Consider the following 72,089-nt stretch of genomic DNA (forward strand, 5'->3'; position numbering starts at 1 on the left):
CTAAACCCAAAATATCTTCATTTCCATCTTATCCTTTCACACTTCCAAAACACACACACACCACACACTACAACCGCCGGCCGGCCGGAAGAGAGAAAGGCGGCAGATCCGAGGGAGAGAGAGAGAGATTAGTTGTGATAACGAGTAAACAAGACCCAAACAAGCTCAAAAAGGTATGATTCTTGATCTTTGAAGTTTAAAGATCCGAGCTTTTAGTGTATAAACGACCGAAAATGGTCGGGAAGCGTAGTGGGTGATGTTGGACCGTAACAAGGGTGTTAAAATCGCTCGAAATGTTGGACAGAAACCGAAACAGCGGCTATCTGGGCAACTTCGCCCTCATCTGGGCAACTTCGCCTTCAAAGCGATGAACTTCGCCTGCAAGCCAAGTTCGTCTGATGAACTTCGCCTGCAAGCTAAGTTCGCCTGATGGCAACTTCGCTGTAAAGCTAAGTTCGCCTGACGGCAACTTCGCCTGAAGCTAAGTTCGCCTGATGGCAACTTCGTTGTAAAGCTAAGTTCGCCTGATAACTTCGCCTAGAGCTAAGTTCGCCTGAGGTTTAACTTCGCCTAAAGCCAAGTTCGCCTGATAACTTTGCCTAAAGCTAAGTTCGCCTAAGGTTTAACTTCGCTTAAAGTCAAGTTCGATTAGAAAATAAATTAAAAATCTAATGAAAAATGTGTTAAGACAGTTAATGGAAATAAAATTTTTCCAAGCTGACCTGGCAGCTCGACCCCAGCCAGGGGCTCTGCCCCTTGGACCCTGCTAGGGTCTGCCACCCCTAGACCCCGCTGCCAGGGGCGCTGCCCCCGGACCCCGTTCGTTGTGGGTCATATAAAAATAGAAATACGTTATGAGAAGTGATAGTTAATTGATACGTATACTTGTAATACAGTCAGCCGTGCACAACTGAAGAAAGGGATTACGATTAACGGTGAACGTAACCGTGTTCAGGTGAGTTTCTAGCCCCATTTATGTGTTATGTTTTCGGGGCTGTGTGCATACTCAATATGTTTGTTAATACGCTTATCCTAAGAGATAAGTGTATGCCTTATGTGAATAATGTAAAATGTATGAATGATGGCTTGACGGTACGTGAACGATCTTCGGATATTGCACGTACTGTCAGGTTGTAACGCTAAGTATAAGATAAGTATGATATGTATGCTTATGTGTATGAACGTGATAAAGTTAATAAAAGAAGGAAATGACGGTTGCATGGTTGTATGGTTACGAAAAGGGTACCGAGCCCTAATAATACTCGAGGTATGATGTATGGTTGTATGGTAACGAAGAGAGAATCGAACCCTACTAATATTCGAGAACTAGGGAACCGAACCCTACTAATATTCGGGGAAAGAGGGAAACCGAGCCCTAATAATACTCGTGGAAAGAGGGAAACCGAGCCCTAATAATACTCGTGGAAAGAGGGTACCGAGCCCTAATAATACTCGAGGAAGGAGGGTATCGAGCCCTAATAATACTCGAGGAAGGAGGGTACCGAGCCCTAATAATACTCGAGGAAGGAGGGTACCGAGCCCTAATAATACTCGAGGAATGTAGGGCGTAATGCTCTTTATAACGTAAGATATGAAGGTAAGTTAATACAAAAGAAAGAATGAAAGTATGAAAGAATGAAAGTATGAAAGTATGAAAGTATGAAAGTATGAATGAAAGAATATAAGTTTATGTGTATTGTATAGTGTATGATTAACTAGAACTCACTCAGCGTAGCTGACTTTTAGTATGCACGCAGGTGAGTAGGATGAGGCAGCTCGCTTGAGGAGACACGTGGCATTGAACAAGAGTCTGGCGTCTGAAGACTTATGATGTTTTAATTTTAATGCTTTAATGTTGAAAGACAAAGGATGTTTTGAGACAAGTTATGAATTATGTAATGTTTTATGAAAGTTTTATATTCCGCGTAAATGTTTTAATTAACTCTGATATTTAGAACTGTGTTTATGAGTAAATCCAACACGAAAGTAGGGCTACCGGTAACGGGGCCTTACAAGTTGGTATCAGAGCAAAGTTCGAGAGATTTAAGCATCCTACATGCTTAGACTCGAACAGAGAATGAGATTTAAGTAAGAAAGGAAAGAAGATGCCAGTTCAAGAATGCCATGTGTCGCTCAAGCAAGATCAGTAAAGGTAAAGTGTATGATTAAATGATATATGTTAATGAGAAAGAAAAGGTATGTGAACGACAGGGATAGGAATAATTGATTGTTTGATTTGACTAACTGCTTAAGTAGAACCAGCACAAATAGACTCATAAGGGGAAGTGTATAGGACACGGAAAGCAACGTGATCAGCTAGTCACAGCTGGCCACTGTTATTACCTGTTAGCCTTGCTATCCTTGTACTAAATAGTTCCTTGAGTGATGATGTTTGTGTTTTCCCTATTAGAATAGAATCAAGTGTTACGTGAGGGGATTACCACAGAGAGTCCGCATGTTAGTCAGGACAAGTAAACCTTCTACTTTCGATTCTGCTGTCGAACTCGCAGAAATGGTCTATGCAGACTTGGCTGCGGATGATGTGGTGGTGGGAGACGAGAAGAAAGAGAAGAAATGGGTCGCTCCTGCTAAACGACCCGGTACCCAGATGTGGAACCCTAAGAACAAGCAGCCGAGAGTTTGGGAGAACAGGTCGTGCAAGACTTGTGGCAAGGCACACAGTGGTGAGTGTAGGTGGGGAAAGGGTTCGGATACATGCCATAAGTGTGGAAAGATGCATGCTGGAGAATGTAGAGTTGGGTCGAATGTCTGCTACAATTGTGGGAAGGCAGGTCATTATGCTCATGAGTGCAGTTCTAAGCCTGCATGCTACAAGTGTGGTAAGACAGGTCACCTTGCTAGAGAATGCACCGAGGGTGAAGCTGGAGGTAGTGGAAAGAAGGATGCCGATCAAGCTAGGCCAAGAACTAGAGCCTACATGCTGACCCAAGAACAAGCCAAGCAGATTCCGGATGTCGTCACAGGTACGTTTCTAGTGAACGGTGTTTCCGCTTCTGTATTATTTGATTCGGGCGCAAACAAAAGTTTCGTAGCCACACCATTTAGTAAACTAGCTAAAATGAAATGTTGCCGAGTGTCTGAAACCCTTATAGTAGAAACCGCTAGCGACACTTCGGTTGAAATAATAAAAATGGTGAAGAACACTAAGATAGAACTAGAGGGACATGAGTTCCCGGTTACCTTGTACGTTATGACCTTGGGAGGGTTCGATGTGGATTTGGGTATGGATTGGTTGTCTGAGTTTGAGGCTCAAATAGTGTGTAAGAGTAGGATGATAAGGTTAAAGTCATTGGATGGTAGTGCGGTGACAGTTTACGGTGATAAGGAAAGTTCTGGGCTTAATGTCATTTCGATGATAAAAGCCGAGGGTTTGCTAAGGCGAGGGTGTTGTGCCTACCTGGCGTATGTCGTCAACGTTACGGCCGAGACGAAAGAAATGAAAGATGTACCTATTGTGCGCGACTACCCAGAAGTATTCCCTGAGGATCTTCCGGGGTTGCCACCGGAGCGAGAGATAGAATTTCAGATAGATTTAATACCAGGAGCCCAGCCCGTCGCGAAAGCGCCTTACCGTCTAGCACCGTCCGAGATGAAAGAATTGATGTCACAACTGCAAGAACTCCTCGACAAAGGTTTCATAAGACCGAGTGTTTCCCCGTGGGGCGCACCGGTATTGTTCGTGAAAAAGAAGGATGGAAGTATGAGAATGTGCATAGACTATCGTGAGTTGAATAAACTGACGGTAAAGAATAGATATCCGTTGCCAAGGATTGATGATCTGTTTGACCAACTGCAAGGTTCAAGTTGGTTCTCTCGAATAGACCTCAGATCAGGCTACCATCAGCTGAAGGTGAAGGAGGCAGACATCCCTAAGACAGCGTTCCGAACGCGGTATGGACACTACGAGTTCCTCGTAATGTCATTCGGTCTAACCAATGCTCCTGCAGCATTTATGGACATGATGAATAGGGTGTGTCGACCGATGTTGGATAAGTCGGTTATCGTCTTCATCGATGATATATTGATTTATTCAAAGAGTGAGTCTGACCATGCCAAGCATCTGAGAGAGGTATTGGAAGTTCTGAAGAAAGAGAAGTTGTACGCCAAGTTTTCGAAGTGCGCGTTCTGGTTAAGAGAAGTGCAATTTTTAGGTCACGTGATTAATCCGGAAGGAATTACCGTGGACCCAGCTAAGATTGAAGCGATAACGAATTGGAAGACTCCGCAGAATCCGACTGATATACGAAGCTTCCTAGGGTTAGCTGGCTACTATAGGAGATTCATCGAAGGTTTCTCCAAGATAGCCGCACCGCTGACCGGTATGACCAGAAAGTTGATAGTATTCAGTTGGGGGAAGTTTCAGGAAGAAGCCTTTGAAGAATTGAAGATGAGACTCACGCAAGCTCCAATCCTTGCTCTACCCGATGGTAACGAGGATTTCATTGTTTGTGCTGATGCCTCGCATCAAGGGTTAGGTTGCGTGCTGATGCAATGAGGGAAGGTGATAGCTTACGCGTCTAGACAGTTGAAGGTCCATGAGAGTACTTATCCGACGCGTGATTTGGAGTTAGCAGCTGTAGTGCATGCTCTTAAGATATGGAGGCATTATCTGTACGGTACTAAGTGCACTATCTATACAGATCATAAGAGTTTAAAGTACTTCTTCGAACAGAAAGAATTGAACATGAGGCAGAGAAGATGGTTAGAATTGATAAAGGATTACGACTGTGAGATTAAGTATTACCCTGGTAAAGCTAACGTGGTCGCTGATGCGCTAAGTCGTAAGAATGAGGAAGTCATTGCAGCAGTGAAGTCATACAAGTTGATCATGAACCCGAGTCTTTTTGAAGAAATCATCAAGGTACAGTCAGAGGTGTTAGTAGATGAAGGGTTAGTAAAGAAAGAAAGGATTTATGGCCAGCAAGACGAGTTGATGGAAAACACTCATGGGGTTAAAACTAGGTTCGACCGTATGTGGATCCCACGCCATGGTGATCTTAGAAGTCGAATCTTAGATGAAGCTCATAAGTCAAGGTACTCAATCCATCCTGGAGCTACAAAGATGTACCAAGACTTGAAGAGAGATTACTGGTGGCCAGGAATGAAGAATTATGTAGTGGATTATGTTAGCAAGTGCTTAACTTGCTTACAAGTCAAAGCCGAGCACTAAAAGCCTTATGGGAAGATGCAACCGCTAGAGATACCTGAGTGGAAATGGGAACACATCACCATGGATTTCATAACTAAGCTACCTCATACAGCTAAGCAACATGATACCATCTGGGTGATTGTGGACCGTTTGACCAAGAGTGCTCACTTTCTGCCCATACGAGAGGCCATCTCGTCAGAAATGTTAGCAAGCTTGTTCATTAAAGAAGTTGTAACCAAGCATGGAATACCGTTGTCGATCGTGTCTGATAGAGATACACGGTTTACTTCGAGGTTCTGGAAGAAATTCCATGAAGCTATGGGGACGAGGTTGAACATCGGTACGGCGTATCATCCTCAAACCGATGGACAGTCTGAAAGGACGATCCAAACCCTTGAGGATATGCTACGTGCTTGTGTTTTAGATTTTGGTGGAAGTTGGGATAATCATCTGCATCTGGCAGAGTTCTCCTATAACAACAGTTACCATTCAAGTATTGGTATGCCACCGTTTGAGATGCTTTACGGTAGACGATGTAGAACCCCGGTGTGTTGGGGTGAGATTGGTCATAAAGAAATGGGAAGCCTAGAAGTGGTTCAAGAAACGTCTTCAAAGTTCGATCTGATCAAAGCAAGATTGAAAGCCGCGCAAGACAGACAAAAGTCTTATGCAGATAAGCGGCGACGACCAATTGAGTTTAACGTGGGTGACTATGTGATGCTCAAGGTCTCGCCTTGGAAGGGAATTATCCGTTTTAGGAAAAGAGGAAAGTTGAGTCCGAGGTACATTGGACCGTTCAAGATTGTATATCGTGTGGGTGAAGTAGCTTATAAACTGGATTTACCCGATGAGTTAGAAGGAATTCATTCAACCTTCCATGTTTCTCATCTGAGGAAGTGTCTAGCTGATGACACGTCTCACGTGCCATTGATGGATATTGAGGTTGATGAACAATTGAACTACATCGAGCAACCGATAGAGATCGTTGATCGCAAGGAGAAGCAGCTTCGTCACAAGATTATACCTTTGGTAAAAGTGATATGGAAACACCGCAAAGGATCGGATGCTACTTGGGAAGCCGAGGATGAGATGCGCAAGTTTTACCCTAGTTTGTTTATGTAATAGTTAGGTTTCGGGGACGAAACCTCTTTAAGGGGGGAAGAATTGTAACATCCTAAAATTTATAATGTTGAATAAAGGAAGTTATGTTTAGTGATTTCGCGTAATTAATTAAGGTCGGGTAAGGAGCGGACCATGGACTTGGATTAGTTAAGATGGGTTAAATGAGAATGGGATCTAAGGGATATAAATATCCCCTAAACCCAAAATATCTTCATTTCCATCTTATCCTTTCACACTTCCAAAACACACACACACACCACACACTACAACCGCCGGCTGGCCGGAAGAGAGAAAGGCGGCAGATCCGAGGGAGAGAGAGAGAGATTAGTTGTGATAACGAGTAAACAAGACCCAAACAAGCTCAAAAAGGTATGATTCTTGATCTTTGAAGTTTAAAGATCCGAGCTTTTAGTGTATAAACGACCGAAAATGGTCGGGAAGCGTAGTGGGTGATGTTGGACCGTAACAAGGGTGTTAAAATCGCTCGAAATGTTGGACAGAAACCGAAACAGCGGCTATCTGGGCAACTTCGCCCTCATCTGGGCAACTTCGCTTTCAAAGCGATGAACTTCGCCTGCAAGCCAAGTTCGCCTGATGAACTTCGCCTGCAAGCTAAGTTCGCCTGATGGCAACTTCGCTGTAAAGCTAAGTTTGCCTGATGGCAACTTCGCCTGAAGCTAAGTTCGCCTGATGGCAACTTCGCTGTAAAGCTAAGTTCGCCTGATAACTTCGCCTAGAGCTAAGTTCGCCTGAGGTTTAACTTCGCCTAAAGCCAAGTTCGCCTGATAACTTCGCCTAAAGCTAAGTTCGCCTAAGGTTTAACTTCGCTTAAAGTCAAGTTCGATTAGAAAATAAATTAAAAATCTAATGAAAAATGTGTTAAGACAGTTAATGGAAATAAAATTTTTTCAAGCTGACCTGTCAGCTCGACCCCAGCCAGGGGCTCTGCCCCTTGGACCCTGCTAGGGTCTGCCGCCCCTAGACCCCGCTGCCAGGGGCGCTGCCCCCGGACCCCGTTCGTTGTGGGTCATATAAAGATAGAAATACGTTATGAGAAGTGATAGTTAATTGATACGTATACTTGTTATACAGTCAGCCGTGCACAACTGAAGAAAGGGATTACGATTAACGGTGAACGTAACCGTGTTCAGGTGAGTTTCTAGCCCCATTTATGTGTTATGTTTTCGGGGCTGTGTGCATACTCAATATGTTTGTTAATACGCTTATCCTAAGAGATAAGTGTATGCCTTATGTGAATAATGTGAAATGTATGAATGATGGCTTGACGGTACGTGAACGATCTTCGGATATTGCACGTACTGTCAGGTTGTAACGCTAAGTATAAGATAAGTATGATATGTATGCTTATGTGTATGAACGTGATAAAGTTAATAAAAGAAGGAAATGACGGTTGCATGGTTACGAAAAGGGTACCGAGCCCTAATAATACTCGAGGTATGATGTATGGTTGTATGGTAACGAAGAGGGAATCGAACCCTACTAATATTCGAGAACTAGGGAACCGAACCCTACTAATATTCGAGGAAAGAGGGAAACCGAGCCCTAATAATACTCGTGGAAAGAGGGAAACCAAGCCCTAATAATACTCGTGGAAGGAGGGTAATAATACTCGAGGAAGGAGGGTACCGAGCCCTAATAATACTCGAGGAAGGAGGGTACCGAGCCCTAATAATACTCGAGGAATGTAGGGCGTAATGCTCTTTATAACGTAAGATATGAAGGTAAGTTAATACAAAAGAAAGAATGAAAGTATGAAAGAATGAAAGTATGAAAGTATGAATGAAAGAATATAAGTTTATGTGTATTGTATAGTGTATGATTAACTAGAACTCACACAGCGTAGCTGACTTTTAGTATGCACGCAGGTGAGTAGGATGAGGCAGCTCGCTTGAGGAGACACGTGGCATTGAACAAGAGTCTGGCGTCTGAAGACTTATGATGTTTTAATTTTAATGCTTTAATGTTGAAAGACAAAGGATGTTTTGAGACAAGTTATGAATTATGTAATGTTTTATGAAAGTTTTATATTCCGCGTAAATGTTTTAATTAACTCTGATATTTAGAACTGTGTTTATGAGTAAATCTAACACGAAAGTAGGGCTACCGGTAACGGGGCCTTACAGTAAGCCAAAAAAATATTTTAAAGGTGAGGTATTAAACGTTGAAACACGGATATAAAACCATGCGACGATGGAATATTTTTATATAATGAAATACGTTTCGGTCATTGTAAAGACGAACTATTAAAAATATGAAAGCAAAGTTTAAAAAAATCGTTTGACCAACGAATAAAACATGTAAAGCTGACCATTGTCCAAGTTTAGTGTTTAAAAATATAGTTTGTTAAATATTTTAATTAGTTGAAAAAAATAATATTAAGAAAATAAAAACCATTATTAGTATTTATAGAATTGTCTAGTAGTGATTGAGTTGTTATAATAATTAATAAAATATTTTAATATTGAATAGTAAATTTGTGAATAGAATTCAATCCTCTTTTTAATAATATATATATATATATATATATATATATATAAAAGAGTTCAAATAAAAAGAAAGAGTTTCATAAGAATTGTAAGAACCAATAGATTTTTGACAAGTGACATTACAAAATATGGTGAAACAACAATTCTAAGAAACTATGTCGGTTATAGTGGTGAAAGAGTAATTATAGGAAACTATATCGGTTTTTGGTAATTTTAAATCTCAACCATTGATTAACATGATCCAATGGATATGATTTATTCATAGCCTTCCTAGGAAACTACTTCTTTTTAGTATAACTCTTCTCTATATATATATGTATGTATATAATAACTAGATTTTATCCCTCGTATTACGTGGTTGTTTTTTATTTTTCCTTTATAATATTGTGAATAAATATTTTTGGATTTTAATTTTATTTATTATACGGAAGTTAATAATATACTTGAACTTATTTTGATTGATTTATGATTAACTTAATTATTGTATTTGTTTGTATATGATCATTTGTTATAATTTGTATATTATTTTATAAAACTTTTCATTTAAGTTAAACTTAAAAGAATCATTTATGTAACTAAATTCATACTGAGAAGTTAAATTGGTTTGATGATAAAAGAGTTTTACAAATAAATAATAAGTTATAGCTCATTCAAAAAGCTATCAGGGTTTTATAAGATCATGACCCGCTTATTTTTTTTTACTATATTTACTATAAAATTGTTTTCTAATTATAAAGAATATTCTTTTTTTAATCATATATTAATTTTAAATATATTCAAACCCTATTTTTATAGGATTTGCATATCAAATTTTTGGTGAGACTAATTTTTAATTTAATGAAATGTTATAACACATGTAAGGCTATCAGGGTTTGGTAAGACTCATACCTGTGAATTTGGGTCAAACGCATGAGAGATCTCTATTTACAGATGAAACAATCTGTTGGCTTAAGAGGGGGTTGGGAGCGACCAGATAGCTTTTAAAGATTTCGTATTACATGGTTGTTTTAAATTATTCGTTGCTAATGCTTATATATTTTTAGGATTTTATAATTTTATTTATTGTAAGTAATTTAATAATATACTTAGGATTCATTGATGAAATGGTTTCACAAATAAATAAGATATTATAACCCGGTTTAAAATCTATCTGGGTTTGGTGAGATTCATGACCAGCTTTTTTTACTATAAAATTGTTTTTTAAATTATAAATAATATTTTTTATAAAAATCGGATATTAATTTTTAGTATATCCATATTTTAATAAACATCAATACCACCACTCAATGTTCACGGCTCCCCTCCCGATGTATAGGGATTGGGGGCTGTGACGTAAACAAAAAACGAAAACTGAATTGAATTGATCGAAACCTAAAAAAGATCAAAAAGAAACTAAAAAATTGAAACCGAACATAAATGTAACATAACCGACATATAAAACATGTAAAGCCGACCCTTGTCAAAGTTTAGTGTTTAAAAATATAGTTTGTTAAATATTTTAATTAGTTGAAAAAAAAGTAAAATTAAGCAAATAAAAACCATTATTATTTATAGAATTATCTAGTGATGATTAAGTTGTTATAATAATTAATAAAATATTTTAATATTGAATAGTAAATTTGTGAGTAGAATTCAATTCTCTTTTTAATATATATAATAATGTTGAAGTTTGAATTTGGCATTGTCCGTAAGGCTCTAGCGGATCGTTTGCGAAACTATGGGCCAACAGGGTATTGAATCATTGCCCCGTCGGACACCCCGTTGATTGATTCATCTAATCAACAAACCCATAGCATATTTTCGGGACTTTAGAAAGCAGTGCGTCGACCCAACTTTTCCATAATTACAATTTAAACCATGTACTTTCATTTAATGAGTGTTTGATTGTTTGGCCCTTGAACTCTCGAAATTGTAGGAATATTACAAATAAACAGTTGAGATAGCGATCATACCTAATGAAACAACTATTTTTAGAAGCCACTTCATATAACCACACTACACCCTGTTAGAAGAACCTGATCGAAAAGAAACAACAAAAGAAATTACATAATGATTTTTTTTTGTTAAACAACTAAACTCTTACAGTTTATAGCGTTTGAACCTTTAACCTTCACCTTCACACCTTAAACACCTTTCACTTTCACATGTAATAATGAAATGATTTTAACTATCATGTAAATGATCTTTTAAAGCCAAATATCAAATTGGGGACCAGACTCAAGATTAATGTTGATTATTTTGCCTTGTTCTTCCTTGCATATTTTTCGTTGCTCCTTACAACGTTTATACTCTGATTTACATGTCATATTTAAACTCTTTAGTCTTTAAAACAAACACATTCTGAATATCAAAATAGAATATCAGAATAGGGACACAATTTCTTTTTAACTTCAAGCATTAGTGCATTACAAAAATCCCAACCCCAGCACAAATTAGTCATCTCACGTGCCAGACGATCTAACATGTTTAATATACATTTTTTTAGAGTTTCAGTAGACAGGTCATGTTCAAAATGTACAAAAATTAGGGGTGAGTAATTTACGGTTCCGAACAACCAGAACCAGGAACCGAAACCGAACCGTATTATTCTATTTCAGGTCCGGTTCTGGGTCTCAAATTTGGGGAGAAACGTTTCCCGGTTCGGTTCATGTTAAAGAACTTTTAGAACCGGGTTGGGTTTAAACTTGAAGGATTATATTTAAATATTAAAACCCTATTTATATAGTGGGCTTTCCAAATTTCAGGTATGAGCAACCATCCACATTCTCACATTCTCGATTCTATAAAATCCTCTTACACTATGATAAGCGATGATCATTTTTTGTTGCTCTAATTGGTTTTAAGATGTAGTTGATTTTTTTTTTGTAATATTTTAAGGCATTCTAATTAATTCTAAATATAAACTATTGATATGATAATGATGAATTGTTTAATGTTTCTTGCACATTCTAAAAGTTCATATTTGTTGTAAGACCCCGATCCCGGTGCTTTAAATTGTATGTTAGATTTATTCATAAACACAGTTCTAAATATCAGAGTTAATTAAAACTTTTCGCGGAAACTTTAAACTTCAACCATATATTACATAATCATTCAAATCTTATCATAACAATCAGACACTTATCTTTGAACATAATATAAAACATCATAACATTCTTTCGAAGATGTCAGCCTATTCGGTCCAATGCCATGTGTCTCCCTTAAACTAGTTGCCTTAGTCTATTTACATGTATGCATACTAAAAGACAACTACGTTGAGCGAGATCTAGTTAATCAAGCAACATACATTACATTCTCTAACAAACTTATCCGAAGACACGTATTACATACTTAACCTTTAAGCTTTCTTTCATACCTACATTCATTCATTTTTTCTTTCAAACTTTCATCCTTTCTTTAGTTAGCATACATAATGCATACATAACTATCTTTACGTTTCAAAGAGCCTTTCACTCTATAACATCACTGATTTTATAATGGTCTGGTCCCTATCCTCACATATATTATAAGGGTCTGGTCCCTAACATCACAGATATTATGAGGGTCTGGTCCCTATCCTCATTGATATTATAAGGGTCTGGTCTCTAACATCGCATATATTATGAGGGTCTATCCCAATCCTCACATATATTATAAGGGTCTGTTCTCTTCATTCCATACGACCATACAACCATACGTTCATTCATACATTTCTTCATATTATCATTCATATAATTGCAAAGATACTTTTAACCTTTTCTATATCATTCAAACATAATCCATAAAATATCTGTATAGCATACACTTACAATAAGTGGTAAGTGTATTAACAAATCACAACGAGTATGCACACAGCCCCGAAAACATAACAAGAAAACTGGGCTAGAAACTCACAGGAGTCATGTTTCTTTCTAAGTTAACCATAACGAACAGGGGTGCGGGGGCAACCCCCTGACAACACGGTTCTAGGGGCAGCAGCCCCTAGCAGGGTCCAAGGGGCAGATCCCCTGGATGGGGTCGAGTTTTGCTAAACCATTCGAATCGAGTTTTTATATTAATCGAATTGAGTTTTTCATTATAATCAAATCGAGTTTTCATATTCGATTCGATTCGTTTTATTTCCCAAACGAATCGAGTTTTCTCAAGAACTCGATTCGGATATGTTTTTCCGTACCTTTCAGCTGCAACCATTTTCTTTCGTCTCTTAAAGGCCCGTTATACTATTTCAACGAGTCCGGGGTCATAAAAACTTCGCTTTCTCGCTTTAACATGGTCCGAAGGTCACCCATTCATCCCTTATCGCACCCATTAAGTCATTTACTATAAATTTTCTGTTTTTCAAACACTATAAGGTTCGATATGCCTTCGTATCAAATCTTAAGACAAACTGATGTCTAAAACCTAACCTTTATATAAAAAAACATACCTTTTGGAGTTCTTGTTTTGCTTCGGATCTGATTCGGCGCTTGAATCGGGATTTGATCCTTGTTTCTCATTTGTTTAGGAGAAGATTTAACACAACTTGCCTTGGTTCGGATTCAGATCTGGTTGGAATGTAAAAAGGATTGTTTGTGTGTGTTTTTGAGTGTGTGTGGAGACAAGATGTTGGAAATGAGGGATTTTAGGGTTTATAGGAGGTTTAAGGGTGTTTAAATACCCCAAGCCCAAGGACCTCAGGCTAGGAGTGGCAAATGAGTTGGGTTGGGTCGAAACGGCTCATGGGTCGAAATTAGTCAATTAAAAAAAAGTTTTTTTATATTTTGAGTTATGATTTTTGTAATAGTTTTTTGAATATTTTTTTGAGGGTTTTTATTAAGATCAAAAATCCCTAAAAACATAACTCAAAATATAAACAAATATTGATATAATTAAAAAAACTAAAATGTTTCCTCCGTTTTCCTTGTTCATATAAAAAACCCTGAGAAATTAACCGAAACCGAAAAGTCGATGAAACCGAAAATATAAAACCCATGATACAAACAAAAGGAAAAGTGAAGAAAATGAAAGTAGTTAATTCCATTCACATTGATGGAGGAAAGAAAATAGAATCTCTCCACCTTGGTATAAATATGAATGTAACATCACGGGAATTTTGGGTCAAAAATGTCAAGTTTCCAAAGTTAAGGGAGAAATTCTGTCAATTTCCAAACTCCAAGGGGCTAAAATAAAAATTATGTTTTCTTGTCCTATCGCGATACGCGGCCAGACAAAGGATGAGCCCATCGCGTACCGCGATGAGGCTTGGTCAATTATTCTATAAGAAGTCAACGGCGATACGCGATCGTCGTTGAGCCTACGTCATCGCGTACCGCGATGACATGGCCTGACACGCCTGACACCTTTTCACCACGTGTCCACACGTGGCACACCGGTCGCCACGTGTCCCGACACGTGGCCACACGTGGCATGTCGTCCGCCACGTGTTAACACGTGGCACAGCGTCTGCCACGTGGCGACACGTGGCAGACCTACTGTCTGCGTCATCAGAGCTACGTCGCGGTACGCAACGGGTGCCCTGGAGGCGGGCGCGTACCGCGATGGGATCCCAGATTTTGCCTATAAATAGCAAGTCCGGGATCTCATTCAAGGTACACCAAATTTGCATACTCCTTTCTCTCTCTACTCTCTCACTACACCTCGAAAAGCGTGCCCTCGATCCACCTCGAAAACCGTGCCGATACCTCGTTTTCCGTTCCCTACCTCGATAGTCGTGCCATTTTCCGACGACGTGTATATCAAGAAGGTGGTCCCATACCGGCGTCCCGACGATCATTTTGAAGTGCGTACCGAAAAGATTGAGTGTCTCGAGAAGCGTGCCAAAGTGAAGTAGCGATCAAAGCGAGTATTGAAAAGACTAAGCGGCGTAGAAGTGTTGCTCAAATATCTAGAGAATTATAAGCCGAGTAAAGGTAAGGCTTAATGCCCTAAGTCGGAATTATACTCGATGCTTATAAAAATAAAATAAATAACAAAGAAAAGAAAAGAAAGAAAAATAGAAAGTATATATATATATGTGTGTGTGTGTATGATGATAGATATATATTTCTTTGTTATAAATATTATTTAAGTTTAATGAGTATTCTTAAATAATAAAGAAAAGAATACGTTTCTTAAAAAAGAAGAAACGTCGGGTTTTTATAATAAACTAAAGGTTTATGAACAATACTTTTAAACTAAAGATTTTTAAGTAACTAAGAAATGAACTAAATGTTCATCGAGGTAATAAGACTAAAGGTCTTAAGCCGGATAGTATATCCGACTAATAAAAGTTATACTCGTACTATAGGTGCGGGATAGCATGAAGGAGACTAAAGGACGGTGTTGGAAACCGATCCCGATCAAAGGTGAATACGCCCCACTTTTACAAACTTGTTTTCAAATAAATAAACGTGTTATGTGTAAAAATTTACGTCAGTCTAAGTGTCTCTAAAAACATTATGAATAAGAGTAAAAGCCTAGCCCTCAGGCTGTAGTATACGTTTGTCTGGATCCTTACATATGTGGTTAAATGCGGTGGGCAGATCGCACCACGCCTGGTCACGACCTCCAGCCACGATGGGCCGAACCAAAGTATATTCGAGTGAGAATGACCTTGTGTATATTTATGGTACCTAAGTACGTCGAGACGTTGCGGTGTCTTGCTGGGGTGACCTAGGTAGAGGCTCGAGTTTATAATGATATTGTTTTAACTTTGTTATTCCTAAGCCAAGATGGGCCAAGGCATGCGTAACCCTCGAGGGGTAACAAAGTAAAAGAAAATGTTTTAGCGTCAGCGTATTCACCAGCAATCCTTGCTGACGTATTTTTATAACATTTTGCAGGTAATCAAGATTAGAGCTTAAAGGACGCAGGCTCAAGAATCCGATGGCTCGGATAATTTTTGTTAAACTTTATTATGAATTAAAAGGTGGTTTTGTAAACATAAAACAAGTAAACGTAAATGGAACTTTCTTTCCATCTTTTGTATTGTAAATATTTTATAACTTTAATCCTTATGTTTTATAAAGTCTTCCGCTAATAATCCGTAACTCTGATTTATATACAAATATGGTACCAACTGTCGAGTCGCACACCTAGGCCTAAGATGGGGGTGTGACAATGAAAGTGAGTTATTGTCCCACATAAAAAGTAAGAAAAATTTAGAGACTCTTTATAAGAAGATAATTTTTCATACTAATAATCTTTTATGCTTAAAATGCACCCAGTGGTCCTAACAAAGAGTGCGAAGCACCCGACGTGCACGTGCGAAGTGCGATGGGCGCAATGTGGAGCACTTCGCACACTCGCATAGCCGCGAGCCGCCTTAATGTTTTTCAAAACTTGTTCCTTCGTGTTACGCGAAGAAATACATTCAAGCTCCTTTGCGATACGCAAAGCAATATCAGTTATCCGAACACTCTTTTATCTTTCGTGTTACGGGAAGTAGTCCTTCGCGCTACGTGACGTGGTAGTCACGCAAAAGTGACACGTTTTCTGTCATGTGGCATGCCATGTGGCCTAGCTAGGGCTGACTCGGCAACCCTATAATTGCTTCGCGCGACGCGAAGTGGTTGATGGTGTTAGTTCGCGTTACACGAACTAACCCAATTTCAGCTATAAATAGGTTGGGATCCAGGCTACATTCTTTCGTCCCACATTTTTATTTCTCTCTCAAATTTCTTATAAGTTGATAAAATATCCCCGAGTTATCATAACGATACACTCTCCGATCGATATAATATTTTATACACGAATCTGAAAGCTCTGCCTGTACAAGGTAAGACATTGTGTTATCGTGTAAAGTTTCTAATCTCGTGATTATCGTTATAATTATTGGGTTTATACTAATTTAAATATGCTACATTGTGTTTAAACTTATAAGGTGAGACATTTGAGTCTTTGTACAACTCACATTTGCGTGAGACAACTGGTTTTCCAATACTGTCTTGATGATTTTTAAAACATATTAAACTCATGACTGATAATACAAATACTTTCTAATATATTTTCAATGGATTTTTAAAGTACATTACAGTGATTAAGTCTCTGTAGACTTATGGGATGATTACTACTGGTATTATGAGGTTTTGTATATAATGCTTGCCTACTAGGTTATTACACGTTAGTTAGACCACCCGTGATGGGTCGCCAAAGGGGGTGATGGCGGGCGCCCTTGGGCGCTCAACACCACCAAGGGGCGCTTTTGGTGGTGGGGCGTCGTCCTGCCCATCGTCCCAACGGCCGACGCGATGGAGAGAAAAAAGGGCGGGCCCAACCCACCAACGACTATATGAACGTTATTTAAAAAAAATCAGAATATTATATATATATATATATATCATTCACTCAATCTCTACAAAAACATATCCTACACTCTCAAAACTTATACAATTTCCTCCAAAAATATGTCTTCTGAATCATCCTCAACAACCGACTACTACCCCGATCCCGACGTTATTTCAGACTCGGATTCAGAGGATGAAGTGATATTTAGTGATATTCTAGATGTTGCCCGAGTCTTAGTCGAGCATTGCGAAAGCTCACAACCACAAACAAGACAGCCTCATCTTCAACGGGATCGTGTAGGTGCTCATGAACGGTTGATAACAGATTATTTTTTGCCGAACACGACTTTTGATTCGAAACGATTCCGACGCCGTTTTCGGAGGAGTCGCCAACTTCTTTTATGAATAGTTGGTGATTTAAAACGCGATTATGCGTTTTTTCAACAACGAGATGACGCGAGAGGTAGACCGAGTTTTTCTCCATCGCAAAAATACACGGCGAAGATTTGTCAACTAGCGTACAGGACCGCGAGCGTCGCCATGGAAGAGTATTTACAAATGTCGGAGACAATGGCTCGTGAAGCCGTTTACACGTTCTGCGAATGTGAGTATTCTTATCATTTTAAATATTCATTTATAAATCCTCTTATTTTAAATGCAAACTTTATAAACTGACCTTAAAATTTTTAATATCAGGTATTCCTCAACTATATCATAAAAAATATTTGAGTAGGCCGACTCAAACCGACATACAAAAAATATACGAGGTGAATGAACAAAGACACGGTTTTCCCGGGATCCTTGGTAGTCTTGATTGCACACACTAAGATTGGGAAGCATGCCAAGTTGTTTGGCAAGGTCAATATCATCGGGGTGATCATGATGGACCAACAATTATCCTTGAGGCTGTTGCATAATTTGATCTTTGGATATGACATCCGTTTTTGGGATGCCTAGTGAAAACAATGATATAACTGTGATAAATTCATCCCATATTTTTGACCGTCTCATAAACAGAGTTGGACCCGACAACTCATTTTCCACGAATGGTGTCAACTACGAATACATATATTATTTAGTCGACGACATTTATCCGGATTGCCTTACTGATGATAAACGAAAATATTAAAAGAAAAAACACGAGTTAGCCAGAAAGGACATCGAAAGGGCATTCAGGGTATTAAATAAACGTTGGTCTATAGTTAGACATCTGGCTCGTATTCAGCAAATGGATAAGTTAAGAAATGTAATGTACACTTGTATCATATTGCATAATATGATATTTGAGGACTCGAGTAGAGCAATTTGTCAAGAAGAGTACAACGATGCGCCAGATCCAATCATAACACTAAACGAAGATGAGAAACTTGCTAATTTATTAAGAAAACGAAGAAGGGAAATGAATTTCAGTCTTCGATCAGATTTGGTTGAACATATTAGGAGAAACAAACAACAAAACGGCGGTGACGACGATGCCAACTAAAAATAGTTGACTTTTTTTTAGTTATATGTTTTTAAGTTTAATTTAGTTTGTATTATATTATTATTGTATTTAATAAATTTGTTGGCTTTTGGTTTTATAAAAAAATTAAAGGGGCTTCGAAGCCCCTTCACCGTAGAGGGACATCTTTGGGTGGGACTTTGATGCCCCCATTGCCCACGTGGTGCTGACGTGACACTGTGGAGAGGCTTCAAAACCCCTCATCCTTCAATATGACCACAATCATGAATACGGTCGAGTGACAAGTACCTTTCGGTAAATTGTAAGCAAACATGTGTAAAAACATTTTAATGTTGTAACTGTAAAATGCGTCATTTACATGTAAATGTTGTCACCAGTGTTGATCAAATATTTTTAAACATGTTTCAGGTGACTTGTTAGAGACAAATGAATGATGTCTACAGGCTTCCAGCTTAAATATGTGGCTTGTCACCAGAATAAAGAAATGTGTTTTGTAAATTAGGGTTTATCCCTATAAAAACTTATGTTTGTATAAAAATGGATTTTATTCCCTATTTATGAAATAAGAATCATGGTGTTTTTATAACTATGATAATTTTTCCTAACTACGATTCTGATGAAAGATTCAGCTGAAAATTTATTTTAATAAACACCGATACCACCACTCAATGTTCACGGCTCCCCCTCCCGAGGTATAGGGATCGGGGGATGTGACAGAAACAAAACTGAACGAATTGATCGAAACCGAAAAAGGATCAAAAAGAAACTAAAAAACTGAAACCAAACAGAAATGTAACATTAAAAACCCGACCTAAACGAAACAAAAAACTGAAAACGAATCCGAAATCAACTCGTCTAGTGAGAAAACTCGAAAGAAACCGAAACCCCACCCGTCTAGTGCGAAAACGTGTGTCGACACGAAACCTCATTCGATCCAAAACCTAAACCGATCTCGTTCCAATCAAAAACCCGTTTCAACCCGAACCTGTCATTTTTCCTTAAGACACTAACCCACATCGGCCCATATATTTAAATTTGTCAACTCATTTTGACCCGAAAATAAGTATATGGAATTTCAAGTGACTCATTTGACACATTTAGTTAAAACCTATGACCAAAACCAACCCATAAAATTTATAAAACAACCCAAATTGACCAATTTGAAATGGTTTGGGTGAAAATTGTCACCCCTACCTCAGGTCCATCACCACCCTTATTCCATATTTTATTGTACAAGCTCAAACTTTATTATTATTATTTAACTTAATTAAATAATAACACACCATTAAGTAAACAAAATTCTATTATTTATTATTATCAAAAGTAGGATATTACACTTATAATTTAATTAAAAACTGGTTCTGGACAGAACTATTTACACGAGAATTGTTTAACTCGTTTTTGAACTGAAAATGAACCATTTCGGTTCTTATATTTATCATTTAATGGTACGATTCGATTTTCAACCATTGCACAACCCTAATTAAAATTAAACGAGTTGACTGGTCATAATGATCACAACTCAATTACAAAATGTTTACGAGTCACCATCCCATTTCATCCCACTAATATGAGTTTAGATTAATGAGTCAGTTATATAATATAGTCTTAAATTGTTTAATTTAGGATAATGTTATGAAAACAAATAGATATCATGTCTAGTCACTTTTAATCGAGTTTTTTTTTAATAAAATAGGTTGGATGAAAAAAGTATTTATCAAAATGGGTGATTTTAAAACTATTTATCAAAATATGATTTTTTTTTCTCTTTCTTATTGTAAAATTGTCTTTTCTCACCTCTGGATAAGAATAATTTATATTATATTTTTTATTTAAGTATTATATAAAAAAATATATATTAATAAGTAATAAAATTCACATTTTTGTGTTAAAGTAAGTTAAGGTACTGAGATTTATATTATCATATTTTGATATTATTATTATTATTATTATTATTATTATTATTTGTCATTGTTGTATTTTTTACTCCATGTATCTATTTAAAATATATATTAAGGATGCTTAGAATTTGATTTGTAGATATTATCAAAACAAAACACAAGAAGTTAAAAGAACGAAATAAGAAAAAACAATAAAAATTAGAACCACGATCTTTAAAGTTTTCTTTGCTTTTTTTTTAATCTTAGTTGCATCCTTATATTTTAATGCCGCAAAGATGACTTGCGTTTGCTAATTTAAAAAATAACATTGAATAGGAAGTTGTATTGATTTATTTCTCGACATTCCAGTATAATTTTTATAGGAAACCAAGTCGTATTTAAGCAAGAGTATTCAGTATTACTTTTGGTATCGTGAGCTATATGAGTGTTGGCACTGTATCGGTGGAACCAGTACCAAATTCGTTTTGAAGAAAACCATAAAAGAACGTGTTGCAATAAAAAAACAATAAAGATAAAAAACTAAAATATAATAATATAAAACATTTTCTTTAATCAGTTTGGTTAATCAAATATAAATAGATATCTAATATACAGTTTTTAAAATAAATATTTGAATAGTATTGGAAAAAAGGATATGCAGAACATAATTGTGAGTTTTATTACTTTCAGTATATAAAGTTTTTTTATATCTTATTATACAAAAAAAAAATTATAATAGTGATTGTACTTATGCATTAAGATGGTGTGTGAGAGAAAAAAAAACCTATTTTAATAAATAATTTTAAAATTACCTATTTCAATCAACCATTTTGGTATAAAAAACTCCTTTTAATCCAACACACAATTGACTTCTTACTCAAAACTTGAGTTTAGCATAATTCAGGTTGCCAAGCAACTAAAATGGTTGACCCAGGACAAACCAGAGACCATGCCAATTATGTAACCATATTTTTTTTTATTTGTTAGTATGGGCGTTCTAGTAATCTTTAAACTAGGTTAACATAAGTCAATTAACAAAGTTAGTAAACTGAACCAAAATGACAAAGAAATGAAATCATGAAAACGAAAATGCTAAAGAAAAGTTTTTAAATGAAAATGACAAAACTTTTACATAAAAGAAAACGAGAGTGAGAGTGAGTACAATACCAGTTTTGATTATGATTTCTAGAAATTTCAGCTTCCATAGGTCAACTAAGACGTTTTTTTAACGAACAACGAATAAAGCCCAGTTACTCGGGGTAAACCAATATCAAAAGACGATCTCATACGCTCGTGATCGCAAACAACGTTGGTAGTCAAAGCCCATCATCTTGAAAACCAAATGTCCATTACGATAAAACCCGGTTAGAATCAGTTTTGAACTTAATATCTTGCCGCCGTTAACCAAAGTCTTTCTTTACCCTTCAATACCAGTTGAGCTAAACCTCGTTTACACAATTAAAACGTTTTTATATCCTTCAAAAAAATCAAGACCTGAAAAAAATAAAGATAAAACATAAAAGTTTTTATAATAAAAATAAGTGAATCAGGAACGTCGTTCACCACCAACCATGTCTCTCATCCTCTCCCACAATCCATCACTCATCTCCGTCACCACCACCACCGTCACCACCCCCATTTCCTCCGTATCTTTCAATTTCCGACCAAGAAAACTCAAACCCACATCCACATCCATCAGATGCTCATCAAACAAACCCCCATCTTCCTCCGGCCGGAACCCCACCGACCAAACCATCAACGACGACGAAGAATCAGTCACCACACAACAACCCACCACCGTCACCGACGAGTGGGGTGAGAAGTCCGAACCGGTCAACGAACCCTTGACCAAACTCTCTACGTCAGACCCTCCACAGGAAATTGACGAGTGGGGTACCGGTCCCACCGATCAACCAACGGTCGATTTTACTTTCACCGGTAACGGAAGCCCAGTTGTGGAAGACAATAATAATATTAATATTAATAATAATGATAATAAGATTGATGAGTTGAAGAGGGGTTTGGTGGATAGTGTGTATGGGACTGGGCTTGGGTTTAGTGCTTCTGCTGAGGAACGGGCAGAGATTATGGAGCTCGTGACCAAATTGGATGCGGTTAACCCGACACCCGCTCCTACCGATGCGTTGGACCTTCTTGATGGGAATTGGGTACTGTTGTAAGTACACTAGATATTGGTATTTGATACTGTGTTTTTGCTAAGTTAGAATGTGCATATGTTATTGATAGTTAGGGATGTAACGAACTGAACCGTACAAGGCCTTGTTTATGTTCGTTCGTTAAGCTTTTATTTGATAACCGAACGGTTCATGAACAGTTATCTGGCAAGCGAATGGTTCACAAACGCTTCACTATATGAAACTTTGTGTTTGTGTTCGTTCATTACCGAAGTGAACTTGTTCGTGATCGGTTCACCAACACAAATGAACACAAACGATGTTTTATTTGATTTGGCTAATTGAGAATGGTCGGTATCGATAGTTCTGTTTGGATACCGAGTTTGTGTTGGGTTTTTTAATATTCATATTTATATGTTAATTTGCATATAAGTTAATAACATAATATATATTCGTATGCATAGATTAGAAACGTCATTAGAATTTTAAAATCTTCAGTGAACATACTTTAACGAACATAAGCGGACGTAAACACACATATTATCGAACGTTCTCCAACAAATTTGAAAGAACATGGCCTCTGTTTATGTCTGTTCATTTAATTAATCGAATGTAATTCTTTATTCATGTTCGTTCATCTATAAAACAATCGAACATAAGCAAACTTCCTGCCGAACGCTCGGCTCGTTTACAGCCCTAGTTATCACTAATCAATGGATCCAGATATTTGACCTAGATTCAGTTCACAACCCACAAAACATATACTTTGCATTAAGCCCAAAACATGTCTAATAACTTGCAAATCAACTTAATCCCATGGTAGAATCTTATTAGAAGCTTATAATTTAGGTATTTAAAGGCTTACAGGGACGAGAAGTTGCAGGTTTTACTTAAAAATTAATTTGGCAGAGACTATGATTCTTCTTGTGAACAAAACTCAATAGTAAATATGCTCTTTTGGAATGGTGATAACCGTGGTTTTGAATGTATCAGGTACACTGCATTTTCTGAATTACTACCGCTTCTAGCGGTGGGCACAACTCCATTGTTGAAGGTTGACAAAATCTGCCAACAAATATTTACCAGCACCCTTACAATTGATAATTCCATTACATTTTCCAGCCCGGTCGCTACCTTCACAACCACTGCATCTGCAGAGTTTGAAGTACGCAGCCCGTCAAGAATACAGGTACTTGTGATTCTTTTGTCAAAATGACTTCTTTACCCTTGGTCGTCGTTGACTTAAACTTTTGTCGTGGACTTTTCAGGTGCAGTTTAAGGAAGGGAGTTTTGAGCCTCCAAAGATAAAGTCAAATGTGAGTCTTCCCGAGAATGTTGACATTTTTGGTCAAAATGTCAGCTTGTCAACTGTTCAGCAGAGTCTTAACCCTTTGCAGGAGGCTGTGGCCAATCTAGCTGGAACGATTTCTGGTCAATCTCCTGTTAAGATTGCGATTCCGGGTGAACGGTCAAAGTCTTGGCTTTTGATTACATATCTTGATAAGGATTTGAGGATATCAAGAGGTGATGGTGGTTTATTTGTTCTTGCTAAAGAAGGAAGTCCACTTTTGGATCAATGATCAGGTATTCTGTAAGCTTTGACTTTTTTAGGTCAAACTTGTTGTCTTTTCTTGTTGAATATATTCTCAAAAGTGTTTTTTTTTTGACAGATTATTGAAGGTGTAATTGATTCAGAAGTGTTGAATGAATCTAAGGGGATTGGTAAAAGTTTATAGATTGATATATTTATTGGATAGAGATGAAAACATGTAATGAAAGGCTAAAGATATGGACTTTCATGTGTAAATTCTGTTGTATATTACACTATTTGGATTATAAGTCCAAGATCTTCTACCATCTTTCTATTGGGTGTTTTCGGTTTTCTTAGTTAATATTTAGATGGTGTACAGGCAGACACATTTGATGTTTTTAGAAGAAAAGTGTGCATTTTATATTTTTATAATGAAATAAGATTTAGATAATCAATTTGGTTATTATTTAGACCCTAAGATCTGCTTAATAAGTACACGTTATTTTGGTAAAAATAATTAACATACTTTCTTATTTTTCAAAAAGAAAAGTTACTCGACGTATATTTGCTATATAATGTCTTGTTGCATGTTAAAAGTTAAAACTAATATAGAGGTTGTTTGGTAGTCTATTAATAATTTTATTGAGAAGCTAACTCTGAATCAACATGTATTAACTGTGTTTGGTTCACCAGAATGACACATTTGAATCGACCAGTAAACCTCTTACCGATTAAGCTTCAAAATAATACTAAATAAAAGATTACCCCTTTGTCCCTTTACATGTGTTCATAACCATTAGTCCGTCACTCACGCACCACCTCCTCCACCATCAATCACTACTGTATCGACCGAATCAGCACCAACTCTGCAATTACTGATTTAGAGTCTTTTGACTATTCAGACATCTTACTGATTCAACACTTGATGCAGAGGTTGCCAAACAACTCCTTTCTCATTTTTGCACGAAAATACTCGTCAAATATATTTTTCCATATAATAGTCACTTCACATTCGAAAATGTTCACCATCTAAAGTTTACTTTATTAAGTTCTTATGCTTGTTTATACATGTAAAAATACATATACTTATTTAAAATAATGACTCGTTACCGAAACTCTGAAATTTAAACGAGCATTTGAATGATTTTAAACGAGTCCTATCAACAAGTAATTCTCATTTGAACCACTAGCTCTAAAAACTCCAACCATCCATATTCTTTGTTCTTTTACAAGAGTCGTTTTGTAATTTGAAAATATATATCACGTGGCAATGTGACGTGTTGAGTTCAAAGTCTTTCAAGTATCAATCAACTGACTGGTGGTTAAGTTTTGACATATGTGTAAAGATGGTCGTCATTTGATTGGCAAAGTTGTAGCCTACTAACACGTCCACGAATTCACGTGATTGGAGCCTATAGAATGGAAACAAATTAATAAATAAAGGGAAAATTCAAGAATGATCCAAAAGCTGAGAAAATCCCAAAATAACACTCTTTTTATAAAAATTCCAATAAATGAGACGACTTTTGAATGAAAATTGCTTGGACCACTTTTATGAAATTCGAGTTTTTGAAACATGTCCTTTTTAACAAGTTTTGAAATTTTGTTTTTTTATATTTTGTTGTATAACTTTTAAAATATTTGGTTCAAAACTTGTCTTCGTCTACAGGTAATTTGGGAACCAAGTTGAGTATGTTACTTGGGCTATAAGTAATTTATTAATTGGCTATTTAGATTTGTTTTTAGTAACTATAATTTGAATTAAAGTATGATAAGGTTAAAATACGAACTCCTATCATGAAACATGTCCTTAAAAATAACGGCTGCGGTTAGAGTAGTGAAACCACTCAACGTAGAGGGTAATAGAGGTAAAACCAAATTGACTCGTGATGAGCGAATTAGACATGATTTGCTAGAATTGCACTTCTCTGAGGACGTGACACATGGTAGGAGTTTGTGAAGACGTATGGTTAAGGCTAATGAACTTTAGGGATGACACTCTTGTGTCCTATCTTTATCTCAAGAGCATATATCATACTACATCTTAGGTGGACTTTGTATGTGATTCTCTTTATGCATTTGCATCTATATGTGTTATAGGATGCTAGAGCGTCCACAACGCTAGAACTTTACAAACCGCCACATTAGCATTACATCAGTTTTCAGACTTTTCTTAAAAACCCTTACTTTCTTTCGCAACACCAAACCTCTACAAATCCATTAAAAATTATGTATGTGTGTGTGTGTCTGAGAGGGGATTTTTTTTTGAGGGGGGGGGGGGGGGGGGGGCTCTCTCTTCTAGTCCGCTTGATTCCACATACTTCACCCCACATTGCTAGCCCCCTCTCTCTTGGTCCATTTGTGCTCCACCTCAGACAAATGGCACCCACAACACTCACGTTGTGGGTACTCTTATATGTGTTTGTCGTGTACTATGTCATCATTTGTTTTGATATAGGTACGTGTACATTTATATATATATATATATATATATATATATATTGAAGTTGGGTGACTCTTTGGAAGCAACCGTTCTATCCTCGTGAATAAAGCAATAGATGTAAGGTTTTGTCTACATCCTAACTTCTCCCGACCCTATCAATAACCATTTTTATAGATAAGATTTACCGGGGACGGTTGTTAGGCAACAACGCTATATCCTTATTTAATTTTGATAGAATTCAAACTTTTAACGAGCTAACATTGAGTAACTCATAAATGCCTTAACCCATACATTGATTAATATTATTTTTACAAACGACATTCACTGGTTATTATTACTATTACTATGAATAATAAATCAAAACTTATTTAATAAAACCCGTCAACACTCCTCTCCACAATTTAATCGATCCAATAAACATGGAGACTATTAACTAACTAACTAATAACTACCAATTCCAACTTCCACTTTCAGACCATCCAATTCCCACATAGACAGACAGACAGACATGAGCGTGGACAAGGAAGAAGCCGTTAAACTCGACGACGAACAGCTCTCCGAACTCCGCGAAATCTTCCGCTCATTCGACAGAAACAACGACGGCAGCCTCACACAGCTCGAACTCGGCTCGTTACTACGTTCATTAGGCCTCACACCCAGCCCTGACCAGCTAGATGCGTTGATCCAGAAAGCCGATATTAACAGCAACGGGCTGGTGGAGTTTTCGGAGTTTGTGGCATTGGTGTCACCCGAGCTTGTTCCTGCCAAGTCACCCTACACGGATGAGCAGTTGCAGCAGCTGTTTAAGATGTTTGATCGGGACGGGAATGGGTATGTGACCGCGGCGGATTTGGCTCATTCGATGGCGGAATTGGGACATGCGTTGACGGCTGAGGAGCTGACTGGGATGATCAAGGAGGCAGATACGGATGGTGATGGGAGGATTAATTTTCAGGAGTTTTCGCAGGCGATTACTTCGGCTGCTTTTGATAATACGTTTTCTTAAGAACAAGTGTTTATATATGGTTACTTGAAATCATATGTTAATAAGGTATGTTGGTAATTATAGATTTATTATATAGCACATAAGTTTTTTATGGTCATGTGTTAGGATAATTAATGTTTATTAAGATTTGTTCAAAATAGATATGTTTTTTATGGTCCATGTATTAAAAAAATAAATAAATAAATAGTTGTGAGCTGCCGGTGGTTAAAAGTTAAATGAACAATATTGATTGGTATGAGGAATCAAATGTTACAAATGAAATCGCAAACCCTTTTTTGTCATTTAGCATGATGTGACAAACTTCATCGTGCACAATGAGTCCCGGTTTTGACACATTAGGCAAGTTTGGGTCGGCTATAGATACAAGAGATGTTGGATCATAAGTAATGTTTGCGTTTAAATACAATCAAATGTGTTTTGTACACTTTGATTGTCGATAATAGTGAAGGTAGATGGTTAAGTTTGCTTGGATGAGAGACCTTTTATGATCGACGCGTTACTAGGAAGTAGGAAGTATCTCCTTAGATAACGAAAAAGAAACAAGGTCGAGAGCTCTTGATGGGCAAGACGGACAATATCAGTTTGATATGAGCGGCAAATGTTCCAGTAATGGTCAAACAACTCTTCAAGAATTCGAAAGTGACTACTTAGGATTGAGGTTGTTGACAAGACCCCAACTTTTCTAACGGTTCTGCATTAGTAGGTTCTTACAGATGCACTGCACAATGAAATGTTGTCACTTTTATTGGCTTGTTGATAATTTTGGTTCATGTCTTCTTGATCTGCCATTGTTGCTTTAGGTTGGCGGTAACAACGTGACATGTATATAGCCGCTAACTAAGTCAATGATGTGCAATAGAGGCTGTAGTTAATCAACACAGTGACAAAAACAATGAAGTCTCAAACAGTGGTTTAGTAGCGGATGACCATTTCAAATTTCATCCAGCATCACTCTAACATAACTCAACAGTTGATAAGTCACTAAAGTTGCAATCAGGTTGCAGTTGTCGTAACCAACTTATGAAATGTTCGACTATGCTATTCTAAAGTTGTGATGATTAAGATCCGAATGCTTCTATTTCGGAATTGAATAATCACCGTTGGTGCGTTTCAACAATACCAAGCAAATCTAAACAAAATTATCACCATCTCATAGACATTAATTTCGAATTAACAAGTTGTTAAAACAGACAGTGCATCATCTATAAAAGTTCTTCACCATTGAAATTGTATTACAATGACTAAACTACCCTTATAGATTTCAACCCACATGTGAACTTTAACAATTAATTCCAACAAATAATATGATTCAAATTTACATGCACAATTGCTTTCATACAGTCATATAATATAAACTTAAAACAAGAGTATACAAATCATGCGCTATGAACACCAACTGGTATTTGTAAACACCCCAAATTCATGACAAATAAAAGTTATATAAGCACCACTTGACTAGATGACGGGCATACATAATCGATTTCCCAGATAAATTCGTATAAACAGAAATGGAATTGGATTAGAGAACCAAACCTGTAACCGGTGCGGGTTCAGAAGAACGCGATTCCTGAGTAGAATCAGGAGCGTTTGGAGACTCGGATAAATGAATTTGAGCAAACACATCAACCGTTTTCTTTCTTTTATCATCTTCCGCCTTCACAACTTTCTCTTTCGTTTGTTGCCCAACTTCCCCAGCTGCTTTTGCAACTTTATTAAACGCACCCGTCACCCACGAAGCACTAGTGAACACATACCGGTTTTTCATAATAGCAGATCCTACACTGCTCACAGTATTCTCAGCAGCCGTGAAAGCCGACTTGGCTTTCTCAGAAACCTGAAGCTTTTGGTCAACTACTTTGACTTTATCGGTCACAATCGATGTACCCGCGCTGACTTTTTCAGTGAAACCAATTTTCTTGTCAAACGAAGCAACTTTAGCAGACGCGGTCGAAGTCAAACTATGTTTCTCGTCAAAGGTTTTTGCTTTACCGATTGCATCTTTACCTAACACGAAGCCCTTTGCAAACATGGTGGTTACAACGTCTTCCGCCTTACGCAGGGCGGAGCCGTTTCCATCAGGAACATTGCTTCCAAAATGCTACAAAAAAAGTAAATTCAATTATTGGCGGAAATAATATATTATAATTTACATTTAAATAAAAAGGTTTGTGAAGTTAATGTTACCTGAGGTGCAGCGGTAGCACCTGGCGGGAGCTGGTATTCGGGGTCTAGTGTTACAGTGACAGTAGTATCAACAATTGTTGCACCCTGATATATATAACAATAACAAATAAATGACAATTTAAATCAGGTTTCATGTGTGAAGTTAATTATTAGATCAATAAAAGAGAGAAAATTACCGAAAGAAGAACAGCAGTCTCAGCTCCTTGAGTGTCTGTGAACGTGACATACGCGATTTGGGTACGCTCATCATGACTGCAAACATTGATGTTAAAGCAAAGAAAACACATGTAAAAAATAAAAACTAATTAGTAAGTTACTAACCTTTGTGTGTCAACATAAACAATATCTCCAGAAAAAGAAAAGAATTCCCTTACGTCTCGGTCAGAAGCACCTAGTGAAAGATTGCTAACTTTAACAGTTTTAGCCTGCGATTAATATTATAATTATACAATCTATCTATAAATACAAGTAAAATCAACATTTCCAAGCACATACATACATACATACATATAACATGCCTAATTTGATTACACAATAATATGTTGGTTTGGTTAAGAAATCAAGCTAATAATAGACTAAGCTAAAGCCTATAGGGTTAATAGAAATCAAATGATTCAGTAAACAGATCTACGTTATTTTGAATCATATAATGAATTATTAAGCTCTATGTAAACATTTGGGACAGGATTGATTTATACTTACCGACATATTGGATATAAAGATGAGTGGTGAGATTAAAGAAGACCGGAGGCTTATCTCTCAGTAACGGAAACGATCGCCGGATAATAATTAATAGAGGGGTTTCGAAAGTATGTATGTATATACGGACCTGGTCTCTCAGTCACTTGAAAGGGGTTTGGCGGAGTTGTCTGTGGTTGAATTTTCTTAAAGTCAATTTGGTTCTAATATATTTTATATAACACAAAGGAACCAACATTTGGATAATGGGTAAGCGAGCAACAAGCTGCGCCGCTATCCCCTTTTGAATCGCAAAGCCTATCCTACTAAATATAAATCCTTGGTTCCTCTGGCTCTACGAGTCACTGTGGACCACCTTCTGCACTCACTCCAAGAAGTGAACCGCCTCGAGAGCTAGGGATCCAAATGTGTCGAAGGCAAAGGGAATGAACACGTGCTGATTCTCTAAACACGCTGCCTCATGCTTAGCAACCTTCCTAGATTCCGCTCTCAAAACCGCATGTCCCGGTACGAAGCCACTGTCTCTTAGCCCCACCAACGGGGACACCCCAGTGAGATCAACACACGCATGCTTACCCCCTGACCAGCCAAACACAAGAACGTCCGCAGGACGCAAGGTAGATCTTCCCTCTCGCGGATCAGACAGAAAGTTAACAGGTGCCTCTTTCTTGGCTGAGATCCCGGCACGCCTAAGCACATCCCATAAGACATCTCTAACCCAGTCATGACGATACTTGAATCCCGGCAATTCCTTATAGTGGAGGGCATGCTCACCAAATCTATCCAAACAAGCTTTTTTAAAAATGGGGCATGATTCATCTGGAGGGAAAAGAGGAATCATAAGCCGGTATTTAAGGATGGCTCTGTATTCAACTGCCGACATCCGTTGCCCAATACCTTAAATGGGCACAACAGTCAAAAAATCCTGGGCATGAGCCCCCTTGAGACAAGCTAAAACTGTCTTTTGTCTCAGGGTCATATCGAATCGCTCCTCCAAATCATGAACGTGTTTACCATAAAGAGCACTCGCCAAGGTTTGTTAAGGTTTCTTTGGGGCGGTCTCCTTATCAGTAAAACCACCTAGATCAAGGTCCGGGAGAGTTGTTCCAATATTACCAAGTGCATAAGAGTAGTCAGGATCTACCCCCAAAACACCAGCGTTTCGCAGGATGTGGTCCTGCAATTTCCACGACTGGGACCTGGAAGCCACAAAGGTATATGCGGAGACATCCTCAGCCGAGAAAATTCCTAAGCCTCCGTAACGCATAGGGAAGGAAGCCAACCTCCACTGGAGGTCCCCAAAATGCGGTCCTCCACACACAACAATATCTTTAATTGCCCCCCGCAGGCCCGCATCAAAGATGGACACAGCCTCTTTGACATGTTCAGGTTGACAGGTCCGGAGCCCAAACACTAACTTAGCAACCCCCATGCACGAGCGCAACAAAAGGAGCTCACTTTGGGGATCCCTCAGGTCTGGCAGGCGTTTCATAAGTTCAACCGCCCTCAAAGCTCTTTTAGTTGCCAAAGACCGAATAAACCCTGCATCCTGACTAACCGCTCCCCCCTGGAGTTTAACTCCCGTCACAGGCATGCTAATCTCGCCAGGGAATAAACCCGGCACTTTCTTCGAATCATCACATGACGGCCAAAAAATCTCTGTTTTTCGAATATTAAGCCTAAGCCCTAGAGACGCCCCCTCTGAGCGAATAATGCCCAACGCTCTAGCAACCTCCTCAGACTTACCAATGATAGTGCCATCGTCTAAATACCAAGCATGGAAGGGCAAGGAACATGCCCCCTGCACCCTAAGGATGAGCGGATGAAGGACCAACACAAAAAGAAGAGAGCCAAGGGGGTCCCCTTGCTGCACCCCAGTAAAAGCCCCAATATGAGTATCCCCCACATATAAACGGGCGGGAAGTGCATATAAAAACTGGACCCATGGGAAGATGGATGGACATATGCAGCTAACTTCCCTGAGAAGGGTCGTCCGATCCACTTCATTGAAGGCGTTAGAAAAATCAACAGTGAGCATAGCCAGGGACCCGTCAGAATGAAACGCGCTAAAAAATCTGTTAGCACTATGCAATACCGCTTCTGCCCCATTAGGGATCCCAACCCCGAATTGGAAATCCCCTAGATAAGCAGCCACCTTTTTCCCTCCTTTACGCATATCGACTTTCGACACCAATCTTCTCCAAATGGCCCCCACTGCGATGGGTCTAATTCCATTGTCAGGTTTCAACAGAGGGGTCAACGGTGCCGAAGCAATGAACTCCGCTAGAACTTTAGTACAAAGCCCCCCAAACCACAAGTTGACAACATCAGTGATGGCCTTTAAGAGCCCGGAGACGGTTGGAGACCCCTGGCCACAGAAAGCGTCTAAAATATGATGGGCCCGCAAACCATCCCTCCCGCAAGATGTACCTTTCGGGAAGGTTTTAATACATTCCAGCACACAATCACCGTCCACCTGCAAGGCTGGTTCCGATGGCATGACGGAGAGACCACAGGATGTTTATCTATCAATGCTCTCAATGTATCCCCCCCAGCAGGCGTGACTCCGGATGAACACAGGACTTTGATCGTCGCTGTGTAATGGCCATCCGCTACCTTCCGGAGGCACTGCTTGATATTGCCCCCTCCCTCTTCTTTATGTTGGCAATCCCTCATCACAGGAGGTTCAAAGAGCGGCAGCACCAACTCTTCTAAACCTGCCCCATCTTTCCAAACAGCCAAAGCCCGCATAATGGAGCTACATTGAAGCGATTTCCTGTTACCGGACCTTCGTTCCTGCCTAGTAGCTGGTTTGACAACACGTAACGTGCAATGAGGCAACAACAAAAGTTTAACCCAAACCTCAATAGACCCCGGGGCATCCACCACTTTACGGAGCCCCCCTGACAAGGCCTGGGCAAAAGCCATGCGACACGCGGGCGGGATACTCTTGACAGTAGCAATAGGAATGGCGAGGATGCGCTCAATGAGAGCGACATCTACCACAAACGTCTCAGACAGACCACTCCCAAGTTCCACCTACGGATCCCGGGGTTGAGGGATCCCCACAATAAAATCAAAGTCGTCTCCTGCACGTGGGGTGCATTTAACCTCTTCTTTTCCGTGCCGACAAGGCCTATTCAAGGCATGCAGGGCCATGCACTCCCCGCATAACCAGTTCTTATGCAAACGCAAGGTTTCGACAACGTCATTGTAGAGTTCCAAGTCCGAAGCAAGACGCTCCTTTAACTGATCTCTCTTTTCCTTTACATTGAAATGATCCGTTGGAAATGCATGAGTAACCTAGAGTACCCCTTGTACCCCGGGATACCATCTTTGCAAAAATGAAAATTTTTAAAGGGGCAACGCCTAATCCCCGTGCCCGAGCTAGGACCCGGCTCTCCACCACAGGCCCTCATAAATCACTTAAGAAATTAAAAACTTTTTTTGTTTTTGGAAACAAGGGAAATTAAAATAAAATTTGTTGTTGGCATTTAATCAAACACCTGGCGTGCATTACTAGCGAAACCTCCAAATTAATGCCAATCATAACAAATCGGCCAGAAATAAATTGTTTATTTTGTTTCTTATCTTGATGATAAATAAATTCATTTATTTTGTTTTTAAACATATTGTATTATTCCTTTTCAAAGGTTGGTGGTGGGAGTGTGACGGAGGAGGTGAAAGTGGTGGTTGGAGTTGTGGGGGTGGGGGGTGACTAGGGGTTGTAACTAGGGGTCGTGATTTTCTTAAGGAAAAATCTAATTAAGTGCTAGTCTGATTTGATTAGTTGGCCGATAAATGTAATCATAATAAACATTAAGCACGTTACGAATCCGCAAAATACATGCTCATTTTAGTTTGTTGTGATGTTAGGGGTTGCCCCTGGTTAGCAGGGTATAAGAGGCGGCAACCGGTGGCTGACCGGGGTTAAAATTTCATTGGTGCTTCGTTAAAAAAGGATTAGAAAATGAATATTATTATGTCATACATTCATAAGTATTAATTTGCAGGTAGAATAATAATTAAATTGATTTTCTAAATATAGCTGCATAAGACGGTTTTTCAAACCCTACCTGCTCATCAGATAAATACATGTTTGTTTCTTTTAGTCAATTATTCTGGTCCATATCTCTCACGAATACCATAATGCGTTCTTGATCTTATTCAGAATTTTATCTGAAGAAAGTGTTTGGGGAGCCAATGAACAACTTTTATTCTGAAAGTTCTTATACGACTCTATGAAAATCCAGTTTAAAATACTCGAAATCCCCAACATATATAAGAGCATCTAAAACAACAAACCACCGCATCAAATTCTAAATTTTTCTAAAAAAACTTCATTTTCTTTCGCAACAAATCTCCATAATACATATTAAAAATTTATTTAATATGTACACGTGTGCGTATGTCGGGGGGGGGGGGGGGGACTTTCCTGTCCACTTCTCCGTATGCATCCATGGACTTCGTCAATCAACTTGGGACCACAACGGTGGAGTCTATCCACCCCTCGCCTTCCTTGCCACCTCAGACAGACCTTGGGGGATGTAGCCTGTTTGGGATGCTCTAACATGCATTATTTTCACTTGTATACTAGATAAAACATGTTATATTGTTATATGTTACACTTATTTTAGGGATCACAATCTTGAGTAACTCAAATATGGCAAACGCTTGCAGTTAAACAAAGCAAACTAAATCACGAGCTTTACGAGTTTTAGTCAAGTTGTAAACGAGTTACTATATTATAAACAAGTTATAATAAAATAAAATTATAAACATATCAACAGACTATAAATACAAAGTTAGGTATGAATAACAGAATGTTATCAGCTTTTCAAAAATTGGTACTTAGATTCCATATAATTTTCTGCATCCCACAAAAACGACCCGAAAGCAACCGCCTCAAGAACCAGCAATGTCAAACCCGAAAACGTCAAACAAACAACTTCATCATTGGCGGCACCCAACGAACCATCTTCGGAAATCTTAATATCAGGCCTTCCAAACAAAGCCTGAGTTTGCCTCTCTATCAAAGAAATCGCTTCCTTTGATCTAATTGTTGCGTATCTCTGAAGTGTCTCGGCGTCCAAATGCGTCACATATGATCTCAACTTATATGATTTACCATCATTATCATCATAAGAAACAAAGCCCTCATCTTCATCATACTCAGGTTGGATCCGGATCAGTGAATCCGGATCCCAAAACGGGCTTTGTGGAACCGGTGGCTCCACATAGCCCGATTTCTTAAAATCTTCTGGGAGCGTGTTCATGGACCTCTCAAGTTGAAACCTTTCATCAACGCGTTTCAAGAAGTATCCATACATGATTGAAGCAGCATATAATTTTCCAAGTTTGATCTTGCTGATCTCAACAATGGACTGTAACGGGCCTACTAACCTGTCCCCAATGACTAGGTCTACATGGTTTCGAATCATCTCTAGTGCTTCGGTTGAGTGCATGGATTCCAGCTTTGTTTCTTGGTTTGGCCAGAAATCGTCAACCCGACCGATAGGATCTGAGGTGAATTCTACTTTTGGGATCATTGATATTTCTTTTTCTATAAATTTGTGAACTATCCAACAGTATATTATTTCTTCTAATCCCTTCTGTCTTTCTTTTTCTTTCACTTCAGCTATTCTCCTGAAATTTCATGACTGCTACATATTAACATTAAATAACAAGTTATGGATTACCATATTAAATATAAAATTACTTACTTATAAAGGTTGTCTGCGGATGAAGCAGATTCTTGTTTTTGAGCATTTCTCTCGTTTTGAAGGTTTTCGAGCTGTTGATCAATGGCTGCAGGGAGCAGGTGAGGATGGGTTTGCAGGATTTGTTCTAGGAGTTGACCAACCGGAGTCTCAAACTTAACCGGTGCTACTGGAGCCAAACCATGACCTGAACCAGAACCGTCAGATGATGCTTTTGCTATGCAGCTCCTTCCTCGGGATGGTTCAACTCTAGAGCCCTATCATTCATAGAATTATCAAAATCGTGTCATGTAAACTGAATCAAGTTCATCCAAATTTACCAGCACAAATAACAAATTCACATCAATCATATACAAAATATAAGTATGGTATACGAAGGTATTGTTGGAAAATAATAAAAATAAAATATATAGTTTCAAGTTTCAACTCAAGTATTCAAACAAGAATAAACTTTGTTCAAAGTTATTTACTCGTTTTGTTTAACTCTTGAAGTATGTTTCCTCTTCGGCTCTTTGTGTTAAAGTCTTGAAAGAACGTTTAAAGTTTTGCTCCCTATAAAATTATAAATACCAAACAACATTTGCAAAACACAAAGCATTCTCCAACATAATGTCTTCCTTCTCTTGATTCAAGGTTCAACTTCAGGTGCTAGAGTCCTCCCCTGCAGTACATACTGCTTAGTTTGTTGTACACTTGTACCCTGAGAGACACACGAGTTCGCTAAGGGGATACTCAACTATGTTTTAAGAGACCCGTGTTGAACACGAATCGTCAACCACAAACGTCATCGATTAGGTTGCTCGTTTTGCAGTTAAGAATGAAGACGAATAAACTGTTGAAGTTTTGTCAAGATTCAAGTCACAGCAGTTTGTACAATTGTACTTATCTATTTTCCACGAATAACGAGAGTATCGTTATTATTAAATTTTTACTATTAATTTTAAAAGAAGGAGAACAAACTTCTACAAGTATAATCTTTATAGTAAAACCGTCCAAAGTTTGGGGGAAAAGTTTGGCATGTCCTCTCGTCAAAGAGCGGTATTAGAATGTCTTCAGGCTCCTCATGCTCAAGACTTTTTGACTGTCACCCCAATCGAAGGGTTAGGCCAGCACATGTCAGCAGTGGAGTACCGAACCATTCTTAAATATCGTTTAATGATCCCACTGTTCCCAGTTGATGAGCCATGCCCGGTCTGTCGTAAGGTTTGTTTAGATAATTTTGGTGAACACGCGATTCATTGCAAAGAACTCCCTGGGTTCAAATATAGACATGATTTGGTCAGAGATGTCCTTTGTGATGTGTTAAAACGGGCGGGAATCTCGGCAAGAAAAGAGGATCCTGTGAATTTCTTGTCGGATCCACGTGAAGGAAGGTCTACTCTCCGACCACCGGACATTCTTGTGTTTGGATGGGCGTGGGGGAAGCATGCTTGTGTGGACCTTACTGGGGTGTCCCCTCTTGTCGGGCTTAGGGACACCGGGTTTGTTGCTAGGCATGCCGTGCTAAAGGCAGAAGCAGAGAAAATTGCTAAGCACGAGAAGGCGTGTGTGGAGAATCAACACGCCTTCATTCCTTTTGCTTTTGACACATTTGGGTCTCTTGCCCCCGATGCTGTTGCGTTTCTAAAAAGAGTTCAGCGGGTCGTGCACAGTAACTCATCGACGCCGAAGAACGATAACTTTGTTTTCAGTAGGATCGGTTTTGCCATTCAAAAGGGGGTGGCGGCGCAGCTTGTTGCCCGCTTACCTGCCTCTTTATTGTAATTGGAACTATTTTAATATAATTTAACTCTTTCTTTTTGAAAAAATAAAAATAAAATCTTAACGATATAACTCTGCATCCAAGAATCCGAATTTGAAATCAATGAGTTTCAACTTAGCTAACTTAATCAAGTTCATCCGGATTAACCAAAAAAAAACAACTAGTCTCTGTAGTAAATTAACACAACAAATTCACATAATCACATCAATGATCAATCATACACGAAACATAAATATGATACACGAAGGTGAAAGTATAACCTTAATTATATATATAATTCTGAAAGTGAGAATCTGAATTTAATACAATTGAGCTTCAATTTAGCTAACTAAATCAAGTTCATCTAGATTAACAAAAGAAAACTAGCTTCCGTAGCAAATTTCACATAATCACATGAATCATATACGAAACATAAACACGATATATGACAGTAGGAAACCATAACCTAATTATATAATTTAGCATCGAATAAGTTTAAAATAAGTAAACCGAATTTGAGGCTGCTAGTGCTAACCACCAAAGCTAACACGCACTTAACGTTACTTTACTTGACAGACACTAAATAAATTCGAAACAATGAAACACGTAACGCGTACGGAAATGAAATGCAAGGAATAAGTATAATTTGGTTCACGACTTCTTTTTTATTTTTCTCCTTTATATATTTAAATAAATTTCTGAAAAAAAATTATATTCGAGAATTCTCAAACCATAGAGAGTCTATTCTAACACGAAACATTTACATGGCTGTCGTTTTTTCACAAGAAAATATGTATTTTCTTTCTTTTTTATAACTTGTTTTGCAAGGTCAATAACTTTTTATAAATGTGAGTTACTGAAAAGTTAAACTTGTAATGTTATTATTATTATTATTATTATTTAAATGTGGTTCGTGTTGGTATAAAACTAATGCCGGCGACTTGGCGTGTCACTAAGCGAGTTGGGTAAAAGATGCGGCATGCGGTCAATTCTGGTAGAGTGTCGATCAAATGGTTTTGCCAAAGCGGGAGCTCAAATTATAACACAACAATTTGTAAACGTCATCAATTTAGTTTGGGTTGAATTGAGTTGAGTCGTTTCAAAAAAAGAAAATGAAAAGTTTGCATGTTGTATTATTTTTTAATGGATTTGAACCAATTTTGAATTAATGAGTTTTATTCAAGGATCTGTTTTATTATTTTACCCTAATTGACTCATTTAAGCAATTTTTTTTTTACCAAATTAGCTTGTATATAAATTTTTCTTTTTCCCAAATCAAAAAATATTCTAGAATTTATGAATTCAAGTTCTATGGCATTATATTATGTGTAATTGTTGTCAAATAAAAAAAAGACGTTGTGATCAATTTGATTTCTATGATCAGGCTCATGTTTGGATGAAAGCAATCTCATGATATGTGGACGCATGCAACTAAAATCCGTAAGTTACTTGATATAAAAAATCTAGACTATCAGTTTAGTTGAGGTTACACAATCTAAGTTACAACTTACTATCAATAACTTTCCTCAAAAACTGCAAGAAAATTAATAATACATGCATTTCATATTATACAACTATGCAAGTCTAATATAATACATGGATAACAAAAAGGATTTGGGAAAGGCTAGTGGTGAAGAGTAAGGCGTCGGGAACAAAGAGTACAATAATATTTGCGTTTGGTCTTGTAGCACAAAGGAATGAAACACAATCTCCACATCCATTGCTTTTATCAAGCCCGTCGCAGTACGGGCATGATCCGGGCGCCTGCTGTTGCCCGATGAGGCGCTCATCTTCATCACACACAAACACTAAACGCATATTTTCCTTTAAGGCTATGCGTAGTGGAGGGGCTACAAATATGAGCGAATTGCGACACGTGACGTCCATTCAGCAAGGAGTGATAATTTGTTTTTTGGGGTGTAATGGTGTATGGGCTACAAACCGGGCTCACAGTATTTTTTTTATTATATTCTTTTTATAATTAAACTAAACAAATAAAAACCAATTTATTTAAATAATTAAATAAAAATGCATTAAAATTAAAAAGAAATACAAAAAAATACAAAACTAAAAATTAAAAAATACATAACTAAAAAAATTATATAACTAAAAATAAAAAAATACATAACTAAAAAAAATACCAATATCCATAATATTCGCGCATTTTTTCAATTCATTGTCGTTGCAATAATGCGGCCTCTTCGTGTAACCCGACCGCTTTAAGAGATTTGTATTCTTTACTCATTTCCCGCAATTTCAACATAGTGGCAATCTTTTCGTGTTGTTTGTTGGTTTCTCTCATGGCATCGTTGAGTTACTCGGCACACTTTTCGTGTTTTTTGATGATTTCTCTCATGGTAGCGGTGAGTTCCACGGAATTCAGTTGGTTCGGGTTGTTTCTAGGATTCATTTTTGCTAGATTTTTTGAAGAATGTGTATGTTTATATAGATATGAAATGGAGAAGGTGTATGTTTATATAGATATATAAATATATTGTTTTAATTAAAAAAAATTATTGTTGACCGTTTGACAACGGTCAAATTATTAAAATATTATTATTTTTAAACAACTTTAGGCGACAACAACCCTCTGCCCCCGCTCCTTTTCGCTCAAAAATCGCCCGGGGAAGGGGGCGGTGTTCCAAACCCTTTTCGTCCTAACCCACGCCCCACTACACACTGCTTAATAAACTTCCTGTGTAATTGATATTTATAGCATCTTCAGAGATGTTTAATTGATAGAGAGAGATCAAGTGGTGCAAATGGTGAATTGAAAATACTAGTGTCAAACATTCCAGATTACATTGGACTATTGGAGATGATATTGTACGCTTCGTAGATATGTGAATCGTATGCCTGGCGTGGAGTCAACGCACATTTTTTTTCAAAATAAACAACTTTCTTTTTATTTAGGATATAAAACCCTCAAGAGGAAGATTTTATCACAGATTCATAGTATGAGCTTTCAAATGTTCAACTCCAATTTGTAACGAAAAAAACGACTTTATATAATTTAAAACAAAATATGTCTGCGGTCGAGTATGAGCTTTGCCCAAGATTTTCTGACCGTTATCCCGATTGATGGCTTGGGGCAAAACATGTCTGCGGTCGAGTATAGGGCCATTCTTAAGTACCGTTTGATGGTCCCAATGTACCCAGAAGACGAAACATGTCCGATCTACCGTAAGGCTTACCTAGATAAATTCAGAGAGCATGCGGTTCATTGCAAGGAGACGCATGGGTTCAAATACCGACATGATTGGGTGCGGGACGTTCTTTGGGACATCTTAAGGCGAGCTGGGATATCAGCTAAAAAGGAAGCCCCCGTAAACTTCCTTACAATCCCCACGGAAGAGAGATCCACTCTACGACCGGCAGATTTGCTCGTCTTTGGTTGGGCCGGGGGAAAACACGTTTGTGTTGACCTCACAGGGGTATCTTCTTTAGCTGGTTTGAGGGATAATGGGTTTGTAGCTAGGCAAGCAATGAAAAGGGCTTAAACGAAAAAGGTGGAGAAACATGCTAAAGCCTGCGAAGAGAACCAACATGTTTTTGTCCCTCTGGCTTTTGATACCTTTGGCTCCTTGGCACCGGAAGCTATCCGTTTCCTAACCAGGGTCCAGCGGGTTGTGCATAGCAATGTGTCGACTCCAAAGGGGCAGGGGTATATCTTTAGCAGGTTAGGGTTTGCAATTCAGAAAGGGGTGGCGGCGCAGCTTGTTGCCCGCCTACCTGCTATGTTGATGTAATATCTATGCTTATTTTTAATGCAATGGTTTAAAAAAAAACAAAACAAATTTACAAGTGAAACTATAACTCGGTTATTGTCGACCGTCGCCCAAGTTAATGTATCATTATGTTGCATTCGCATCCATCACTTCTTTAAATGACTTTTTAAAAGTGTCTTTATTTCTTTCTAAGATGGAATTTTCTCTTTATCTTACTCCTATATATTGAATTTGAAATCATAAATTCATAACTTCAACATGTTTAAAGCATAACATATAACTAACTAACTGAACTGTCCTCATATAATTGCAACTATTGACACACGCCACAAATGCGGTGCAAAATTGGAGCTTGTACTAAGAAGCCAAGTTGGTCCCTACAAAGATGTCACACCCCCTTCTAGGGCTTAGGAGTGCGACCCATAAGTTGGTACCATATTTGTAAATAGATCAGAGTTTCGTTACGTTGCAGAAGACTTATAAAATTTTAAGGATCGAAAATGTAAATTATATATATATTCAAAAGACGGGAATTATAAAATACCCGTTTAGAGTTGTTAACAAAAGATTACTTGTTTTATGTTTACAAACCACCATATTAAATTTATACAAAAAGAATCCGAGCCATCGGATATTAGTACTTCGTCATTTCCAAGCTCTAGCTTTGTTCACCTGCAAAATGTAATAAAATACGTCAGCAACGAATGCTGGTGAACACGCTAACGCAAAAATATTTCTTTTACTTTATTACCCCTCGAGACTACGCCTGCCTCGGCCCAACGTGGCTTAGGAATAACAAAGTCAAATAACACATTATAAATATGAGCCTCTACGCTAGGTCACCTCAGCAAATACCGCAGCGTTCGACTTAGTTAAGTACCCGTAAATATACACATAAGGTCGTACTCCCTACAGGAGAGCGTCCTACGACCAAGGGTGGTATAAACTTCAAGGAAACGTCGGTACACAATTGAAGGTTCGGGACACGCTTTACGATGAAATATGGCACGTTTATCGAGGTGGATCGAGTATACGATTGTCGGGATGTAGTGAGATGTTAGAGAGAGAAAGGTAAACTGAATTTGGATGTGAGAAAATGAAATCCCCTACCTTACTATTTATAGACATAAAATTGGCTCCCATCGCGCTACGCGATGGGTCCCTCAGCAGACCTATCGCGTATCGCGATATAGGTCTGCTGACTCACAGCGTAGACCTGCCACGTGTTGACACGTGGCAGGCGCCGCTCCACGTGGCAACACGTGGCAGCAGTGTTGCCACGTGGTGACACGTGGTGATAACCAGTGCCACGTGGCACACGTGTCACACATTGTCAGACACCCCATCGCGATACGCGATGAGAGTCTCTTCTGACTCATCGCGTAGCGCGATGGGTCAGGAAAACCATATTTTTATTTTTAACCCTCAAGTTTGGAATTTGGCAATTTTAGTCCCTAGACTTTGAAAAGTTGATACTTTGAGCTCGAAATTTTCACGTTGTTATAAAAGAGGGTTATAAGTTGGTGCCCATGCAAAGGAGTCTGTATTTGTGCCCATGCAAAGGAGCCTTAACTGATTAACTAAATGCTTTAACATAACTGACTGTTAAGTTACACTTAAGTTACCTTTACACATTATGTATGCATATCAACCCCAAAAACATAAAGCGAAAAGGGTTTAGAAAACTCACAATATTTTATTACGCTTTGACTAGATTGTTATTCCTTTCTTTAAATACGCCATGCTTAGTGGCGGAAATTGTTGACGGGACCCAAACTCGACATGAAAAAAAAAACAGATTTTGGGTCTACTAACATGACCCGTTTAAAAAACGAGTCATGTTCGGGTTGACCCGTTAACATGTTTACTATTAAAAAAAACTTTTATAATTACACTATGTTATATAAGTACATTACTTGATTCACTCGGTTAACACGTTAATTTAATTTTTATTGCATTCAAGCACGTTCGTTCATACATAGTTCCCCCAACACAAAATCCAACGCCACTATTTTCCATCTACAACCACCACCGCCATCTACGACCAAACCCCATACCCCACTTGATAAAGAAAAAAATTTGAACAAAAATGACAAAATTAATCAAAACCATTTCCTTTTCCATCTAGAGAGGTATGCTCTCGCTTAGTGACGCATGTTTGATTCTCACTTAGGGCATGTTCAAAGGATATACTGGTGAATAGACGAATAAAGGCTTCAACCGTGGGTTCAAACCGGATAGGGGGCTGGCGACCGAGAAGTCAACCTTTAATATAACCCCAAAAGAATAGGTTTATACGTTGGATTCTTTGGCTCTTTGCTATTTAAATTTTTTTTATGTAACGTTTGATATGCTGAAAGGAGGGCGGAATGAAATGACCCATTGTCATGAAATAGAGAAAAGTGTGTTAGGTTGATCAAATGAATGAAATGAACTAGGTAATAGGTCATTTAATTTCTCTAAAACAACTCAATTTCATTCCATCCATACCACATATTTTTTTTCATTCCATTCCCTTTTTCACCTTACATCACCCTCTCACCACCATCAACACCCACCACCAATATCGTTCACCGTCGCCGTTACCACCACCACCAACCATCACCATCAGTTTCAACCGCCCACCACCACCAAACGCTCGCCACTGCCATCAAACTATCCCCTGCCCCTCACCACCAAGCACCCGCCACTGTCACCCACCTCCACCACCGCCATCAACCGTCACCACTGCCCACCACCGCCATTGTCACCATCGCTTGCCACCTCCACCGTCAACGCCACCACCCACCCCACCCCCACCTCCAACCATCATTATCTCCCGTCGCCCACCACCATCCGTCACCGCCAACCACCATCACCGCCCACCAATGCCACAACCGCACATGTCTCCCCCTGACCACCACTCACTACCGTTTTAATTATATTTTTCTTTTTTTCCTGCCTATCAAACAACGTAAAAGAATGATTCATTTTAATAACTAAACATCTACTAACCCATTCCTAATTAGGCTATTAACACATTCATTTACTTATTTCGTTCATTTCGTTACCTGTACCAAATATAATTTTTTTTCTTCACAAATAACATAAAACAAGAGCGTAGGGTAAAACTGTGTACCGGACTACCGGCACTCTACTGCCTTACAACATTAACCGGAAGAAATGGCCGCCACCGCCGCCACGTCACCGGCCGACGAATTCGAAGAAGAATGCATCAGCAAATGGGAAGCCATCCGCCTCAAAACCCTAGCCGACCAATCGTACACTTCCTCCAATGACCTCAAATCAGCTCTCAAATACGCTAAACGGGCCCACCGTCTCTGCCCTACTCTCCACGGCGTCACCGAAACCCTAACCGCCTTCAAAATACTCACCGCCGCCGCAGAATCCACCACCACCACACTTCACTGGTACAAAATACTTGACCTGGAACCTTTTTCACATATTAATTCAATTAAAAAACAGTATGAAAACCTAGCCCTAGTTTTACACCCCGATAATAATAATAATAATAATAATAATAATAATAATAATAACACGTCTGTTGCGTCCGAAGCGGCTTTTAAACTCGTGACCGAGGCGTTTAGTGTTTTGAATGATAAGATTAGGAGGCAGGAGTATGATATGAAACTTAGAATTAGTATGCATGAGGCAGTGACGGTCGAGGCATTTTGGACGGTGTGTTTGTCGTGCTGATGATTGCATCAGTTTGAGAGGAAGTATTTGGGGAATAAGTTGTTGTGTCCTAATTGTAAGAGGGGTTTTGTGGCGGTGGAGGTGGATGTAGGTGAGAAGGTGCGGACGGATGATGAGAGGGTAGTGAGTCGGAGGGAGTCGAAGAGGAAGATGAGTAGCGTTGGGGATATTATGAAGAGGTCAGAGTTAGCTGAAAAGAATGATGGGTCGAAACATGCGGTGAGTAAAGGTAGAAAGGTTGAAATGCGGAAATCAGTGGATGATGATTACGATTATGGTTATGATGATGAAGATGGTGATGGTGATGGTGATGATGAAGAAATGATGACGTTAGCTGAAATGCAGAGATCGGTGAAAACAAACGTGAACGTAAGTAAATCGAAAGTAAACAAGAAAGATAAGAGAAAAAGAAGTGGATCGACGAGTAGTAAGTCAAAGAACCAGAATGTTGATACAATGACAGTGGAAGACTCGGACTTTTATGATTTTGATGAAGGAAGAGTGGAAAAGAGTTTCAAGAAAGGACAGATATGGGCTTTATATGATGATGACGGGATGCCAAGACATTACGGTTTGATTGATGAAGTGGTGTCAACGAATCCGTTTCAGGTCAACATGTCATGGTTGGAACCACAAGTTAACGGTGATGAGACGTTAACCAGTTTAGAGAAAACAGGATTTCATATATCTTGTGGAAGGTTTAAAGTTTCCAGGATAACATCGGTCTCGTCTCTTAATGTATTTCCACATATTGTCAACTGTGAAAGAGCGGCCTGAGAGGTTTATAGGATTTACCCCAAGAAGGGTTCAGTGTGGGCACTTTATAATGAATTAGCTCGTGACAAAAGAGGTTATGATATTGTTGTGTTTTTAACAAGTTATAGCGAGGTACATGGGTTAAGTATGGCGTACCTTGAGAAGGTGAATGGGTTCAAAACAACTTTTAGAAGACGAGAAATCGGTTGTTATGTGATTAAATGGCTTGAAAAACACGAGGCTCGATTATTTTCTCATCAGATTCCAGCAAGGAAGCTTTCCCAGGAAGAGGTCCCGAGTCTTTCTGGAGATTGTTGGGAATTAGATCCCGCCTCACTTCCTACAGAGATGAGCAAAACATGATGCTGGTCAAGTTGGGTGACCCAACCCGAGTCACCCGACCCATTTTCTAGTAGCACCATAAAGTTCCTGTTTCAATCTGTTTGGTTGAACTCTTACGTTCATCGATTAAGCGTCTAAAATCCGTTTTCAGTGTAAATGGTGCTGCATCTTCACTTTACATAGGCAAATGCCTGGGTCTTTGTAAGTATTTAATAATTATGTTACAACTTGAGAATGATAAAGAACTAATAGGCTTATATTTAACCTATATAACTTGCCATGTAATTAGCATTATTGTTAAGATCTTTATCAAAAGTTAGGAGATTGTATTTTGGATAATGAGATTGGATCAATTGAGCACAAAATTACGATCTCCATCATGGTATCATGCCACCATCGTTCCTAACCCTAGCTACCACCGAATTTTTTTCACCTTCCTCGTCTCATCTCTTCATCCTTGCTTCTGATCCTTTATCACTCTCACAATAACTATGGAATCCAACTTTTAACATCATGCATGGCCTTCTCAAAGCAATCAGTGGACGGCCCAATCTCAAAACAACTTTCCACAATATTCCCAAACCCCACAATATCCAAACAATTGGCACAGCCTACCTTATCAATACCCCACCATAACAACAGCAACCCCGGACCCGGTCTTCTCGGTCCTCGTCCCAATCAAGCTTATGCAGCGGCGTATGCACCCGCCAACATTGAACAAGCTCTTTATAACATGTCACTGAACCCGTCTGATCAATGGCACATGGATACCGGTGCAACGCTACACATGACCAACAACCTAGGTAATTTTGAGTCTGTTCTTAATACCGGCATTTTACATAATATTATTGTTGGAAATGGCACAACTATCCCGGTAACCGGACAAGGCAACCAATACCTACCACCACCTTACCCACCACTTAAATTAAACAATGTCCTTTATGCCCCAAAACTAATTAAAAATCTTATTTCTGTTCGTCGCTTAACTGTTGACAATTGGGTTTCAATCGAATTCGATCCTTTTGGTTTTCTTGTGAAGGATTTTGAGACCCGGATCCCTATCCTTCGATGCAACAACAGCGGTGATCTCTATCCCTTGCTTCCACCAGATTCCACACACCACACCTCTCCTTCCACTTTTGATGCAATTTCTCATCAACTTTGGCATCAACGACTTGGTCATCCCGGGCCAACGATATTACAATCTTTAAAACATTCAAATGTTATTTCTTTTAATAAATTGAATAAGAAAATTTGCCAATCTTGTATTTTGGGAAAAAGTGTTAAATTGCCATTTATGCCGTCTAATACTTTTATCACTTCACCCTTTGATATTATACATAGTGACTTGTGGGCATCACCAATTGTTAGCACTAGTGGCCATCGATATTATGTACTTTTCTTAGATGACCAAACAGACTTCCTTTGGACATTCCCACTTGCCAAAAAGTCTAATGTTTTTTCTATGTTTAACACTTTCTCTAAACAAATTGAAACACAATTCGAGAGAAAAATAAAAATGTTTCAATGTGATAACGGGACCGAATATATCAATTCCTCGTTTAAACAGTTTTGTGACCAAAATGGTATGATTCTTCGTCTTTCATGCCCACATACATCTTCTCAAAATGGAAAAGCGAAACGAAAAATCCGCTCAATTAATAATATTATTCGAACCCTTCTAGCTCATGCTTCTTTACCACCCACCTTTTGGCACTATGCCTTAGACATGGCCACATATCTACTTAATATTCTTCCTAGCAAACTTCACAAATTTAAAACCCCCACCGAACTCCTCTATCATAGATACCCCGCCTATGATCACCTTCGGGTCTTCGGCTCTCTCTGTTACCCTCTCCACCCGTCCACTCTTACACACAAACTTGCCTATCGATCTAATCCATGTGTTTTTATAGGCTACCCGACTAACCATCGCGGGTATAAGTGCCTTGATCTTAAAACCCATCAAATCATTATTTCTCGCCATGTTGTCTTTGACGAGACGATATTCCCATTTTCCCACCAAGTTTCAACTACACCTTCCGCCTCCTCTTCTTCATATGAATTCCTATCCACACCTCCACATCCACACCTTTAGAATTATATTGACCCAAATCCTCTCTCCAACCAAACAAAAATAATCATCTCACCTCTCCCCACTGTTCATACGTCACAACCCCACCCACAATCTAAACCTCCTCCTCAAGCTACTTTGGACCACTCCTTCCAAAACCCACCTTCCGGCTCCACCTCACCCACTTCTATGACCCAACTCACTCACACACCACAACCTAATATAGCCCACTCTACACAATTCCAAACCACTCCAGATTCTCCATCAAACAATTTTGATTCCCAACCTACACTTCATTCTACTCACCAACAAACACAACAATCTCAAATACCCAACCCAGTAACCAATCTAGCTCCCCCTAACCGTACCATGCGAACACGTGGTATGGACGGCATAATAAAACCAAAGAAATTGTTTAATCTTACCACAACCACCATTACACCCATTCCCAAAAACCCCGCTTTTGCCTTGTCCATACCGGAATGGCACAGCGTCATGACCAATGAGTATAATGCCCTTATTAAAAATGATACTTGGGAACTCGTGCCACGACACCCGCAAATGAATGTGATTCGGAGTTTGTGGTTATTTAAACATAAGTTTCGTTCGGATGGTAGCCTTGAACGCTACAAAGCTCGTTTAGTTTGTGATGGGCGTTCTCAACAGGTTGGTATAGATTGCGGGGAAACATTTAGTCCGGTCGTTAAACCGGCTACAATTCGAACAGTTTTATCTATTGCTTTATCAAGATCATGGCCTGTACATCAGCTCGACGTTACTAATGTTTTTTTACATGGGACTCTAAATGAAACCGTGTACATGTACCAACCAATGGGTTTTCGAAACAAAGAATATCCAAATCATGTGTGTCGGTTGAAGAAATCACTCTACTGGTTAAAACAGGCACCAAGGGCTTGGTATCAAAGATTTACAGATTTTGTGTTAAAATTGGGGTTTCGTCAAAGTGGGTGTGATAATTCTTTATTTATTCTACATCAGGGATCCGATTCGGCCTATCTTCTTCTATATGTTGACGACATTCTTCTCACAGCTTCGTCGGTTTCATTACGACAACAAATCATGTCGCATTTAGCTACCGAATTTGCAATGAAAGACCTTGGGCAACTTAGCTACTTTCTTGGAATATCCGTTACTCGCAAAGGTGACACTATGTTTCTCTCTCAGAGTGCTTACGCTCACGACATAGTTAAACGGGCCGGCATGGAATCATGCAAGCATGTTGCTACCCCTGTGGATACTAATGGTAAACTAAGCGCTGTTTCCGGCTCCCGGTTTGATGATCCAACACTTTATCGCAGTCTCACAGGGGCATTACAATACCTAACGTTTACTCGACCCGACATTAGTTATGCAGTCCAACAGCTTTGTATGCATATGCATGCCCCCATGACAACCCACTGGGATGCTCTCAAACGCATAATCCGCTATGTGAAGGGAACGATAGATCTTGGTCTCACATTGAGTCAAACGGTTAACCCGTCATTGCTCGCTTACACCGACGCCGATTGGGCCGGGTTTCCGGACACTCGATGGTCTACCTCGGGCTATTGTGTCTATTATGGATCGAACCTCATTTCATGGTCTTCGAAACGACAACCGACTATATCTCGATCTAGCGCCGAGGCAGAATACCGGGGTGTTGCTAATGTAGTCGCTGAAATATGTTGGCTACGGAATCTCTTATTGGAACTTCATCGCCCGTTGTCTCACGCGACACTTGTATATTGTGATAACGTTAGCGCCATTTACCTATCGGGTAATCCCGTACAACACCAGCGTACAAAGCACATCGAGCTCGATATTCATTTTGTACGCGAACAAGTGCAGTAGGGACAAGTCCGTATTCTCCATGTTCCATCACCGTATCAAGTTGCCGATATCTTCACTAAAGGCCTACCGCGCATACTTTTTGAGGATTTCCGATCCAGTCTCAACATTCGGTCACCTCCGTTTTCGACTGCGGGGGTGTAATAGGCTTATATTTAGCCTATATAACTTGCCATGTAATTAGCATTATTGTTAAGATCTTTATCAAAAGTTAGGAGATTGTATTTTGGATATTTATACCAAGTTAATGAGATTGGATTAATTGAGCACAAAATTACGATCTCCATCAAGAACCCTTGCTGCCATTTCCATGTTCATGCCAATCTAGCAGCCTTATTTTCTGAATGTTGTTATTTTCTAAAGCTATATTATTTTACTTATATTTAGCAGTCCATGTTTTAAGAAAGCTTTGGACTCGGGTCATCGGGTGGTGTTTTATGTTTCGGCTGTTTGTTGAGTGTTCAGCAAGATTTATGCTTTAAATTTGAACTCATCAGGTTTGTTTAATTTAGGGGTGTAAACAAACCTAGCTCGCTTAGCTTAACAGGGCTAGGAAACCATTTCAGAATGGAAGAGGAATCTGAGGATTGATCCATTAATGGGTGTATCCGGGTTATGCGGGTTGGGTTGCTAAACGGGCAGGGCTGAAGTTTTAAACAGTATCGCGATTGGCTGTGTTAGCTCATCTTGGCCCTTTTTAAGTTAACAAGTTATATTATTATTGGTAAGTTTTAACCCGTTGACTTAGTTGACTAGGCCCAAATTGATCCATTCACTAGTTAGAGGTAACCCAAACTCCAAAAGAAAATATTTTTTCCAAGTCAACCAATTTGTTGAAGAATAAGTCATGATTGACACTTATTTTATCTTCTTATAATTTTCTTATAAATTAATAAGTTATAAAAGTGTAACTTATGGAACTTTTCCTCTCATAATATAATTATATAAAATCTCAAACATCTTATTACTTTTCAAAAAGTTAATAAGTCATAAGTTTATGAAAATAAGCAAATCCTAAAAACCCCATAATGTGTCATGCTTCCCTCCTTTAACTACATGCATTGCCCAAAATTCCAATTTTTTTTGTTTTCGACGTAACACCGGTATTTCTAAGACTCGATAAAGAGTTATATTGCAGAAAGATCTCAGTTTTTTTTAAACAACCAAACACGTGAAAAAAATGATTTCATTTTATTAATACCAATAATTGCACCTTTACGACCTTCAAAGGTGTTCGTTAACACAACTTGGGACTTGATCGTGTACATCCCTCCATTTAATGTGCTTTACTTGAAAGTATATGTTTTACAACTTATTATCAACTCCTATGTGAGATCACATGATACGGTACATAAATAAGTGTTACAACTTAGCACAAACTCACCCCAGCTTACCGTACCCTTGTGGCCGCATCGTATGTCGCTCATTTTCATCTCAGCGTATGGTCAACATACAATAGTAGTTATGGGCATATGAATGTTAGACTAGTTGGCGTATTGTACACTACCTACATGTCATTTTGGGTGTTTTCACTTTAAACACCATTCCAAGTTAATTAACTATATAAGGTAACTTAATATACATCCATTAAAACATATCGTTCAAATTTTAATCAACTTCAAACAAAACTCAATTCGTATATTGTTTGTTAATAATCAAATTATCAGCATTTACAGTTTTATTGTGGGTCTTGAGTCTTTTCAGTTTTCTTAACCAGTTAACTCTCATTAGGTGCCCAAGTTCAAAGATTCATATTTAAATATCACTAATCACACTCTAACATGTTATACACATAGGTATATAGGCCTGTAAATGAACCGAACGTTCGGTGGGAAGTTCGTTTATGTTCGTTTATTTAGAACATGAACACAAAATTTGTGTTCGATAACTAAATGAACGAACATGAACAAATGTTCCGTTCGTTCATTTATGTTCATGAACGTTCGTTTATGTTCGTTTATGTATTAATAGAAAATAATTAAATATTATCTAGATATTTCATCTGCTAATAGTTTTATATTTGTTAATTTGTGTTCATTTATGTGTTTTCAAATTTAAGTTTGTTTATGTTTGTTTGTGTTCATTCACATTGGTTCGTATATGTTTATTTATGTTCGTTTATCATTGTTTAGTTATGTTTGTTTAGATTTTAAACAAACGAACATAAACGAACACAAATGTCCATTTTTAAATAAACGCACATGAACATAAATATTTGCTCGATTAATTATAAAGTTAAATGAACAAACACGAATATGTCATTGTTCGTGTTCATTCGATTGATCATTTACGGGCTTTCAATATTCACATTGATGAATACATCAGTCTTATTTTCTAGCCTCTACCGATTTTATTTTTGTTCGTTTGTGTTCGTGAACCGTTCGTGAACACATTAATTTTCTTATGAACGAACACGAACATAAAATCTCGTTCGGTAAGTGTTCGTGAACTGTTCGTGAACACAATATTTTCTTAACGAACGAACATGAACAAGGCCTTGTTCGCGTTCGATCGGTTCGTTTACAGCCCTATAGGTATATGATTTTTCCTTGTGTGTTTTAACTTTAACCATATATCTTAATAAAATAACCGGTAAGCACCTTAATCAAAATAAGAAAAAACCTATAAGATCATCTCATTCAAATAAATAAAGAAAAGGAAAAAAAAAACCACTACCATTTAAGCTCTTAAAACACTATATTTTTATTCACACACTGATGCCCTCAACAACTTTATCAACATTTGATTCATGAATCATGTCTTACCAAATACCCTCAAGTGAAACCAAGTTTAGATCAATTTCTTCAACACACATTCACTTCTTAAGTTTCATCTAACAATTATAACTAGTTGGTCTTACAGTTTTAACTAGTTTACTCCAATAACTCGTATGCATAGAAAAATGTCGCCAATCATCACAACCTCTTAAAAACCATTTTCTCAACATAAACTACATTTACCTGATCCATAATAGTTATCAAAGTATTAACATGTTGTTAACTAGCATATTTATTAATAGGTTATGTTAGTTTTCCAATAACAATTCACAATATATTAAACCATTTCATAATCAGTACCTAAAAAGCGCAGTGTATATATATCGTGCCTTTAGAAGACTAGGTGGAATCGACATAGAAGGACTGAGTGATAACAACAACAATAATTATACTTTTAGTTTCCTTTTAATTCTATATCTCATTCACATTTGCAAGGAAAAGATGCCGGTATCGATAAGAATTATCGACCAAAGGCTAATTTTTCCAACGGTTGCTTCATGCCTTTCGAGTATTAGCAACAAGAGGTTTCCCCAATTGTTGGTTTCTTTCAAGGCATTTCTGTTCTTCAGGTGGATTTAGGGCCGTTCAAAAAGTTCGTGACTCGCTCGAAAATAGCTTGAAAAAAGCTCGGCTCGAAAAAGCTCGATTCTAAATGAGCTCGGTTCGAGCCAGGGTCAGCTCAGCTCGTGGCTTGGTCTTGGCTCGACTCGTTGGCTCGTTTAGATTAAACCCTAAATATTAATATCTATATATAATAATAGCATACCAAGAAATAAATAAATAAAATTTTTATATATATTATGTCACTCAAAACCTAAAACCTTAAAAAACAACTAAATTAAAACATATAAAGTTATAAATTTTCTAGTTTATAAATTTTATATAACATGTATGTTTAAATTATATATCAAAATTTGTAAAATATAAAATATAAAATAAAAAAACAGTAAATATAAAATAATTTTTTTTTTAAAAAATTAAAGGAGCCCAGCTCGCTGAGCTCAAGCTCAAGCTCGATTTTTCAGCTCGATAAAAAAAACGAGCCGAACTCGAGCACACTCTGACTCGACTCAACTTGGCTCGTTGACAACCCTAGGCGGAAGGGTGATCGGGTGTCTTGATCATTGTCGTTAAAAAAAGTAAAACCGATAAATACTATCCATGTCCCTCAAGTTTGTAGTTATTACAATACCCCTCTCATCTTTAGCATTATAACAAAACCCATCCTTGATATTCCTCCTGTATATCATCATCATCCTTCAAGTCTCCACCTTCTCTCTCTTTCGTTCGTTCGGTTTATTCATCAGTCTATAAATCCAACATCTTCTTCTTCATAATTATAATTATAACCTCCTAGGGTTTATTAATCTCAGCCATGGGTTACGAAAACGATCCGTATGTTCCAATAACTTAACCTAGGGTTTGCTAATCCCCAATTCAATTAACCTAACCTAGGGTTTTAATTTCATTTTCAGGTACCGTGACGAAGACGGCGAGCCGTTGATGGATTTTGACGAAGGATTCCAATCCGATCACGACAACAACAACAATGATAATCTGGAAGATGACGTGGAGGATAACAACGATTGGCAGACGCCGGCGTTCAACGACTCCGATTCCACGTCACGGCCGCGTAAACGGTTGATTAAGAAGAGTACGGCGGAGGAGGCCGTGCCGGATTTCGGAATGGATGATGACGTGGAGGATGATATGGCTGCGTTTGTGAGAGATGAGTCGGACGGTGGCGGTGGGAAGAGGAAGAAGTTTGATGGTGGGAGTGGGAGTGGGAGTAAGAAGAGGGAGAAGATGTTTAGTTCGTCGAAGTTTACGGATAAGGGAGGGCGGTCGGGGGAGAAAGGCGCGTCGAAGTTTAAGGGGAGTGGGGGTAGTAAGAAGAGTGGGCGAACGGGTGGGCATGATGCGGAGGTCAAGGAGATGTGGGATACGATTGCGGGAGGTGATTCGGAGGTACAATTTTAGGTTAAATTTGGTTGTGATGTAAACAGACCGAACGGTTCAATGGGAAGTTCATTTGCGTTTGTTTGTTTAATTAATCAACGAAACGAACAAAGATTCAGTTGTTCGTTTACATTCGCATATGTTTGTTAGGAAAATTATTTTTAAGTACTTTACTTGTTTATGCTTTGGCTGGCTGTGTATTATGTCTGGGCATCCAGGATTAATACTGTTGTTTATTATTTTTAAATATATATATGTTCAATTATGTAATTATATGTTGGTTTGCGTTCGTTTATGAAACTAAAGAACGGACACAAACAAACTCATTTTTTTAATGAACAAACACGAACAAGAAATTTCGTTGGATATGTGTTGGTGAACTGTTCTCTTCTCCGATAAACTCTTAACGAACGAATATGAACAATGTTTTGTTCGGTTTGATTGGTTTCTTTAAAAGTTCTCAGTTCTGAACTGATATAACTATGATGCAGGATGACAAAGAGGGACCTAGGATGGTAGATGATGATAACTTCATAGATGATTCAGGTGTTGATCCATCAGATCGTTATGGTAGCGACCATGGTGGTTATTCTCCCAGTCGTGCTCCCCAGGTAAAAATATTCACATATACATGAACTTGAACTCGAACTCGAACTCTTGAAGCATGTATGTTTACTACTTTTTTGTTTATGGTAAATTGTTTGAAATCGTAGGCTGAGGAGGGCGAAGAAGATGATGAAATCAAGGATCTTTTCAAGATGGGTAAGAAAAAGAAGAAGAATGAGAAAAGTGCTGCAGAGATTGCACTACTTGTTGAGAATGTGATGGCTGAACTTGAAGTTGTAGCAGAAGAAGATGCAGAGCTAAATCGAAAATCACAACCAGCTATTAATAAACTAAGGAAGCTGCCTCTTTTAACTGAAGTTTTATCCAAGTAAGTGCATTATTTTCAAATGTCTCACATCTGCTTCGTATTGTGATTTTTTGACTTATTTATATTTTCACAAATGTTGATGCAGGAAACAACTTCAACTAGAGTTCTTGGATCATGGAGTTCTCACGCTTTTGAAAAATTGGCTTGAACCTCTCCCTGATGGAAGCTTGCCTAACATTAACATCCGAGCAGCAATATTAAAGATCCTAACCGAGGTATGTATAAAACATGATTTATATTAAGGATTATATTATATGCTTTTATGTTTATTAATTAGTTATTTGTTGTTATCCTGCTGCAGTTCCCAGTTGATTTAGATCAATATGATAGGAGAGAACAACTGAAGAAGAGTGGACTAGGAAAGGTTGGCCTTTTTTGGGTTTTTTTTGTTTTTAATTTTGGAACTAATTAAGATTAACGATACTAAATTATCATCATCTTTAATTAGGTTATTATGTTCTTGTCAAAGTCTGACGAAGAGACAACATCCAATAGAAAGCTTGCTAAAGACTTGGTTGACAAATGGGTAAGTACAAAGATTCTGTTTGATCTCAGTTATTAAGGTTAAATGTGTCATTAATCCTTGTTTAGCAGCCTATATTTACATTAACGTTTTATATGTAACGCAGAGTCGACCAATATTTAACAAAAGCACGCGATTTGAGGACATGAGGAACTATGAGGACGAAAGAGCCCCCATTCGCCGACCATCGGTGAAAAAGTATATTGCATTAAATATTTTAACAACTAACGACTACGAATTTATATCTTTGGTCAAGTTTGTCTGATCTGTTTTGGTACTTAATAACAGGCCTATGAATAGAGCTTCTGGAATGCAGTCTAGAGATGACGACCTGGATTTGGGTGATAACTCTCAGTAAGTTTATTTTTTTAAAATATAATAATTACTTCATGAATGCACTTTTTTCCTGTTTGATGAAATGGAGGTTGTTGCAGAGAACCGAAGTCTGGAAGTTCATCTTCGAGACTACATGCATCAAGGCCCGAAGCAATGCCACTAGATTTTGTGGTGCGGCCCCAATCTAAAATTGACCCGGATGAAGTTAGAGCTCGAGCCAAACAAGTTGTGCATGATCAACGTCGACTCAAGGTCTGTTTTTTTTAATATTGTTTTCTTCATATTATTTCCAACTATGATGAATAAATGAAATATTGTGATGCAATGACAGATGAACAAAAGGTTGCAACAGTTGAAGGCGCCTAAAAAGAAGCAGCTTCAAGCTACTAAGCTTAGTGTAGAGGGTCGGGGTATGGTCAAGTACTTGTAGACCAGGCTTGAGGTCGGGGCAGCAGTTATCGATGCCTGTTTGATCATTTGTTGTGAAGAAGACGAGAATACTCGTCGCTTGCTCAGGTTGCTCGATGGTTTATATTTTCAGTCGATCTATATGTTTTTTTAATATGACCAGATTTGTCACTGTTTTCTGGTGGAGGTAATCGGAATGACGCCTTGTCCTGTATCATGATAAAGTTGCAATATTTTCCTGTATTTTCAAGTTTATGTTATGGTCATGCATTTAAATTTTGAACCTTGTCAATCTCTCACAAATAAGTTTTTGTTATGCTTCTCGATAGTAATTATATTTTTATCAAAATTGATAGTTTATATTGGATTAAGGATACACACTAGTATTACAAAAAGTACGACTTGTAAACCTGTTTTAGCATATTAAGGATAATTGTTTTGGTTTTCGAATACAAAAGTCTATTTGAATAAACTTTTAGTTGTATATCATTTATATAGGATTGATTTCTTTTGAGAACTGCTTTGAGTTTTAAGAACTCAACATAGCAACTTTTTTTTTTAAATTTTTTTTACAAATGTGTAATACGTAAGTGTAAGTAATGTGCAAAAAATTACCATAATTCTTTACACACTGAATCGACTTTTTACACATGTGTAACTAAAGTTTAAACTTGTGTAATCAACAAAAATCTTTATTCTCTTTCCTGATTCATTTTTTAATCAAATTTAATCTCATCCACATATTCTAACTCATTTAATTAAATGTGTGGTCTAAAATTGAGTTCTTAAAGTTCTTACTACTCATCAAGTTTTCAAAATATTTCTCCCCAGTATACCTATGCCTACTACCAAGTTTATACATTTTAAAGTTAATCTATACTATATATAAAGCACTAGGTTAGGAACCCGTGTATTACACGGGTTAGACAATAAAAATCGTATAATTAATAAGGGTCAAGTTATTCTACAAAGAGTAATAAAAATGAGAAGTGTGATAAACCATAAATAATTGACATGTGTCAAGTGGGGACCAAAGGAAAAGGGGTATACATTTTCTCTCCCACATGCAAGGCACATGTTAATACCCCTATCATTTTAGAACGTTTATAACTTTTTCGTGTATATATATATATATATATATATATATATATATATATATATATATATATATTTTAAAATCATCATAATAACAAGCGTTTTTTATCTTTAATACGAGTATGATTTTTGTTATATAAAATTTAAAACAAAAATCACGTCATTGTGTCTTTTCGCTTATCATTGTGCCTTTTTCGTCATTGTGTCTTTTCGCACACCATTGTGTCTTTTCGCTTATCATTGTGTCTTTTTTCGTCATTGTGTCTTTTTGCACACCATTGTGTCTTTTCGCTTATCATTGTGTCTTTTCGCACACCATTGTGTCTTTTCGCTTATCATTGTGTCTTTTCGCACACCGTTGTGTCTTTTCGCACACCGTTGTGTCTTTTTTCGCACACCATTGTGTCTTTTCGCTTATCATTGTGTCTTTTTTCGTCATTGTGTTTTTTTGTCATTGTGTCTTTCAACTCATCATTATGTTTTTTTAAATACTAATAACATTGTGTAATAATAATATGTAAAAATAATGATAAAATAACAACAAATTATCTAATACATAAAACACAATGATTAATACATGTTACACAATAACTTGAAACATAAAACACAATGGTGAATACGTATAACACAATGACCTAAAACGTAAGACACAATGGTGAATATGTATAACACAATGGCCTAAAACGTAAGACACAATGGTGAATATATATAACACAATGACTTGAAACGTAAAACACAGTGGAAACAACATATTACACAATGACACAATGAACAACAAAAAAACACAATTAAAAAACCCATTAGTTTTTTTTTAATTTTTATATAACAATATGATACTCATATCAAAGATAAAAAACGCTTATTATTGTCAGGGCATGATTTTTATGCTGAGGATCCATTATCCTTGACTATCTTGTGGATAGATTATTCTTAAGATATGTTTCAAGTTACGAATGATCAAGGATACTCGGTATTACTTATTTACTAATGATTGCGTTTGAATGGTGATGTGTTAGCCAGGTATAATGACTTTATGACTCGGTCTACCGAATGTTTCGCTACAAGGCACCCGCGACACGTGGTCAAGGCTGAAGACTAAGCTAGTGGGAGAAGTGGCGGATTTATAGGACTTCCTGTTGAGTCACCGATAACTGAGTAGTAAGGATATATCATTATTGAAGACGTGCTTGGATCAACTATCCTTATGAAGAAGTCTCTAGCTGAACCTGGATCCAAGATCCTTAGTCAACATTGCTATTAATGGATGATTATCATATGAGGACTGATGTTTAATAACAACAACGGCTCCTAGACCTAGTCTACCGCTTATTTCGTCACTGAGCTTCTATAAGCACGTGGTCAAAGAGCACGATGGAGAAGAGTGAAAGACTAGCGGGTTTATAGGACCTAATAGTTAGTTAGTTATTATTTCTTTTCTTTATATACTGAGTTGTGATCAACCTTAGACACATTCGCACGAACTCTAGCTGCTAAGTTATCTGTAATCATACACACACATAACATTCATTGTATTCGTTGATCAACATCTCCACCTTTGTAACCTATTTTTCATATTAATAAACCGGTGATCGACGAGTTGTCATCACCCGGGGTTTTTTTCTTTTGATCTGAACAAGGTCAAAAGGTTTTTCCTCGCAACAAATCACTATGTTCACTCAATTTTCATTTATATAATCGTTATTATTAGCATAGCACTACACCTCACTTTTACGGATTTGGATTCATTATCCTTAGCAGATTTTTATCCAAAACAATTTGGCGCCCACCGTGGGGCAATTGGTGATATAATCCATATTATTCCAATCACTTTCAACCTTTTCATACCCATATCATTATCAATGGTCTCTCAATCAACTTCTGCTTCATCAACCATGCCATCTACGGTTCCTCTCACATCAAGGACGTTGCCGCCAATGCCTCCGCCAATCACGGGAGCACCTCGGCCTGTTGCTGCCGGAAGCAAGACACAGCTGCCAGTCTTCCAGAGCTCAAGAACCACTGCTGCCACCCTGGTAGTTAGTACTAACAATGATGTTTCATCTATGTTTTCGCAGGTTAAAGCATACATGGAGCAGCAGAACAAGACCAACCAGAGGATCCTTCGTGAGATAGAAGATCTCAAGAAGACTAAGAGGCCAGCGGAGGACCACACTCCCCTGATGCCCAGGATGCTGGATTTCACCAGTCCAGGATCCATAGCTCAGTTTACTCAAGGATCCTCTTACTTCCAGCAAGGATCATCTATCCTTCAATCGGGTCCATGGGTCAGCTAGCTCAAGGATCCTCAACTCTCCCACGAGGATCTTCCATCCTTCAACCAGGACCCTCTGGATGGTATCATCAAGGATCCTATAATTCCCAATCTCAAGGATCCTTCTTTCAGAATCAAGGATCCTCAGGAGTTCAACATCAACGATCCTCCGAAGTCCATGAAGGAGATATAATCCTCATGCAAACCATAGCTTATGGAGGACCAACTCCTATTGCAGACTCCTCTTATCCCAGTGACTCATCCGGGATGCCAACCTTCACCCAGCAAAGAGGTAACTTGTATGATCCTATATCCTTTAACGCTAACCGTGGTCCCATGCAGGATGCAGGCATCAACCAAGCTATGGCCAAGGAGCTACAGAAGCTCAAGGATATGATATCCAGTGTTCCCGGAGTGATACGACCAATCCCCGAGATACCTGAGGGAAGCCACAAGTTATCCAGATTTGCTCCACCTATCTGTGATGCTGAAATCCCGAAGCGATTTCAAACCCCCAACATGAAGACTTACGATGGGACCACTGATCCTGAAGAACATGTGGCACAATACAGAGAAAGGATGGAGATCAACCCTATCCCGGAGAGACTCAAGGAAGCTTGCTTATGCAAAGGCTTCAGATCCACACTCACAGGGTCAACATTAAAATGGCTGCTAAGTCTTCCTCCCTTTTCAGTTACTTCTTTTTCACATTTAGTTAACTTGTTCAACAGCCAATTTTCCTGTTGTAGGAAATTTGAGAAGTTAACTAGTGATTTATACCGAGTTATCCAACCTAGTGATGAATCCCTTAGGGATTTTGTTACAAGGTTCTGCAGGGAAGCTCTAGAAATCCCTAATTTTGACATGGGCACTACTGTTGAAGCATTCAAGATGGGACTTCAGAAGGGCTCCCCCTTTTATGATGATCTTGTGATGACTCCTTGCAGGTCTCCAGATGAAGTAAGAAACATGGCACTTAGATTCATACGGTTGGAAGATGACAAGAGGATCCATGATCGTCTGGGGAATCAAACAAAGCAAGAATCCTCTGACAAGAAGCAAGGATTCTCGTTCAAGAACAACAACTCGAAGCCCTACTCCAAATTCAACAATCAAAACGTTCGAGCTGTTGAAGAAGAGGATGATGATGAGGACTACCCCAACATTTCATAATATTATTTCTCCGTTGATACCCATGGCTTAATTTGTGCCATGAAGGATCTAGGGGAAAAATCAAGGTGGCCCCGAAAGAACGAGAAGACAACCACCTTCAAAGACAAGTCTAAGTGGTGTGCTTTCCACGAAGATTTTGGCCACATGATAGATGAGTGCATTGGCTTAAGGAGGGAAATCGGATACCTCCTAAGCAAGGGCCACTTCAAAGAGCTCTTGGGAAGGAAGAATTCCAAGATCCAGGATCCTGAAGATCTTCCACAAAAAGCAACACCACCACCACCAGATGCTCACGTAATCAACTTCGTCTCCAGAGATTACGACATATTTCAAACTTCTTGTCCTAAAGAAGAATTCAAGCTGGACGATGAAAGAAGGCCACTCATCCCCACTACTCGAATAACTGATGAGAGAATATTCTTCGATTCGAGTATCCAAGATCCTCACCAGGATGAACTGGACGTGCGAATGGTCAATTTCATCTCTGGAGGATCCGACATATGTGAAACTTCCTTCTCATCAGCAAAAAGGCTCGCCAAAGAGATCAAGTTGGATAACGGAGACCGACCAATAGTATCCACCACTTTAACGACAGACAAAAGGATCTTCTTCGATGAGGAAGACAAACTAAACATCCAGAATCCTCACCATGACGGTTTGATTATTACTTTATTTATCGCTAACCATTATGTACGCAGGATCCTAGTGGACGGTGGAAGCTTAGTCAACATCATCAAGCATGATGTCCTTAAGAATATGAACATTCCAGATTCCGAGATCGTCCCTAGAACATCAGTGCTAGTGGGTTTCAGCGGAGAAACCAAGAAGACATTGGGGGACATCAACCTCCCAATTTATATTGAAGGGTTAAATTCATATAAAAAATTCTGTGTTATTGATAACCTTTCTTGTTGCAATGTTATTTTAGGTAGACTCTGGCTACATGGGATGAAGGCGGTGGCCTCAACTTACCACAAATACATCAAACTACCTACCCTATGGGGGTTGTGAAGATAGTTGGTGATCAGGCAGAGGCCATGAACTATTATTCCTCATCAATGAAGCCAACCGCCAAGCAGACTATAGCAAAGCAACCACAGTAACATCCTAGGGACGTGCTGGAAGCTCGGGAGAAGGACTTAAAGGAAGTATCCTTGGACCCCGAGGATCTAGATGTAAAGTGTTCCTAGGATTTAGTATCCCCAGCAGAATTGAGGAGGATATGTTATCCTTCCTGAAACAAAGAAAATCCACGTTTGCCTTCAAACATTCAGACATGACAGGTATTTCAAAGGAGGTAATCACTCATAAGCTCGGCCTTGATTTATCTATTAAACCCATCCATCAGAAGCGAAGGAAATTCGCTCCTGAGAGGAACAAGATCATACAAAGAAGTTGAAAAACTTCTTAAGGCCGGTATGATCAGAGAGGTTCAATATCCTCGATGGTTGGCTAATGTGGTTGTAGTTTCAAAAAAGAATGGAAAGTAGAGGGTATGCGTTGATTTTACAGATTTAAACAAGGCATGTCCCAATGATCCTTTCCCGTTACCACATATAGACTCCATGGTGGATGCAACGGCAGGACATGAAATGCTTACCTTCATGGATGCTTCCTCTGGATTTCAGCAAATTCAGATGGAACCATCTGATCAGGAGGATACCGCATTCATGACTCCTACCGGCATATATTGCTATATTGCTATGCCATTTGGACTAAGAAATGCAGGGGCAACATACCAAAGACTGGTCAACATGATGTTCAAGGATCAGCTAGGCAAAACCATGGAAGTCTACATAGACGACATGGTGGTGAAGTCAAAGAAAGCTGAAGATCACCTCAGGGATCTTGAAGAAGCTTTCAATATCCTTGACCAGTATAACATGAAACTGAATCCGTCAAAATGCCATTTTGGTGTTAAGGCTGGAAAGTTTCTGGGATATATGGTGACTAAAAGAGGAATTGAAGCAATCCCATAGCAGATTGAAGCCATCATCAACCTAAAGTCGCCTACAAACGCCAAGGATGTTCAAAGGCCAATAGGAAGAATAGCCGCTCTCAATCGATTCATCTCAAGATCCTCCGAGAAATGCAAAGACTTCTACGAAATTATTAGAAAGAATAAGAAGTTTGAATGGACAGAAAAACATGAGGGACAGGTGGCGGGTCAAGACTCATTCAATGTAGCGTTACGTGGCAGTTACGATTATATTGAAGGCAATGGCGGATTTTTAGGGATTATTAGTTAATAGTCTTTATTATTCATAACTCCATTGAGTTATTATCTTTGATGTATAAATAGAGGCTATGATCAGTTAGGAAAACACACAACAACACACTCTGCTCGCTACGAATTCAGCAGCATACACACACACATAGCTTTCATTGTAATACTGATAATAATCTCCAACCTTGTATCCTCATTTTTGATATTAATATAGTGGTGATCGACGAGTTGTCATCACCCGGGGTTTTTGTGTCGGCGATCCGAACCAGATCAAGGGCTTTTCCCCGTAACAAATCCGTGTGTTTGTGTTTGCAATCGATACATAATTGTTTTCATCACCATAGCACTAATCCTCACTAAAAGAATTTGGATATATTATCCTTAGCAGATTTTTATCCAAAGCACATATTACATATAATAATGAAAAATGAAAAGTTCATAAATTACTAAAATTACAAATAAGTTGCAAGTTTTATATTACAAATAAATTGCTATAGTTTTGCTGAAACATTAACAAATCATACGTTGTATACCAATAAAGCTTATACAATTTTTTTATTTGAACTAATTGTTAGTTTCCCTTACCATTGATGATATCATCTGATGCCCAATTATTGTTTCTATTATTACCTGCAATTCACAACAAAAAATAACCAAACTAACCATGATTTAATACCCAACACTTGTCTCATTTATTCAGTTCAATTTTTATGTTCATAATCAATCAAATAGAGAGAGAGAGAGAGAGAGAGAGAGAAAGGAAAGAAAAATTGAGTAAATTCAATACAGCTCAATTTCAAAATAATAAGGTTTTTGTATTCATATGTGACACTCATATTGCTAATCAAAATACTGGATAAGGAGTGTTCTGGTTCCAACCGGTTCATACGAAATTAGTCACTTGACCTTCTACCCAACCCACTTATGTTTTTGATCTTGTAAATAAGGTTTTTTTTGGTCAAAATAACCTAGAATAATCTAATCAATTGGTTTCTACCCAACTCGTTAATGTTTCCGGTCATGTTTTTATCATGGTACATCCAAATTTGTCATTGACAAAAGGAATCTATTGGACGCAACTTGGAACAAAATAAAACCAAGAGTCAATATACTTCAGGTTTTTGAGAAGAGTAAATAAGTCATTTGGATAATCATAATCAATAAAAGGGGTGACACAGTGAACATGACTTTATAATATGAATCATACTCCCTTAGTTGTAATCCACGATAAGGCTAGATAAGGAATGGATGAGATAATGATAAGTCTATATAAGAAATGTTTTAAATCTTAATTAATTTTTAGTTTTAAATTATAAATTTAATTAGAAATTATAGGTTAATACATGAGAGTGTCACTTGGCAAACTATTAGACCAACTAAGGGGTTTGTGGTTCAATCAATATTTTTGTTTATTATAATAGTAGATGAGTGAGGGATCTCTTACTCTTGATTTTTAAGAGGTGTCAAACTTGTTGATTTAAGACCATAATGCATATGATTTAGATATTTTAGAGGCAATTTCTTTTGACAATTGTCTTTTAGCGAGTTGATTTTAAGTATTCAATAATAATTAGAATTTTGGTCCTTTAACTTTAATTACATTTTGTTAATTTATAGAATAGTTACATATATACCCTTTATTTTAAAACAACTACCCTCATGACGTTTAAACGTTTATAACTTTTTAACTCATTAATATTATTTAAAAAACATTATACCATATAAACGAGTATTTTATTCTCTTTATTTTGAGTATGGTATTGCTATACTTTTTTCATTTTAAAAACTTAATGTGTTATGTGATAACGATTAAGAACCGGTAAACGGGTCGGGCAGGTTCGCCGTTCGAGTCATGGGTCTAAAAGGTTAAGGTTGGAATGGGTCGATACAAAAAAGGTTAATTTGGTTTGGTTTGGTTCGGGACGGGTTCGGGTCGAAAGGGGTCAAATCAGTACGGATTTCGGGTTATAACAGTGTCAGGCGGAACAGGTGACGGGTCAAGACTCATTCAATGTAGCGTTACGTGTGCACCGACACCTAATTGCGCGCGTACAGTCGTTTGACATGCTTACTAACACCGTACACCGGTTGAGCTTCCAATGCCGCATTACAAGCATACTATCGCTGGGTTACGAGTATACTGTTGTGAAGTCACGCACTTACGGAAACGGTAACACGGTTATGCGCTCGTTGCCATCTTTGCGTACATACCCAGCTGCATTGTGCGGGCACCTAGCTAGTATTATATTAAAATTATCTTTTAAGTAGTTCAGTAAAATACGTACTGTTTTCATTTAGGGTAAACTTCAAGGATGGTGTGTAATTTATTCCCACTTTGTAGAAATTATGGATCTATTCTAAGTATTCTCTAACGTTTTCCATTTTAATGATTGCGTGCTGGTGTAAATAGAAGGCGCGGGACAATTTAATCTTCTCCAACAGGCCCATAAAGATCAGGAATATCTTGGTGACATCAAAGTTTTAAGCTTTTTTAGATCTGTCTAAACATAAATTGGGATAAGTGGAAGTTACCCCTATATAATTTGTACTTTATGCTTTTTTTTGTTTAATTCCTTCTAGTTTCTTGCTAACATGGGCTATTCTTTTGTGTCGAATGAGACATGCAGTTCCAAAAAAAAAGAAATACTCTAATGTTTTTCAATTTGTGAGCCATTGTTTCTTTGGCTAAGGGTGGGCGGGGCACCCAACTCGACACCTGAGCTTGCGGTACTTCTTAGCACACTGCACTCCCTCTTTGTAGGTGGGAATTTGGGTTAGAATTCGAGTTCCGCTGCTTGGAGAGGATATAAGGCTAGTGTGCGGATGGATTGAGCTAAAAGTTTAGCGAGCATGAGAACTTGGATGGACACATTGTCTCTTTTAATTTGAGTTGTTGTGGGTTAAAACACGGGCACATTCTAGTTGGGGGGTTCTTGTGGCTTTTAGTGGCAGTGCCCCACCCTAACCAATATTTTAGTAAAGTTTATTTTCACATTTTTTAGAAGATTTAACCCTTATTTTTTTTAACGCATCTTCTTTAGTCTTTACCACTTCACAAATAAAAACCGATTGATGACAAAAATAACCATTAAATTTATGTGCGTTTAACTCTATTACGAAACTATTTTATATTCGATGTGGATTTGCGGTGCTAACGAATAAAATATTCAAAGTTTGAATTAAGCATTTACTACTAAGTTAGTCAAAAACTTATATGTTGGAAGAAAAATGTAAAAAAAAAAGGAATCCAGTAGTCACATTATTTGTTTCCTAAAGACCAATAACCGCTAAATTCAAACGAATGTGCTTTAAATAGACTTAATCGATCGGTAACCCCCGACACATGTAAAAGTTGACTATGCAAGAGATCCAATGTAGATTGATCGATTTGAGAGAAGAGACTGAATGTAGGGGCGTAGCTTAGTTGGGGCTAGGGGTAGCCCCGCCCCCCTTCAATTTTTCGTTCGGCTGTGTAAATTTATCTTATTATGGTTGAAAATTTTTATACATGGTGTAAATTTACCCGTTTCTGATAGAAATTTTGAGTCTGGCCCCATCTGTTTTGCTCGGTAGTGTAAATTTATCATTTTTCGGCTGAAAATTTGTATACATGGTGTAAGTTTACCCGTTTTCGATCGAAATTTTGAGTCCGGCCTTCGTTTTTCGCTCGGTAGTGTAAATTTATCCCCTTACAGCCGAAAATTCTTATACATTTTGTAAATTTACCCGTTTCCGACCGAATTTTGAGCCCACCCCCTCTAATTTATTAAATTTTTTATACATATTGACTACGACCCCCTCAACGTGTATGTTCAAACTTCACAACTAGTTGAATGGTCCATATTATCCATCATTCCACTTCTTATGGCCGATTAATATCACCGGTATCTTATGACATGAGATATAATCAATTTACTTCATTTTGACACATTCATTGATGTTAACATAAAAAAGTATTAGCTACTAGCATTAGACCTTTCGCTATGGGGCGGTGTTAGGTGAGATGGTCGGCGCCGTTGGACGCTCAACACCACCAAGGGGCACCCTTGGTGGTGGGGTGCCGTCTTGCCCATCAACCCAATGGCCGGCGCACTTGTTTGAAAAATGGTGCCCCCCCGCCACCCCCCTCAACGGTCTAGTAACATAAACTAAAAAAAAAGTTTAATTTAATTATTTTCTATATACTACAAACCATTTTTTCAATTTTTACTCAAACAAATATCAAAATTCACTCAAACAAACTCTCAAATTTCACTCTAAAAACCTATCAACTTTCTACCATGGATCCTTTCTCAAATTTCACAAGCTCGAGCTCAAAGCCGAACCCAAACCCAAACACAAGCTCGAGCTCAAACCCGAACCCGAACCCAAACCCGTGGGATCCGTCTCAAAGGTGGTGGGCTAGTATGCTAGCAAACAACAATGACCCTACCAACCCTTTCTATGCCAACCAATATCTACCCGTATTGCCTCCAACCATGCAACCGTTTTCCAACGATATGTTGTATCGAATGGCAAAGCCGTTTATGCCTCCGCCAACCCAACCCAAACACCCCAAACCCCAATACCCGAAACAAAAGTAGACGAACCACAAGTTCATCGCAAACGAAGTCATAAAAAGAAGGTTGATGCTGGTTAAACAACTACCGAAAGGGCTGAAAGAAAAAAGTGGGAAGACGACGAGGAAGCGGCGTTGGCGTAAGCGTGGATCGACTCATCCGAAAATTCAATTGAAGGTAAATCATCAAATTATTTATATATATTTCATGTTTTTTTTGTTTACTAATACTAAAGCTTTTATATGTGTGGTAGGTGACGGTAAACACAAAGCAGTATTTTGGGCATAATACGTGGTAAGTTCTTTGAGATAATAAGTCGAGGCCGCTACCGCGGGGATAATTCCGTCTCCAACAAATGGAAGGCAATAGTTTAAAAAATGAACTTCTTCAAAGTTCACAATCGCGCTACAATCAATAGAGGAAAAGGCACTAACGATGTCGACCTCATTGAGACTTGCTTGAAACAATACAAGGGCCTTCATGGTCATGATTTAGGTATGTTGGAAATTTGGAGGAAATGCACGAGCTCACGAAAGTGGCATCCGGTCCCGACATCTTCACCGTGACCGCCCAAACGGTCAAAAACAACGTCTACTTCGGCCAATCAGTCGCTGTCTCAAGCCGGTTCAGATGTTCATTCTCAATTTAATTTAAACGAGATTGATCCCGATTTTCTTTTTGATGAACTGGATGAGTTGCCACGTCCCGTAGGAAGAGACAAGGCCAAAGCGACGGCTAGAGGTGGGGATCTTCGTCTAGAACGACATCCTCGATAAGTTCCGATGTGAGCGCACGGTTTGACAACTTAGAGCTTGCACTTAAAGAGTTTCGCGATGAGAAAAAACACTCAAAAAAAGAACTCAAGATAATGCATGAAGAAAGAAAAGCGATGCATGCGGAATACAAAGCCATGCATGAAGAAAGAAAGAAGGCTAACTCAGAGCGACAACGAGAGAATGATTTCAAGCTCCTCGCATAGGATCTCTCGTATCTAGATGGGGCCACACGGGCGTTTTTGGAGAAAAAAAGTAAGAATAATAGCAAAATACGCAAACGAGGACGAGGATGACGAAAATTAGTTCTACTTTTTTTGTTTTTATTTATTTATATTCTTTTTTAGTTTAATTTTTTTATTATTTTATTTTAAATTTAAAAAATTTATTGGTTTTTTTATTTAAAAATAAATAAAAATTAAAAATGCTTCGAAACCCTCTCGTCATAAAGGACCATATTTAAGGTGAGGCTTTGAAGCCCCCACACCATGGAGTCTCCAATGGTCTTATAATTAGTTAATCACACCGACCTACTGCTAGTACTTTCTTCCCAATCTTATAATTAGAGTCTCTAATGGTCTTTATAATTAGTTATTATTAAAAATAAAAAGTGAAAAAGAAATCTGGAAGTGTTATTAAAAACTATACGATTTCACACTACCCATTCGCTCTCTTTGTCTCTGGAACATACGACGCGCAGCCTCAACAACAACAACCACCGCAACCTTCCTGCGACTTCATTCACTAACTGCCGGTAATTATTCCTCTTTATTATCTTATATATCTCCTCCCTTGTGCTTTTATTATCTTTTTTTCCTTGGCTATGAATATAAGATCAATTCGTTTTCTTTATCAGATTAGGGCACAATAAAATCCATCTATTATTAATTTCAATGCCATGCCGTTTAAATTATTATTATTATATGTTTCAAGGCAGATTACTTCCTTTCTTGCTTCAAAACGTTTCATTTTTCAATACAATCACAGAGTTAGGGTTAGGGCTTGTTTCAAGCAAATCTGATTCTTTAAAGCAGGATTTATAGGGTTTGAATGAACTAGTTATTATTGAATGGATCATAGCCATAGTTCTTGCTTCAATCAAACCTCTTAACTAACCATGTACAACTCTAACCAACGTCAAGCCAAAGTTATTTCATAAATACCCGCTACCCGAAATTATACATACTCGGTTATGGGTTTTCTATGTTATTCAGTTTCAGGTTGGTTCGGGTTTAACTCGGGTAGCCCTACTGATTACCATGTTATTTGTAAAAAATAAAACGCATCATCTGCAATACAACCGGTGTGATTAATCTGTTCTGTTAAGTTATTTGTAGTTTTTTGCGCATATAAAACGCTGCTGCTTTAGTGATTTGCTTAAGAGGCGTAGATGCATCTGTATAAATTAACAAGGCAAAGATAACAAGACTTGAAGGCTGATTTAGTTGTACTAGTTGCTTTCTTATAAGGAAACAAACCACAACTTACTTTTTTCAAATACGTACCTAGCTATTCCCACCTAAACCTAATTAACTGAGAAAATTAGTACGAGAAAGCATAGTGGGGAGTTTAAGCCCAAGAGCCGTTATTTAGCAGTAGTATTAGTAGCTCGTTCTTGGTTTATTGAGATGTCTATATTCTATTTATTAAATTTGGGTTTTTACTTTGTAATTGGAGATTCAGCTTATCTCGAATTTGGCTATTTATCCTAAACTCAACATCTTAGATTCCCGGTTTCCCGTTTCTATCAATCATCTAAGGTGAGGCCTTAATGTTGGAGAAGCGTTTTTCATGGTGAACTGTTTATTATTTTGTGGCAATGCTTACAAAGTGTAGTGGCCTTTTTGTTTTGTAGTATCTCTTGACTACGCACAAGTTTATTTTCAATAATTCAATTTTTGAACCACACAAGCTAGATATTCTCACCGGAATTGAAATAACCAGGAAGAAAGTTGGGTTACCGGGAGGCAAGCTGGGTTGTTTGGTAGCTTCTTAATGGCCATTAAGAGGTTGCATCTTAATTGTTAAAGGTAACATTGAGTCTGAATGGTTAAGAGATAACATCTTGTTACCTTTTAACCATTTAAACTTAAGGTTACCTCTTAACCATTAAGAGGTTATGAACCATTAAGAGGTAGCCTCTTAATAGCCATTAAGAGGCAACCAAACAACCCCAAGTCTCTCTAGTTCAAAAGACTGGTAGAGTAAAGTCTATTCCCAACCCTGTCACCTACTTCACTGGTCACCCCGTTTCAACCTTCATATCCTCTTCCTCCTTTACAATCAGCGGATCAACCACAAACACCTGCAGGGTTGTGTTTCCCCATCATCTGGTGCATCTTCCGTTGGAAATATTTCTCTTGACAACGAAGCTGATGGCGAGGAAGAATTTGTTCTATCTTTTGCTGACAATTGACTATGAATGGCATGCACGTAGAGAGAAGTCAAGCTAGAGTTTGGTGAACACCGCCATACGTGGTACACTTAACACATTCCCCTTTTGGGAACACACTATCCCCTGTTGAGAAACCACAACATATGTGGTTAAGTTTAGGTTTAGATTTTGGTAATTGGTAATGTGGTTTAGATATTAATTATGCATGTAACTAGATATATACTTTGTTCTAATCCCATCTTATCGGTTTAAAATGGTTTATTATAAAATTATTATATATGATTGGCTTTCAGTGAATTTATTAACTAAATTAAAATAACAAATAAAATTAAATATTGAGAAAGAGGCTTGTGCATTTGACACGTGGCAAG

General features: G+C 38.1%; 5 protein-coding genes and 3 pseudogenes across 6 annotated transcripts; 5 read left to right on the forward strand and 3 right to left on the reverse strand.

The window, feature by feature from the left end:
- The first annotated feature begins 21,945 nt into the window (after window positions 1-21,945).
- LOC143562666 (plastoglobulin-1, chloroplastic-like) lies at window positions 21,946-24,373 on the forward strand. The gene is made up of 4 exons (XM_077050412.1): window positions 21,946-22,560; window positions 23,513-23,708; window positions 23,788-24,103; window positions 24,190-24,373. Exons 1-3 carry the CDS (start codon window positions 21,956-21,958, stop codon window positions 24,097-24,099), a joined length of 1,113 nt encoding a protein of 370 aa, XP_076906527.1. The 5' UTR covers window positions 21,946-21,955; the 3' UTR covers window positions 24,100-24,103; window positions 24,190-24,373.
- Window positions 24,374-26,749: 2,376 nt separating this feature from the next.
- Window positions 26,750-27,582, forward strand: LOC143562677 (putative calcium-binding protein CML18). The gene has a single exon (XM_077050423.1). The coding sequence runs from the start codon at window positions 27,002-27,004 to the stop codon at window positions 27,497-27,499; it is 498 nt and encodes a 165-aa protein (XP_076906538.1). The 5' UTR covers window positions 26,750-27,001; the 3' UTR covers window positions 27,500-27,582.
- Window positions 27,583-28,885: 1,303 nt separating this feature from the next.
- Window positions 28,886-30,556, reverse strand: LOC143562687 (binding partner of ACD11 1-like). Its single transcript, XM_077050430.1, has 5 exons — window positions 30,386-30,556; window positions 30,005-30,108; window positions 29,860-29,935; window positions 29,684-29,767; window positions 28,886-29,597 (listed from the first exon to the last, which is right to left on the reverse strand). The coding sequence occupies exons 1-5, from the start codon at window positions 30,389-30,391 to the stop codon at window positions 29,019-29,021; spliced, it is 849 nt and encodes a 282-aa protein (XP_076906545.1). The 5' UTR covers window positions 30,392-30,556; the 3' UTR covers window positions 28,886-29,018.
- A 4,461-nt stretch (window positions 30,557-35,017) lies between these two features.
- Window positions 35,018-36,931, reverse strand: LOC143563293 (UV-B-induced protein At3g17800, chloroplastic pseudogene; annotated as a pseudogene). The gene is made up of 2 exons (XR_013140645.1): window positions 36,106-36,931; window positions 35,018-36,028 (listed from the first exon to the last, which is right to left on the reverse strand). The product of XR_013140645.1 is annotated as a UV-B-induced protein At3g17800, chloroplastic pseudogene (transcript).
- A 2,536-nt stretch (window positions 36,932-39,467) lies between these two features.
- LOC143562698 (uncharacterized) lies at window positions 39,468-39,661 on the reverse strand (annotated as a pseudogene).
- A 5,072-nt stretch (window positions 39,662-44,733) lies between these two features.
- LOC143562721 (uncharacterized) lies at window positions 44,734-45,267 on the forward strand. Its single transcript, XM_077050455.1, has one exon. The coding sequence runs from the start codon at window positions 44,734-44,736 to the stop codon at window positions 45,265-45,267; it is 534 nt and encodes a 177-aa protein (XP_076906570.1).
- Window positions 45,268-45,417: 150 nt separating this feature from the next.
- Window positions 45,418-46,386, forward strand: LOC143562709 (uncharacterized; annotated as a pseudogene).
- Window positions 46,387-54,339: 7,953 nt separating this feature from the next.
- LOC143563300 (protein IWS1 homolog 1-like) lies at window positions 54,340-57,510 on the forward strand. Its single transcript, XM_077050871.1, has 11 exons — window positions 54,340-54,459; window positions 54,540-55,032; window positions 55,515-55,634; window positions 55,737-55,957; window positions 56,043-56,172; window positions 56,259-56,321; window positions 56,406-56,483; window positions 56,587-56,678; window positions 56,769-56,834; window positions 56,915-57,068; window positions 57,148-57,510. Exons 1-11 carry the CDS (start codon window positions 54,440-54,442, stop codon window positions 57,244-57,246), a joined length of 1,536 nt encoding a protein of 511 aa, XP_076906986.1. The 5' UTR covers window positions 54,340-54,439; the 3' UTR covers window positions 57,247-57,510.
- Window positions 57,511-72,089: the final 14,579 nt, after the last annotated feature.

Source organism: Bidens hawaiensis, unplaced genomic scaffold, assembly GCF_021521415.1.
Source record: "Bidens hawaiensis isolate Kalapana, Puna unplaced genomic scaffold, B.hawaiensis_p1.1 tig00001179_1, whole genome shotgun sequence".
Taxonomy (NCBI): domain Eukaryota; kingdom Viridiplantae; phylum Streptophyta; class Magnoliopsida; order Asterales; family Asteraceae; genus Bidens; species Bidens hawaiensis.

Excerpts from the sequence above, each read along its gene's own strand:
- LOC143562677 (XM_077050423.1), top strand. The coding sequence starts at position 27,002 with ATGAGCGTGGACAAGGAAGAAGCCGTTAAACTCGACGACGAACAGCTC.
- LOC143563300 (XM_077050871.1), top strand. The coding sequence starts at position 54,440 with ATGGGTTACGAAAACGATCC. Across the intron at positions 56,173-56,258 it reads TATTAAAGATCCTAACCGAG|TTCCCAGTTGATTTAGATCA; the intron begins GTATGTATAAAA and ends ATCCTGCTGCAG. Across the intron at positions 57,069-57,147 it reads ATGATCAACGTCGACTCAAG|ATGAACAAAAGGTTGCAACA; the intron begins GTCTGTTTTTTT and ends ATGCAATGACAG.
- LOC143562666 (XM_077050412.1), top strand. The coding sequence starts at position 21,956 with ATGTCTCTCATCCTCTCCCACAATCCATCACTCATCTCCGTCACCACC. Across the intron at positions 22,561-23,512 it reads GATGGGAATTGGGTACTGTT|GTACACTGCATTTTCTGAAT; the intron begins GTAAGTACACTA and ends TGAATGTATCAG. Across the intron at positions 23,709-23,787 it reads GCAGCCCGTCAAGAATACAG|GTGCAGTTTAAGGAAGGGAG; the intron begins GTACTTGTGATT and ends TGGACTTTTCAG.
- LOC143562687 (XM_077050430.1), bottom strand. Across the intron at positions 29,936-30,004 it reads GTTTATGTTGACACACAAAG|TCATGATGAGCGTACCCAAA; the intron begins GTTAGTAACTTA and ends CAATGTTTGCAG. Across the intron at positions 29,768-29,859 it reads AGACTGCTGTTCTTCTTTCG|GGTGCAACAATTGTTGATAC; the intron begins GTAATTTTCTCT and ends TATATATATCAG.
- LOC143562721 (XM_077050455.1), top strand. The coding sequence starts at position 44,734 with ATGGCCGCCACCGCCGCCACGTCACCGGCCGACGAATTCGAAGAAGAA.